We start from the raw sequence: 72,089 nt of genomic DNA on the forward strand, positions 1-72,089 counted from the left end.
ACGGGGCCCATGGTGACTCTGTAGGAGTCCAGGTCTAGGGTAGGGTACCCCATCCCACCAGGGTATGTCTGTAAGAGACATGGTGCATGAGCAAGATCATAGTGGGACGCAGTTGCAGCAGCAAGAGCCAGCATGCCAGGCCAGGCGAAGGGAGGGAACATGCAGGGAACCTCATTTATGAGAGAGGATCAACACGTAATATTATATCACTTGGGGGAGGTTGTCATAAACCTTGACTCACAACCTGAGGACACTAGTATGTAATGCAGTACAGTGCACTCGATCAAAACGTTATGACAATTAGATCAAATGTCATGTATAAGATAAACAATGGGAACATATGAGCACATAACCATAAATGTTTATGTCAAAGTTAAGGGAAAACCATTCGATCAACTTGATACAAATCGAGATCTAAATACACTATATTAGATCATAGTAAAAGTAATGCCTAGAAGCAGACACGCAAATGCATGTGGAACACACAATAAATCCTGTAGCAACAGCCATTCCTGTCCATAAACACATGAATGTCTACATAGTCAAGATATACAACCAGCAGATAACAATTATTCGATTGGAGCTTGGTGAGCTACAATCATGAAGGGATGACAAGATAAATCCTGCTATTTCAAGGGCAAAGAATCATTTTGGGCCAACTGATGTGCCTAAATGGTAAGGCTAACGTTTTGATGTCTAAGGCCAATTTGTCCACTTATTAAGTCCCAGTAGGCAGATTGACTAGTGCCAATAAACATGGGAGAAACATATTCCTGAACCTGGAAACTCATAAATGCATAACAGCAAGGCACAAGGAAGCTCAAGTATATAGACTGGAGTAAGCTATGACATCAAAAGTGAGACTGAATATTCCAGGTGAGACCATTAACCAATATTACTTACTTACAGATATAAGTGATTGTCCAATTATGAAGCAAATATGCATTAATGCATAATCGTATAAGAAGTGTTCAGCAAGTGACCCAGTGCATCATTCAAGCAGACTCAGGAGGAACCAGTCAAGTGGAGCTTTGATGAAGTGCAAGGAAGCGAGTCTGAGTCCATATGATGCTCAGAGTTGTTGTCCCAAAACGTGTCTACATCAGATGGCTCCGAAAATATTTTGGTCTTCCCTTTAACCCCTTCAGTGCCCGCCCCTTTCCCCGCCCTGTGCCGGCCGTTGCATTAGCGGGCGGGGTTTATGACGAGCTGGTCTCGTCATGGGCACAGCGCAACCGCGGCCCATGACGAGACCAGCTCGTCATGGGCATTGAAGAGGTTAAAAGTGATACAAAATATTGATGGGCCAGTGAATAAAAAAGGAATGTTCATATCTGTAAGAAGTTTCCTTAGGTTCAGAAAGCCTTTACCGTGAATAACCATGTCTCTAGCAAAGTCCTGCGAAATGGAGAACTTGTGGTCTTGTCATCAAATTGCACATTCCTTCCTCATGTGAGCCAAAATATGTTCTATGTGTTGGTGGCGTAGCAGCTTAAAGATCAGAAGTCTCAGAGAGGTCATGTTTTTTGGCTTAAAGGTGGGGCCCTTCTGCGCTCTTTCAATCTCAAAGTCTTTATTGAACGAGATTTGATGGATTTCAGGGATCCAAGTTATTAGAAACTCAGATACTGAGTTGGCAGAGGTTTCAATCCCTTCTGGTGCTCCAAAAATATATAGATTACTCCTGCAGTTCTGGTCCTGTTCTGTAAGCTCTCTTTTTAGAGCAGAGATAGAGCACTCAGGAGTATGAAGTTGTTTGACTTGCTTATTGGAGTAGTCCTCTACCGAACATATTCTTGTTTCAGCATTAGAAATCCGAATGTTTAAGCCATGCAGGTCTTTGCGAATGCTAGCTGCCTCAACCTGAAGTGAGTCTGTGTTTTTCTTGGTAATTTAAGCTATATCATGTACAGAGTTAAGTTTAAGGAGTATGCCCTCTAGGGTAGAGGAAGAGTCCGGGCTGTTTTTCACTGGGGACCCAGTGATAGGAGGTGATTGTATGGAATCTTTCAAGTTGGCTTTGGTGTCCTTTTCCTTTATGTTTCTGTCTCTAGAGTCAAACATATCTAAGCACTCTCCAGTGGGTCAATGCAGTCAAGTACTTTAAATTAGAACAAGGCACAAGAGGAGCCCTTGGCTGTAGGTAGTCCCTGGATTATAAACAGGCCCTCAATTGAAATATGTCCCTGAATGAAGAGCATTACAGGATACGTGGATGTTTCAGGTTCCCGGCAATACCAAACGTATAGTTGATGGTGAACTGAGAGAACAGACAGATGCTTGCAATAAAAACAACATACTGGTGAGAGCAAGCACTGAGGATTTTAATCCTTGAACTCTAACAATCTGATTAGTCATCCACAATGAACATCAAATGTTGCATTAATACCACTCACAGAAGGGACAGATGGAGTAAGACATTGACACCTGCTCTTCTGCATTGAGCTACATAGAACCTACTGGTTGGTAGTAGGTTTCGCTATGCTGTGGAGACCTGAATTGAGTTGTTACGCAATGGAGATGTTACCTTAGCTCTTCCTGCACACCTAAACAGCACCAGGCCCTACCAGCAATCTCCAAGCCTCAGAGGAACCATGTGCTCTCAACGTGAAGGGGTGGAGTATTTTGATTTTAGTAGAGGTGTCCAGAGACAAGGAGTCGACAAGTAGGAGCGGGCCAAAGTTAAAGATAGGATGCCTTAGAAGCAGCGGCCGTGAAGTGTGTGCTTGGGCCACAGAGCGTCCTATGCAGAGCGTTACCCCTACACTGCAATCCTCATCACTTAATCATATGTAGGTGAATGTAAGTAGGAGAGCTAAATTAGAGGTATGTTGCAGCCAAATAGATGCCACAGTGGGCAAGAAATTGTGGTAATCAGTGCTGATCCCCATTGGTTGACGCCATTTTGTGGCCAACGGAAGGCATCATGAGGGAGAATCTGGCCTGTGGGGCCTGCAAGCAGATGTACTCAGAAGAGCCAATATTGGCAGCACTTTGGTTATATTGGCCATACGTTATTTGGCTGTGAATCAATATAGTCATGAGGCCAAGACACACTGATCCAATGTAACATCCAGGTCAAAGGTGAGCAAATGGCCATGCATGTATATCACCATTACGGACTGTGTCAGTATGGCAAAGTAGGTAAAAGAGGAATGCTCCTACCACAAGCATGGGTTATTGCAGAGCACATGACAAAGTGCCCTTCGTGCTCGCATTTCTCCTCAGATGCATCATGCGGCCATCACCATTGGTATCCCTGAGGCGTGGTAGGTCACTGTCATCTTGCGTGAAATGCGCTGTGGGGAAGTTTGATCGAGGGGGCACACATCAGTACGAAAAAAAGTCCCTACAGCCATCAGTTTGTGCCCTATAGATGTTCCACCCCATGAAAATGTTTTTATGAGGCTTCAGGAGTCATTCGGGCCAGCCAACACTCCAGAGGCACGACCGAGCTCAAAAGGAAGCCGCCATCTTCTTGCGCACCAAGTCATGCCCCCGACATAAAGTCCCTATTGGCAGCTGCCAAAGTTATGGGCTGACTGGTATCTGAAATGGTAGAAGAGCTGGTACAGCTTTAGTTTACCACCTTAGAAGGTGGAAAAGGTTGCTTTTTACAGGCACTTTCAAGGCATATGCTACTGTTGGCTTAAAATATAGCAACGTTTCTTGAGGTAAATAAAGTAAACATTTAAACAGGATATACACAAAGCAACAAAACAACACCACTAAAATACAAAATGTCCCATTAACGCAAAACATTTAAAACAGTATGCAACATAAAATGTGCAGTACAACAAAGCAAATTCATATTCCAGTAAAGCAGAAGAAAAAAACAACACAGAGCACAATAAAGCAAAATGTCACTCAACAAATGTGCTCAAACATTCTTGTCAGACAGTACCGCCTTCAGAATCCCGTTTTCCTAGCACAATGGGGAAAGGTGTGTAGAGCAAGCACTACCTTAATTTCACTGGTCAAAAATGTTTTGTGAACTGGGCAATATTCTCTCAGTCAAGTGTGATGCATGCACCTCCTTCTTAAATGGTGCACATTTTTGTGAGGACTTTACATAACAAATTAAAAGTAATGTACATGATAGCAAAAGGATGAAGTTGCAAGGTCCCATGTGAGAATGCATTGAGGGCTGCAGACTGCAAGTTGCAGTGATGATTATTAAGCAGAGCAGGAAGTAGTGGAAATTGAGGCTGTAACTGTAAACTAAGAAAACACACATCCACCCTTAAGCGTCCCAGTGACATTTATTAGAAGCCCAACCACATGAATGAAAAATTCACTCATGTTCCACTCCAGGAAATGTGCACTTCCACATGAAATTTATATTATCCAAAGCTTCACTAGTTACAGTCACCCATTTCCACACATGAATACCGCAATACATACATATCAGTGACCCAATCTAAATCAGTAAATTAGAGACAACCGTACATATCCACATGCCTTACAAGTACATTGAATAGCAAAAAATATTGATCAATTATTGGAAAATTAGTCATCGGCAAAGAAAGTTGTAAAAAAGAGAGAGAGATCGAGAAGGACAGATTAGGTCATGACCCTACACCCATTCCCCTAGTGAGATGAAAGTCTAATAGACAATAATATTAATACCCATGTCCATCAGGAGAAGTGGTCTATAAAATATTGGAATGCCTCTCTGGGACTTCTTCTGTTTTGGAAAGATTATCATGCATAAACGTTTAGTACACAAATTGTATTCCATAGTGATTACATCACTCAGTAACTAAATTTGCAAAGCATGGTTGCAATACCTCAAGTATTATCATTTGAGGAGTGCAAAATATCATAGTTTTTCCACAAAATTTCATTCAATTTCACAAAATGTTTCATGCAAGGGAATACTTTTCGTAAAATATGGACTTTTTCTCAGGCTCAAGCCAGTCTCCCACAAGCAAAATATAATGTGAGCTTGCAGAATGAGATGTTTCATGAATTTGAAGAACATTTCCTGAGTAGAAATATCATTTAGTATGAGCCTTCTTTTTACCTGCTTCCATACAAATCTAATTTCTTGCCAAAAATATGCCTTTACCACCTTCTGTTTCCTGATGAGCACCATTACACTTCACCATGTAGTAATGAATACAATTATGTATGAAAGTGACATTTTCAAAACGTTTGTGAGAGCTTTAAATCCCCTTAAAATAACTTCTAAATTCGGCACTATTTGATATCAATTTTAGGTACTTTTTAGATATAGATTAATTTGTTTTCTATACATCAATCATGAAACTAATCACAAAACACAAAAGCATAAGATGTCTCCATAAACTGAATATTAAAACCTTAAACATTAAAACTTACATTTTTTATTCCTTTGCACAAAGAATTTTTATCACTTCAAAAATTCTTTGCAAATTTCTTGATTGAACAGGCAGACATATTTTGATTACTTTTAATATAGTTCAGTAAATAAAGAAGCAAATGTCTGGGTGAGTCAATGTCACGTTAGTGCAATCTGGATATATGAAATTCTGTGCTTAATCCCACCTAATCGCCTCTAAAGTTAAAAGCGGCAAATGGTTTCATCTGAACAAGATGTTCCATTGCCTCAATTCAGGATCAAATTCTTCAATAAATCTGGGATATAAAATCTGTGTATCATAATTTCCATAACCTTTTGAATTTGTTAAATCTGTTGGGCAATAATATTGGTTTTTCACAACATAACAAACCTTGCCTTTCCTCTTTACTATTTGTTTGACTTTATTGTTTTAGAATATTTTGGTTAACTCGATTAACAAAGGTCATTTTTCAATATAGATGCATCTAGTAGATCATTTTCTCTATAATTATCATATAATACAATTTAGTGATTCAAATGTGAATGTATAATATCAGAGTAGCCTCCTCTTCAATTGGAGAGCCCTTGAATCATATCAACTAAGCATAATGCTCGTTCATTACAAGTGGGTTACATAGGAATAAACCGTCTCATTGATAATGTCTGCCTTATAAATCTGTTCTAGAACATATATTTGTTTGGTTAGCCTTCAACTAGGTGCACTGTATTGTTCTCAGACAAAATTAAGCCTCCGAAATGAATTTGACGATAATCTTATTCGTCCACCCAATCCTAACTAGGTAGTTTTTTAGACAACTCAAGTAGGAACCAAGTGAAAAATTGGGTAAAAGAGAGATGCTAGAGACACTGGTTATGGACGGGCACCAGATACAGGTGCAGAAACATCAAAGGACCATTGGTATAGTTGGTAATCTGAAGAAAGACCAAACAACAGTGATAAGCAAGTTTTTAATACAACAATTACCATGTAATAATTTACAAAAGGAAACATACATTCAGTAGCTTATACTTCTGATTGAGCAAGATGTAAATGAAAAGCAATTAGCGCAATCATGATGGAGGTCCCTGGACACTTGAGGAGAAGGTACAGTCAGTGAATTTCTGAACATAAGGATAAGAAGTGTCTATCTGCCAAATAGAAAAAAATATATATCTATCTGAGAGACTGCACCGGGGTATTAGGCGTGGGCTGGGTGGGAACTTGAAACCTATAAGGAGCAGCAAAACAAATTAGGGAGGCATGGATCTAGTGATTGTCAAAAGCAAAATAAATAAGGATGTTGCCCAGCATGTGGTATGGAAAGTGGCTTTATACTGGTGCTACCTTCTGTGTCTCAGAAGTTGAAGTCTTGCTCTCTGTACCCAGAAGCAATTTCCCATGTTTATAATATTGTTTACAGGAATAATCATCGGAGTTCCTTTTTCCATTTTTGCTGTGCCAGTCCATTCCTGATCTTAGTGAATGCCTGAAAACTCCTTTGGGAATCTGACGTAAGGGGCAAATGTTTTCCAGGCCCCACTTCAATCAATCAATCAATCAATTCATCACGCAGGATTTATAAAGTGCACAAATACTTGGAGAGTATCCTGGCGCTAGGAAAAGAATAGACAACTGTAACACAACCAAATTACTGAAAGGCTGATTGGAATAGCCATGTTTTGAGCACTACGCCTAAAGCAGTGTTTATCCTTCATTAACTGTAAATCCAAAGGAAGGGCATTCCAAGCACAAGAGGCAAGTCAAAGAATGACGTACCACCCCATCTCTTTCTCCTTTTTCGAGGTACGGCATCCAACACTGCACCCAAAGAGCAGAGGGATCAGGAGCGGCTGGCACAGGTAAGAGCAGTGGTTGGTGGGACAGGGCGGGTTGGGGGAAGTAGACAGAAATAAAGTTGCACTTGTTGCATCACCGAGTCATGTGCAGTATTACAGATGCCAGTATCTCCATCCACTACCACATACCAGCTGCCAGCAATTAGCTCTCACACAAGTACTGCATAGTACTCTGTTGTGACTTAGACTGGGTGGAACCCATGTGTGCTATGCCCTAAACCATGACACCCTCTTTAATCTCCACCTTTCACAGCCAAGAAATCAGCAGCAAAATGCATACAAGCTTCAAGGTGTCAATATCGCATTCTAGTTTAACTAGCAACCATTCCCTTCCTGACATTTTTGTTGCCTAGGACACTATTTAAAAATATGTGCTAGTGTAGGGTGATTGGACAGAATATCACGTAAAAAATATTGTGTAACATAAATATTGTGTCAAGAATGTTGTTTTGTCAAAAACATCATCAGAAATATTGAAGGTAAGAATATTGTTTTAAGTGCTGTTTTATATATCGATGTTAAAAATATAGAATATTTAATTATTGCTTTTATGGGTTAATTTATATGTGTTTCATTAATCTGGTTTATTACATTTCTCTGTTTTTTATATTAATATGTTTATTTAATTTTTAAAGTAAAATTGTTAAAACTTCTCTAATAATTTATTTGCCTTTAAAATGATTTTCAATATTTTACATTTATTTAAATTATTGGAGCAGGATGTTGGGTTTTTAGGGAGCAAGGGTGGAGAGATGTTTAATAATTGTTAATTATTTATATATTTTTGTATTGACATTAATAAACATAAATTAATGAAGTTGCTTTAATGCTTATTAATTTGATTAAATGTGTGTTTTTTTAGAGAAGTGGTCACCGAACAGGACATTGACCCACTACTTATACTGAGAAGAAATGGATACCAGCTGAAGTGGGCCCAGATTGATAGTTCTAAATTCCTTTTCGAAATGGTGAGCAAGTCTCTTGATAGTGTCGAAACCTGCTTGGATTTGAATATCTCTCCCCGTGTATTGTTACTAGGGTTTACGAAAATCCTAGAAAACATGAGTAGCGCGTTAACTCGTTATAAACCCAAAAGGGCAAAGGGCTGGTTTTATACATCTTGTTCCAAATCAAGAAAGGCCCTGGCAACTGCACTCAGGACTCAACCTAGAGATGCATTACAAATTGTATTGCTGCGCAGGGAGTTTAAAGTGGCAAGAAAGTCTAGGGAAAGGACATTAAGGGAGGAGATTTGGGAAAGACTAAAGGAGTCCGCAGAAACAGGAAACAGTGAAGAGTTTTTGGATGCGATTAATGCCCCTTATTTTAAGATGCAAGGAGACCTCAAAACAGAGTCCCACGTAGGTGAAGAAGTTTGGGTGGCACAATATTCAAGTATCTTCTCCCTTATTGACACCCAGCCCAGTCTCCACAACACAATAGGGTCTAATTCTCAGGATAAATTAGTGTTCTCTCTCTCAGAGGTAAAGTGTGGCTTAGAGGCATGCAGAACGGGAAAAGCGCCAGGCCCGGATGGGGTTCCCATAGATTTCTTTCAGAAGGATCAGGATCTTTGGGTCCCCCTGCTGACATATGTTTTTAATAAGATTGCGCAAATAGGCCCACTACCTTCATGGAGGACAAGTGTAATAGTTCCCATTCATAAAAAGGGAGATAAGGGGAATCCAAAAAACTATAGACCCATATCCCTTATAGATACAACAGCCAAATTGATGGATTGTCTCCTCCTGTCTAGACTTGAACTCTGGGCCCGAGACAGGAATCTTTTAATGCAGACCCAGAATGGATTCCAACAAGGGAAGGGCACTGTTGATCGGTGCCTGAACCTCTCCCTTATTATGGACAAATATACCAGAGCCAAGAGTGGGAAGCTATACCTTGCCTTTATGGATTTATCTACAGCTTTTGACTGTGTGTCCCTCCCAAAGCTCTGGAATATTATGGCGGAGATGGGAATCAAACAGCCCCTAATTGACTTTATTCAGCAACTGTATTCTCATGCCTCTGCAACAGTATAGTATGGGAAAAATGGGGAGCGAATCCCCCCCTTTAACATCTTAAGAGGGGTAAGTCAAGGCTGCGTCCTCGCACCGTTTCTTTTTTCAATCTACTCAAATGGTGTGGAGGAGGCTCTGATGGGTAAAACACTGGATGTTCCTACTTTTGATTCCCAATGTATCCCCACTTTGGCATACGCTGACGATGTCGTACTGATTTCCAGAACGGGCCTGGGCCTCCAACTCCTCATCACAGCGTATGTGACATTTTTGAACACCTTGGGTCTGAAAGTTAATCAGACTAAGGGGCCATTAGCATGGCGGGTGGTTCACTACCGCCTGACCGGCGGTGGTGATCTGCCTGCCAAAACACCCCGTCGGACAGCCTTTAACCCCCTGCCACATTAGCATGGCGGGGTGTACCGCGGTGGATGGAAAGACTGTCTGATGATTTTCCGCCGGTAGGCAATCATCACGATTGCCTACCGGGCAGAAAAGGCCTGCAATATGATGGCGGTGCATCTATATTATGATGTTGGTGGTTTAATGCCTTTCCATGGCGGAGACTCTGCCATGGAAAGGCATGCAGTGTTTACTTTGGTGGCCCGTTGTGGGCCCCCGGGAGGGTGGGGGTGGTTTTGGGATGCCATTGGGGGATACCCATGGTACCCCCTACATTGGCATACACAAGGTGGCAGGCACCGCACGGTGCCTGTCACGTTGTGCATGCCAATGCACAACATGCATTTACTACATTGTGTCGGGTGCTGGTACAAGCACCGCCCGCCATAATGTTGTATATGCGGGATGCGACTGCCATGGTGGCGGTCGCATCCTAATTGGTGGTGTGGGACCACCGCACCACTGGCGGCCTGTCCCAGCACCGCTAGGGTGGCAGGCGGACTGTAGTCCACTCGCCATCCTAATGGACACTTAAGTCTTTTATATTAATTGCAGGGGCAGGGAAAAAGGAAAAAATCCTGTATTTCTATCTGGACTCTATAAAAATTGAGCTGGTGACCTCGTTCCCGTATCTGGGTGTTCTTTTTGATAACAATCTTCCATGGACACACCTGGTAGAAGGTAGGTTTATGGTTATCGACAGAAGATTAGCGGCATTAAAATCATTTTATAGGAGGCTAGGCTCCAAACCTCCTGACCCTATAAAAAAGATTTATCACGCTAAAACAGTATCAGCTGTGACTTATGGGGCAGGGGTATGGGGCATGGTCCCCATTGACACTCTCCAGTTAACTGAAAATACATTTTTTAAATCACTAACCTCCCTGCCACAATCATACTCAAATTATGTTTCCCAAATAGAACTTGGTCTCCCATATATCACTGATTTAATTCGCATAGCCCCACTGTGGCTATCAATCTGGTGTAGGGTTATGGTTTCCCTTAATCAAAGCATCATTAGCGAATTATTAATATTGGAAAATCATAGTAAGAGCAGATGGTTAAAGTATGTCGACGCCTTAGGTTTGATAATGCTTTTTAAGGATCCCAATTTATGCAAAAAGTTCTCTAAGCATGTTCCGCCGGTCGTCAATCGTTACGATTGCCAGCCGGGCGGAGCAGGGGCTCAAATATGGTGGCAGTGCCTAGCAGGCACCGCCAGCCATATTAGGATGTGGACATGTTAAGGCGTTTCCATGGCAGCGATGCCCCCATTGAAAGGCTGGCAGGGATTTGCATTGGGGGCCCGCACTTGTACCCCCTACATGTCCATGCACAAGGTGGCAGGCACCCAGCAGCACCTGCCGCAATATTAAAATGCCAGATACGACCGCCGCGGTGGCGGTCGTATCGTGATAAGGGGTGCGGGACCGTCAATAGGCCCCTAAGTGCGTAGTAATGGGGGCATGGATTTATGAACTTGATTAGGTCGGACCTTTTAGGATCGGAACTGATTATAGATGTGATTTTATATAGTGGTTTTGTGTATTTTTTATGTACTTGTATGACATGATTTAATGAAAGATCGAATACAGTTTTCTATGATATGATGTATTAAATGTGTGTTTTTTAAAACAATTTAGAAAAGTAATTTTTGTATTCATTTGAAGTGTATATATAGCTTATTTATGAACATTTGTATATAAGTGTGTGTGTATATAATAGGATATGTATGTTTATGAATATTTATAACATAATTTAAAATGTATTCATAGATACTGTTATTAATAATGTATATTGATTTTCCATGCAATATTTTTTTAAACTTTTTTAATGTTTAGTAAAATGTGATAAGTATTTTTTATAAACAAATAAAATATTTAGAGATTTGTCTACTAATTATTTAATCAGACATAAATAATTGCTTTAGTATGTATTAATATATTGTTGTTATTATGTGTTGATTGGCTACCGTGGAAATATATGTGTTATTAAATATGTAAATAGCCAATAATTAATCTCAATATTTAGGATTTAATAAGTTAAAATATATATATACATATATATGAACATATATAGATATGCATATTTATCAAGAAGATTGCTACTGTTTGTAACCATAGGGAGCATGACACGCTCGCTTTTTATGCAGATTATGGACTTCCAAAATACTCACGGCATGAGGGTGAGAAAGGGAGACAGGAGGAGAAGAGTCTCCTCTTGATGACACTGAATCACTGGTGTTTGTTATTAGCATGGATTTGCGAGTGGCAGCCAGCGAACTGAGCGCATATTTGCAATTGTGCACTTGGATAAAAGTGTTATAAAAGACTGGGATTTAATGCTATTAAGCAGAATTTTATGACCACGCAGTCTTGTCAGAACATGAATTTCATTTCCAGTGCATTGTGGGGCATGTAGGAACATTGGGAGTCACCTGCTCATGTGAATATAAAATGGGAACACTTGCCTTACTATGTGACTCACCTGTGATCAAGGCTGTTGTTTCAGCCGAAACACGTCAGGAAAAGGAAATGCTGCCACAGTTTGATTTATTAAAACTCAGTGCTTCATAGAGTTTGGCTTCGGTGACCTCTGTGGTTTTGTGCTTGGATTCAATTTCATGGGTTTCTCCTTGACTGTTTACAAAGCCACCCTGCAGTGTTGGAGGCTCCCAGCAACTAGGAGACTGCTGCTGTTTGTAACCATAGGGGAGCAAGACACGCTCACTTTTCATGCATATTGCGAACTTCCAAAATACTTATGGCAGTGGCGGATGGTGACATTTGAAAGTGGTGAGGCGTAAACTTTCTGTCGGAGTGCACCGTGGCGAGCGAGCGCAGCGAGCGAGCTCGACCACCTTAGAGGGGGTTCGGGGGGGTTTTTCCCCCCGAGAAAATTTTGAAAAAAAAGTGGGTAAAGGGTGCATTTTCAAGCAAATTTGAGAAGCACAGAGACTAGAGCTGCAAACACACATAGAGCCCACTGCAGAGGGTATGTTCTTAGGTGAAGTCCTGCTGAAACTAAAATGCATTAACATTATAATCTCAGTTTCCCCACTTAACAAATAGAGTCATCCCCAGAAAATGAGTTCCCCATCCTGTTTCTTCATTACATTTTCAGACAAAATTAGGAACATTCATAGACCATCCACACATGCATTAAGCACATTGTAAAAACAAAAAAAGAATCACGTACAATAAAGCACAAATACACACACACAGTCGCACATACAGACATACATACCATAACACACACTTACAGACATACACAGGCACATCTTGAGACTCAACATAATGAAGAACATGACAAAGAGACAGAGGGAGCAAAAATGTTTTGTGCTGATGGAGAGTTCATGTATTCACATCATGCCAGGAAATGGGAAGGCAAGAAACCAGAACACCAGCCAAATGCTTCGACAAGAACGTTGGCCACAGCAATAACACTAATCGACCTATCAATGATTAAAAGACAACTGCAAACAACAGCAGAACCACCAGACACCGGTGATATGACAGCTCTTAGGAAGGAAACTCCATGACTGTGCAGTCCTGTCTCCAGTTGTTCAGCATCTATTTAAATTCTGCTTCAGTTCTAAAGATAGTAAGTGACAACAAAGGAACCTGGCATATACTAGTATCCAAGCGAAAGAAGCATTGTCCAAGTCATAGTCAGTATACCAGAAGCTCTTAAAATATTTTTTACCCTCGACTTCTAGTGCTAAGACCATAGCAGTAGGAACAAAATACCAGCAAGTGAAACATGTCACTTCTACTGGCCACTTCACTTACTTCGTTTTATGGATAAAGCACTGTTTGACTAATGACACCAGATGTTTTAATAAAGCACACATTTGCCTCAGGCTCACACATTTTGCTATCACCCCACTTGGTGGTGCTCATTTTATCTGTAAGCATCAACGAATAGGAGAAAAGCACCAAACATTAAAACAGATAGTACGTTAACCCAAAACCTGTTACAGAAGCCTTTTCTGCGTAAACTAATGATTAACTCGGATGGGAAATATGTAAAAATAAAAATGAAACCGTCTATCTTTGCTTGCCGTGGTTCTGTTTACATTTTTCTAACATCTGCTTACATGTTCAGCACTCTCGCCATAAAAATAGTCTGTGCCCTGGCCTTCCTGGTCAGCAATGTGTGCTGCTTAAGTTCCCATGAAATGAGGTAAGGCTGGTACTCTTGCTTACAGACCAAAAAGAGTATTTATGCTGAAGTTGTGCACAATCAAGAAATCCTTTATCAACTAAAATGATATACATTAGTGAAGGGTCTATATACAATCTACTGAATCTAGGGTACCTAGAATGGGAAGAAATATATAGTGATAAACACAGAAATCTACACATATAGAAGTGCACATAGGTAGTTAACAACAAGGCTGTGTTGTGTTATCCACTGTAGGGCTGTGAGTGTCACCATAGACAAGGAGACCAAAACAAGTAGATGCAACATCGTGGACTGATCATGGAAATTGCCACCACGGTGGACAATCTACTTAAATTATTGAAAATAGAAAGCTGGTATTGTCTCAAAGTGTAAACTACAATAACTACAGCATGGGCTCTTTACAGAGTGACACATTGGGAGCTCGACTATCAAAAGTAATGACCTATCAATGAGCCAGTACGTCTGTGTGATTTCTTTATTTCAGTTGTATTCCTTCTAGCAAACATTCTTTAGTGTGTGTTTCCAGAGCATACATCTTAAGAGGTATGTTTAATACCAGGGTAAGTCCAGACCAGCATTGACACTCCCCCTGTTTCTTGTAGTTTCACTTCACCACTAGGAGCAATGGGCACAGGGTTTTCTTGGAGCCAACATGTGTAGGGGAATTTCTGAAATAACGGGGAGGAAAAGTGTAGGGTTATTTGTGCAACGGCATTGTGAGACCCAGAATAACCAGTCTACGATTTCTTTCACGAATATATCCTAAAACACAGAAAGTAAAATGTAATGGTTGAAGTATGTTGTGCAGTGGGTGAAGCAAAACGCCTCTGTTCAACGCAACACAGCAACAGAATGACACAAGAGACTCGGCAACATCACAGACCAGGGTGAAACATTAATTCCTATATAATGTAAAATAACCAGGTAGTTTTGAAGTTATGACCCATCAGCCCAGGAAAAAGATACACCATACTTCCTTCTTACTACAATGTAACAGAACATAAAATAACCTCAACCCATCAATAACGCACACCACAGAATATGGACACTGCAAAAAGGCGTCTTTCAACCTCTACAAACGGCTGCCTTTCAGCCCATGAGCTCAACAACAGCAGAACAGATATTTCAACCAACACAAAAAGTAATATGCAAAATCGAGAGCAGGCTTGCTGCATAGTGCGGTGTCTTATAGTCTAAACTGCCCCCCCAGCCCCTCCCCCTAAAAAACAAACACCCTTGGTAAATTCGTCGCTGTACTTCATGATACAACACACTCTCAGTCTACCGACCATTAGAAGCCCGGAGCACTCCATTGTTTTTAATGGAGCTTGCAACATTCCAATGTTCTAATGAAAGTTATTTGTTCCCAAGATTGAACTATTGCATGGCAGAGTAGCTCGACATTGGGACAGAAAAATAAAGAATGCTTCACTGATGCAAGGGCTTTGGCTTCTATAAGACTGCAGTAATGGCACCCTGGGAGGAAAATGCTATGCACAGCTGTCAGCAGCTCTTGCGGAATCTCGGTCACAGAACATGTGGGAAAAAATGTATTTGTAATTAAGGCATTAACTGGTTCTCGCGACCCCAGAGACCAAAGACAGTATTGAACAGAGAGATATGCATAATTGGTTGCTCTCACACTTACAGAGCATTAGCGTCGCACTCATGGGTCGATCTGAGACCGAGGACCGACAGCAAGAAAGCTAAACACGAGATCTCTGCTCAGCTGCAAAATAGAAGGGTCCTGGCCAAGGGCCGGATTCACAATGCCCACACGTCTGAAGTGGGAAGTCTACCCCTGTGGGTCTACTCAGTTATGGCATTCATTATGAACCCTAAAAGAACTCCAGGAATCTAGTTCATTCATAAATTTGCAACACCAATTAAATAGGCAAAAATATACTCGGATGGAATTCCACCAGGGGAGAAATTCCTCAGGAATAAATTAGGCAGATATGTGTATAGGCCACTTTTTAAAATTGTAGATATGGAATATATTTGCCATTCCAAAACACCTCTAACAAATATGGATATGTTCCTGCCTCTCCCATATTGAAATGGTACCTATTCCTACCTTTCGCCAAAGCAGTTTTGCCTGCTTTCCAGGGTGGAAAAGTACCAGCAAACGGTTTGTGAATACCCACAAACCTAGGAAATTGTGAACACCTACTGAAATGTTAGGCCATGCTCCAGAACACCCACACTACTGCTTCTGCAAGTATTAACGCAGAAATTCAACCACACTAACAGCATTTCCGATTCCGATAGTCCGAAGTACAATGCGCAAGAGCAAAATTTCAGCACACCCGATTCTGTGAATCAGAATGTTTAATTTTCTTTCGCAAATTTCTATTTTTGTTCAATAGGAACTCAACTTGCAAAACCTTTTGTGAATCGAGCTATAAAGCGGTTTGACGCCTCATGGACAAAAAAAAAAAAAAAAAAAGGACTGTTCGACGAGCTCAGAGATTAATCAAAAACAACTGGTTACAACAGCTGCAATGATACCTTACATGGGCCAGGGCTTGAATTCAAGCCTTTGGCTTCAGTGGGCCTTAGTAAAAAACACGAAGTAACACGTCTACGGATACATGGTCGACATACCTCCACATCAGCTGCATCACAAGCCAATTTTTGTTCCTCATATTAACTTGTTTTTTTATAGCACTTCATACTGCACTCCTGCCATTTCTACTCCTATGCAATTTTATGGTACTCAATTTTGAAGATTAGAAGGCTGCATCAGCCCCATGAATTGTCGCTCACCTCTCTTTTCAGCGACAAGCGCTCAACTTTCTGACCTATCGAGTGTGACATACAGTGACACAACTTGCTTTAAATAGGATACAAAAACAAAAAGGTAACAACTAAATCAAACATCAAGAGAGCCATAGGGCAGAGATTAGAGATTCTGATGTGTAGTTCATAAGACATATATATACATATTAAAGGTGATCAAAAACAAAAAGACTAAATCAAGGGCCAATATGTATACTTTAAAAATTACTGATGTTTATTGGTCCATTTGTATTTATTCATTGTCCGTTTAAATGCAAAATGTGCATTGCCTAGTCAGGAGGTGGTAGTGGGACGGGGAGGGAGGAAGGAGGGGGTTAAAAAAAAAGTTCACTTACCTGTCGGCTGCCTCCGTCCTCTCCCTGGTTCTCGGCCATCATTCATTCCCTATGAGGGCTCCTTAAACACACTCTGCTCGTGCAGCCAATTCTTACATTACTCGCTTTTCTTCATGTCCAGGCCCGCGTTGGCGCCTCTCTGCGACTGCCCCTTCAAACGGTCCAGAACACCACGTCCCCGTGACGCAACCCGGCCCTCAGCCAATCCTGGCGCTGCAGCAGCGCCACTGATTGGCTGACGGCACAGCCTACTCCTCGCCCGCCGCCTGCCCATTTAGGAGACCGAGGGGCTCCTAATGGGCATGCGCAAGGCAGCAAAAATACAAGTACGCATGACTGGGCACGGAGTAAAAAATTAAGCTCCATGCCCACTCATGCGCACTTGTGCTGCCTTTCCCAAAGGCGTCTGACAATGATGTCAGTCAACATGACACCGGACCGCCCACGGTCCGACGTCATGCTGACTGACATTCACAGAGGGAGGACTCGGGAGCTGCGGTTGCGGACATTCACAGTCACAGAGGAGGGAGCTACAGCTGCGGGCGCGGCGCGGGCGGGGGGGCTACGCCCCCACGCCCCAATGGACGCACCGCGCCTGACTTATGGCATGAAGGTGAGAACGGGAGACAGGAGGAGAAGAGTCTCCTCTTGATGACTCTGGATCACTGGTGTTTGTTATTAGCATGGATATGATAGTGGCAGCCAGCGAACTGAGCAAACATTGGCATAAAATATGCAAAGAATTTACTTTTTATAATCACACGTGACATTGATACCATTTGCTGGGGAAAAAACGATTTTTTCTGCAGCACATATTTTCCCATTTTTCCCAAGAACTCAAAATGTTGCTGTATTTTTTACCTAATTTCTCGATCCCCTCCAGGGGAACTCACAAACCCCGGGTACCATTAGTGGTGCAGGGATGAACCACACCTCCCATTTCCCTATGGGAGCATGCATTACGGACAGATTATGTATGTAATGCATGCTCCCATAGGGAAATGTAGGAATGCAACCAAACAGTGTTCGGTCGCATCCTAATTCAGCAGTCAAAATCATGGGAAAATGCAATTATTTAATTAGGTACATAAGTAATAAAGATGCAATACATACAATCGATATTTGCATGCTTTTTTTCCACACTAAATGCGAGCTCCTTCACATCGGCCGTTCAACTACCCCCACTGTAACTGATTACATGTCTGCTCCCATACCCCGATACAGACTGTTACATATATTTTTCTCATCTGTCTCTAATTAACATATTTACACAGTTTACAGACATCACACATTATCACATATAAGATTAAACACCTTGTATGTAACTTTCACCCTAATGTATACAAACATCGTACACTGTGTATATGAGATTGCACCTACGTGCCCATCTATATTAATAAGAGATTTTAATGAGCGATATCCATCCACTTGTATTTACAAATACAGACAGTGACCACTGCTCGCTAGTCAAATCCTAGTCTGCAGCAGTAGCCCTACCAATTTCTCGCACATGTACCTTTAACTAAACTACGATTTAGTCCAAACGTCACTATCCATCGTGATAAAAGCCATTACTCCACTCACACACTACCCACGTAGCACGCACAGTCAGCCACATCCAATCAGACCAGCTTAACCTGAATATTTAAACGGACGTGAATCCTGCCATCGCGGCTTACCCGCCCGATCTACAGCTGAGTTAGCGTTCACGAGGAAGCAATCGGTGCTTCATCACGCCGCAGATCAGGTAAAGATTATTTCCAGCACTTCAGAGTTAAACCTGAAATCTCTTTATTCTTTAATATAGAAACTATCTAATTATTTATTTTTAACATCAACTCACTGATGTGACAGATTCGCTCGTCACATTCAGTCCATAGCCATACTCTCCCCACAACCCTTTTTTTATTCACGGCTTGCATGTAATCATTCCTTGCCTCATAAAGATTACTATAAACATACCGTAATTAATAACATCAACCTGAGCCAAGCCAAACTCACCCGTTTGACCGATTGAATAATCGTTACACATTGCCCTAATTTACTGTTTTGAAGGTACATGGGTTTGTGGACTGCAGAGGACACAGATGCCATTGCAAATTCCAAAGTCCATGGTGGAATGTCTTTGACAATACCATGGCACAGGAAGCCAAAACAAAGAATGCAATGGAAGTATGGCATACTTCCTTCCAATCCACACTCGGCAGAGCCCAATGAAAACCATACAAACTTATTGAAGCCCTGCAAAAGGAACTAAGGGGCTGATTAGGATGGCGGGGACACTGCCACTGACAGGCTGTCAGTGGCGGTCTCCCCACCATCCTAAGCAGCTTTTCCGCCCGCCAAATCTTGATGGCGGACGGTGTGCAGGCAGGCGGAAAGCCCGACCGCCATGCATCCGATGGGCTACTTGAGCCTGCCGGTGCTGCCGAGGGACCGCCAATCCCTACAATGATGGCAATGGCTACCAGGAACCCCTGTAGGTATTGGGATGGTCCCTACTCACCAGCCTTTCCTTGGTGGTTCACCCGCCATGGAAAGGCTGGGGGGATGGATATTGGGGGCCTGTAGCGGGCCACCCTTTACCCTGGCCCCTTTTCTTTGGGTGTGGGTGGGGCACCTATAGTGCCCCCAACAAATCCCTCTACCAAGTGACAGGCACCACCTGGTGCCTGTCACGTAGTGCAGGGTTGTGTTACACATCCCTTTTTCCCATTGCGGCAGGTGCTGCAGCCAGCAGCAGCTGCCGCAATGGAAAACCTGTACAATGCGACTGCCACCGGGTGGTCGCTTTGTAATTTTAGCCTGTGGGACCCCAACTCAATGATGGGCGGTCCCAATCTCTGTTAGGGTGGTGGGGGAATGTGAGTCTGCCCGCCATACTAATAATGCCCCAAGCTACCAAGACTACGAATGGAACAATCAGAAACACAAATTAAACATAAAGTAACACAATAAACTTGTAGAATGGTCACATTTCTGTAATGGAAAGTTCTGGGATCTGTGGGGGGCCAAAAGCTTCCACCCACCCAGCATTCCCACAAGTCTGCCGATAAAAATGGTACATCACTTGTGTGGGTAGGCCTAGTGCCCACAACAGGAAATGTCCCAAAAGGCAACGTGGACACATAACATTTTTCCATTGAAACCTGACCTTTCTTTTTGTAATGCGTCTAGCTGTGAATTCTGGGCCCTAGTTCAGCCGTCACCTAGGGGAAACCTAGAAAACCTGTACATTTAAAAACAAAGATAGACACCTAGGGGAATCCAGGACAGGGTGACTTGTGTGGCACTCACTAGCTTCTGTTACCCAAATCCCTTGCAAACCTCAAACGTTGTAAAAACAAACACATTTCCCTCACATTTCTGTGATTGAAAGTTCTGGAACCTGTGGAAAGCCACATGCTTCCACTCACCCAGCATTCCCCCAAGTCTTCTAATAAAAATGGTACCTCACTTGTGTGGATAAGCCTAGTGCACGCAACAGGAAATGGCCCAAAGTGCAAGGTGAACACATCACATTTTTCCAGTGAAAACTGACCCTTTTGTTGCAATGTGCCTAGCTGTGGATTTAGGGTATTAGCTCAGCCAGCACATAGGGAAACCAAACAAATCCATAGATTGTTTAAAACTAGACAACTAGGGGAATCCAGAATGGGGGGACTTGTGTAGCTCTCAACAGGTTTTGTTACCCAGAGTCCCTTGCAAACCTCAAACTTTGTCAAAAAAACACATTTTGCTCACATTTCTGTGATGGAAAGGTCTGGAATCTGTGGGAAGCCACAAACTTCCACACACCCAGTATTCCCCAAGTCTGCCTATAAAAATGGTACCTTGCTTGTGTGGGTGGGGCTATTGCCCAAGAAAGGTAATGGCCCAAACACAACGTGGACACATCACATTTTTCCAGTGAAATCTGACCATTTTTTTGCAATGTGCCTAGATGTGGATTTTGGGCCGTAGCTCAGTCGGCAACTAGGGAAACCTAGAAAACTGATGCATTTTTTTAAAACTAGACAACTAGGAGAATTCAGGACAGGGTGACTTGTGTGGCTCACTCCAGGTTCTGTTACCCAGAATCCCTTGCAAACCTCAAACTTAGTAAAAAAAAACATTTTCCTCAAATATCTGCGATGGAAAGTTCTGGACTCTGTAGGGAACCAGAAATTTTCACCCACCCAGGAATACCCCAAGTATCTTGATACAAATGGTACCTCACTTGTGGGAATAGGCCTAGTGCCCACTACAGGAAATGGCCTAAAACATAACGTGGACACATCACATTTTTCCAGTGAAATCTGATCCTTTTTTTGCAATGTGCCTAGCTGTGGATTTTGGGCCCTAGCTCAGTCGGCAGCTAGGGAAATCTAGCATACTTGTACATTTCTGTATACTAGACACCCAGGGTAATCTAGGATGGGGTGATTTGTGTGGCTCTAACCAGGTTCTGTTACCCAGAATCCCTTGCAAACGTTACGCTTTGTCAAAAAAAAAACATTTTCCTTATATTTCTATGATGGAAATTTCTGGAATCGGTGGGGAGCCACAAACCTCAATGCACCCAGCATTCCTCCAAGTCTCCCGATAGAAATGGTACATGGCTTGTGTGGGTAGGCCTTTTGCCCGGAATAGGATTAGGTCCAAACGCACCGTGGACACATCACATTTTTCAAGTGAAAACTGACCCTTTTTTTGCAATGTGCCTAGCTGCTGATTGTGTGCCCTAGCTCAGCCAGCATCAAGGGAAAGCTAACAAACCTGTACATTCTTGTAAACTAGATACCCAGGGTAATCCAGGATGAGGGGACTTGTGTGGCTCTCACCTGGTTGTGTTACCAAGAATCCTTTTCAAACCTCAAACTTTGTAAACAAGAAACATTTCCTTCACATTTCTGTGATGGAGAGTTCTGGAATCTGTGGGTAGCCAAAAACGTCCACCCATCCAGCACTCCCCCATTTCTGCTGATAAAAATTGTACCTCACTTGTGTGGGTAGGTGTGGTGTCAGACACAAGGAAGAGACCGTCACTGGATCAGGTTAGACAAGTTTTTATTAACACTGCACCTAACTGCGGTCGGATGTCCAACTGCCACACTCCCAACAACGTTTCCAGTTCTTTTCTGTGTTCTAACTCTGACCTAGTCACATTCTAGGTTACCAAGGAGATGGGGCCCATTGACCAGTATGCCCACACTTCTCCCTCCCTCAAATAACCCTGCTGTACAATGTGAAACCTGACCCAGACCTCACATGATAAACAAGGCAAAATTTGAACAATTAATATATGAGTTAGCCATTTCCTTCCATTTGCAACTAAAATTGAAAAGAGTATCAAGAATGAATGTCAAACAATTTTACAAGAAGACAAATGAAAATATTATTGAATTCAAACTGATTAACTTAAGTCTCACAACACAAAATCTTTGAGATATGTTGGTCTCTCAGTTTCCGTGACATTTCTCCTTTATGCTATCTGCCCTCCCCCGTGTGATTTGTAGGCACCTGAACCCCACATGTACTTTCCCATATGTTCAGGTATTGTACTACTTGATGGATAAAACTTCTGCATCTGATTAAGAACATGACCCTGTTTTGTTCCACACAAAACCATCATGCGTCTTGACAGCATTCTTGAAACATTTGATCACTTCCAATCTCCTTGTGAACCTAGACCAGTCAGCACAAACACTAGGCTATCTCACTTTCACAAAATCCCCTACTTTGACTTCCACGTCTTTCACCTTCATATTCCTGTCAAATAATTATTCTTTCTTGTTTTCAGCAAGAATCTGTCTCTCCAATGTCCTACAGTATTGTCCACGCAACCCTTGATCCAATGCATCCAACCAGGACACATCTTGGTAGAAGGGGATCTTCTTTTAAATGTATGGAAATTCTCCTGACCTTAGCAACAAATGGTTTGACTCTTTCCTTTAATCTAATTCTATGCTTGTACCCATGTAATTTTCACAGGTTATTCCGAAATAGACAACTGAATTCCTTCACTAATTTGTTTTGGTTCACTATTGACCGCATCCACCTGCGTTTGAGGATTTTTGTTGGGATGCTAACTTCCACCTAATTCTTTCCGGTGAGTCCACCCTAACAAATCATCACCATGACATGACACATATACTTTGCCTGACATAAACATACCACTTATGCCCAATTCTGCTTAAAATTATCCCAGCTTTTTAATTCTTGTCCCTCCATAACCTTCAGGCTGTATGTCCATCGCTTCCAGTTTCTTTCCCTCACCAAATAGTTTTACAAAAGTCATGTTGGATATCATGGTAATATGAGAGCATGAATGAAATTTCATTTAAATCCCTTTAACATCAACAGACACTACTTCCATTGGAAACAACTTTTTGGCTTCTCTTATTTGTAGCACTAGCTCTTGACAAGTTTCTTGATTTCTGTTCCTTCCTACGTTCCTATTCTTTTTCCTGCAACACCTACACACTTGCGACCAGGCTGGATAGGATTTATCGTTAGTTCTGTGACCTTCGAATACACACCTTTAGCATGTGCCTTTGAAACCTAGTTCTGCTTTCTTCTGTACTTTAACCTTCGGTTCATTTAATTTGGAGGGTAGTTTCTGAGCATTTACCTCACACACCTCTATAACCCCTTCATTATCTGTTACCTGTGTCAGTTCTCCTACACACTTCAACATAACCTGTACTTGTTTTGAAAAGTTAATTACTTCTTCTAGAGGAGGTTCATCTTTCATTAATAGCTCTTCAAGTACTTTGTCACTGTTACACCATAAAATTGATTGATCCCTAATACTTTCCTCAACAGCAGCCCCAAACTTGCAATTAGAGGCTAACTTCCTGAAGCTAGTGGTATACTCATCTACCGACTCATTTTGTCCTTGAACTCGCAAACCGAAATTATACATCTCCAGAATTGTACTAACATGAGGCAGATAATGACGATCTAGTTTAGCTATGGCTATTTCAAACTCATTCAGATCATGTGCCTATGCATTAAGGAGTTCAGGTAGATCATCCAACACATCCTGCCCTTCAGCACCTAAGCAATGTAAAAGTAAAGCATGCTTCCTCTCAGCACTCAGATTCGTTCCACATACTCTCGCATTATTAAAAAAACCTTCTTCCACTTGGGCCATCTGATAACTGGTTCACTAGGTGAAGATAAAAAAAATGGAGGAGCTGTTATGTTCTGCATTCTCGTTGTTACTTCATTCAATACTAGATTCAACCACTTCTGTAGTAACACACTTGTATGGTTCACTCCTAATACATAAACAGAATGCAAACAGCTTTTTAACCCAAATTCCACCTGTGCCTTTTATGTAACTGTCTGATGAGATATAAACATAAAGTACTTGGACGTGCTGCTAAATTACTGTCATGCACACAACTTCAAATGTATAAATCTTCTGGCATAAAAGGTGCTACAATTGGACCCCTTTAATTAAGTGAACATTGTTACTGCTGAACTTCCACTCGGATGTGCATATTATCGTTATTCATGCAGAAGTTACTTAAAAAAAACACCCCCAAAATAGCAGCTGAAATTTCTATTATGAGTGTCTTTGATACTCTTGAAGGCTACCACGTTACAGCAACCAACTGTGTACTACTAACACGCTCATGCGCATGACATGCTTGCTGGAAATCCTGCTTGGGAAAAAAAAAACAATGATCCACTGCACTCATGCTGTCACAGTTCTGAGCCAGGGGATGAAGAGACTTTCCCCTGCACTTGCACTTTACATATTTAGTGGCAGAGAGCAAGTGGTATTCCTTTTTCCCCTGCATTTCTGATATTTGTAGCCCAGGGGCGAATTGACATTCCCCTGTTCTCGTGTTACTTCAATTTTTGAGCAAGGGAGCAAAGAGACGTTCCCCTGCACTCCCGCTTTTATACTTCGGTGTTGGGGGGAAGAGACATTCCTCTGAGCTCTCCTCCCAGCCAGTGACAAAGGCACCCAAGCTCCCACTTTTAAAATCAGGGGCGAATCAGACAAACACATGGATTTCCACCCGGCCTCATTGAAAGCCCTAAGGCAAAGGCTACAACTGTGCATGTGAACACGAGCCCTTAAGTTACGGAGCAGGTACTGTCACAGATTGGCTGTGATCCCCAACATGGTCACAGTCCCAAGAAAAGTTCAGCCACAGCGCTGTACTCACGCCTCTGGCCCCGCACAGCTGAAACCACCTGCCTCTGCACCGTGACACGGATCAGCTCGACAGCATCCACCAGAAGCCAAAAGAATCAAACCAGGTACATTACCTTATTGCATATATACAGCCTCTGATACAACTTAGATTGGCAATCATGAATTTCATTTTATGTATCATAGTCCTCCTTTAAATGTTTTTAATGGATTAAGGGAGGGACTTGTGTAGTCCCCTTTAAATGACACTCTGTGCTTTAAACTCGATTACCCGGACAAAGGCCTGTGGCCGAAACGCATAGGGCGTTTTGTGTTCCCTGGTTGCACAAGCACTTTACTATATAGAAAAAACTAATAAAAGATCAATGAAATCACTTACATTGGATCGTGTCCTGCTGTGCTGTGCCGTCTGCCTGTGTTTGCCCTCCGTGGAGTGTATTGTGGAGGGAAAGAACAGGACCTGTGTATCCCGCAAAGGATTTGTAACATGTAACAACTGTTGGGCGTGCAGGTATGGAGAAAATAAAACCACATACAAAACACCTTTTTCAGAGGAAGCTGTAAAAATCACCAAATTCCTCACATGCCGCACCAAATTTGTTGTTTATGTGTTGGTTTGCTCTTGTGGGTTGCAGTATCTGGGCAGTACCAAGTTACAGGCCCACAAACGTATACTGCAACACATGAGAGAAGTTACCAACAATGACCCAACATATCCAGTAGCACGTCATTTTAAAGAAGTGCACGGCAGTGACCTAATCCACCTTACATACTTTTTAATTGACTCCATCCCAGTATCTAGACGAGGGGGGAATAGAGAGGTGAAACTGAGACGTCTAGAAACACATTATATCATGGAATTAGATACTAAGACCCCCAATGGACACAGCTCGTGTGAGGATTTTTACACATGGTTATAAGAAAAGAGTAAGGATAACCGTAATTCCTATATTTGAGTGTGGAAAAGCTGGCTAACTTTTCCATGTAATATCATGAATGATTGATTGAGGAAAATGTTGTTTCTTCAGCTTGCTGCCATAAGCATTTATGCTTTAAATGCAAATGTCTAGTAGATTTTTAACTCTGGACCATAGTTTTTAACTTAATTTGTTCTATTTAATTTCAGGAACAAGGCTTTGTTCCTAGGTAGCACAAGTCTTTTTAACACTTTATTGAGCACTTTAGATTAACATAGAAGACTAAAACATTCAATAAGACCCATACTGCAAACACACCCTATGGATCAATACGATCGTGCCGGCCATATTGGGATTGGTTAAAGCATTGTGGCTAATAATGTATTATACAGACATTAATGAATATGCTTTTTCCCTCTTTGAAACATATGATTTTATAACAATGGGGCATATTAACAACAAGTTGCGATGAACATCGCAAAGCGCGCTTAGCGCTATTTCACACATCGCCGGCTATCGCTGGGTTTCAACGCCGAGATAGCGCATAATTATCAAGGCTTATCTCCGAGGCGATATGAAACCCAGCAATAGCGGCGAAAAGCACCAGTATCGCCTGAAAAGAAGAGATAAAATGCAGGAGATAAGGAGATCCTTGCTGATACGCCCCAGTGACCTTAACCATACAATCCACCTCCCACTAAGTAGATAGCGTAGTCGACTTTTAAGCAGGTGTTAAGATCCTGCGATAAGGGAGCTTAGCGCGATTAATCTGATCGCTAAGCGGGTCTGCTGCAGGCTTGTTAATCAAGCGAAGCCTTGTTAGCGACTATTTCCATGTAGTTTAGCTCCGGAACGCCTACTTTGCATGTCATTAGCGATGACATGCAGGGCGATAAGAAACCGGGAGCAAACTCATGGAAACTAGCGCTAACAAGGCTTAGCGCGAGCTTGCTGATAGTGCGCTGTGAATATCGCCGCTTTTCTGGCTATAAAAGCCAGGAAAGCAGCGAAATGGCCCTTGATGATATGCCCCAATATGTTTTAAGTGTTGTATTTTAAATGATGTAATTTAAATACCTCCATACGACTTTCTTATGCATTTTACATGGAAAGGTTTTTAATGTATTTAATATGCATTTTAAATAGATTTAACCTAATATTATATTATATTTTTATGGCTAGTTTTCCACAAATTAAATGGCAAAGATTGTATCACTAAAAAAACACAAAATAACAATCAAAAAATGATATGTATTTCTTCAATGTTTATGCATTGTTCATCACGTGTATGGCACCTTGCGCTTTAAATAGAGCACCTGGACTCCAAAAGCGCGTTAAGTGATCAAGGCCGTGTTTGGCCAAAACGCGTCAGGGCCTTTATGGTGGTTGAGAAATAAAATATTTGCAAGCACAAGAATTGGATTTGTGTCCATCCTTTCCCGAAAGAAGGGAAGCAATGAAGAACAGCATAAGCTATATATATAGATATAGATGGATATTACCTACTGGCGGTCACCAGTAGGTAGTTATAGTTAGAACCTAGTTTCCATAGGAAAAGCATTTTTTGATTTGCTAATAACTTTGGCGGCATTTGACAAATGCTCACAAAATGCTCCCAAAAGAAAGTCTATCCAGGTCCGCTCCTATCCTGAAAGTTTGGGGGTGATTCGTCAAGCGGGGTCTGAGAAAAAAGGGGGGTCCCAAAAAGTGTTTTCTCCATGTGAATTTCCATAGGAAATTGTATTACAGGCATCAGCCCGAACTGCTGAACGGAATTACACCAAATTTGGCAAAAAGGTAGAGCTTGGTTCAGAAAGCGACCTTTTTTTAAATGGTGTAAATCCGTTCAGGAGTTTCTGAGAAATTTAAAAAATACAAGTCAAAAAATTATTTCCCCATAGGAAACTTTAGGCAAGGCTACAGCCCGAACTGCTGAACGGAATTACACCAAATTTGGCAAAAAGGTAGTGCTTGATTTAGAAAGCTTCTTTTTTTTTAAATGGTGTAAATCCATTCAGTAGTTGCTGGGAAATTAAAAAAATTAAAGTTTTGATATCTGGGACAGCAATGGGTTAGCACACCCTCCCGACCATGCGCTTCACTGTGATTGGGTGCCACAACCACAATCTTCACTGTGATTGGCTGCCAACACTGCAAACCAGGAAGTGTTGGCAGCCATCTTGTGACTTGGTAGAATCGAGTTACAAAAAAACAGTTGAAAAAAGATTAAAAGAGAAGAAAAGGGGGCAGGGTAGTAACACCCTGACCCCCTAGTCTTGCTCACGAGGGTCCCACAAGGAACCCCAGGCCTAATTTTTTTTTTTTTTTTTAATAAACAAAAACTTCAGACTGTGTGCTGGGTGCTCGAATCCGGATAAAGGAAAATAAAAAAATAAATGAAGCAGGGGCTCCACCACTTCGTTTAAATGAGGCCCTGGGGGGCCAGGTTCCTGGGGAATCCTATAATTATATTGAGGGGGCATGCGGGACCGCCACCTCCCGAGACCGCCACCTCCCATATCAATTAGGTGCGGGAGGGCACACGGCCCTCCCACAGCCCTGGGGATCGCCACCTCCCCGGAGCTTGTTTTGTAATTGTTCGGGGGCCTCCAAGGCCACCCCAAGTCCTGGGGATCGCCACCCTCCAGGGTTTTAATTAAATAAGCAGGATGGGCCTAGCGGGCCCCCCGAAGCCCTGCAGACCACCTCATCGCCGGGCTTTGAAAATAGTGGGAGGGGGGCCGTGTGGTCCCCCTCCTGGAGCACTTGATGCCCCTGGGGACCGCCACGCCCCAGGGCCGGCTGCTGCAATGTCCCGGGGTAAGCACCCCAGGGACATTGCCATTTGATATTACAGGGCATGAGCATGGCTTCCACCCTGTGATAGCAGACCGTGGTTTGCTATATTGAAACGAGAGGAGGAAAACCTTGTCTCGCTTCAACAAAGGAAGGAGAATTGCTTTTGGGCAATGGAAGCTGCATGTTAGCTGCTCCCGTTGCCCAAAAGCAATGCCGGCTTCCGCAGGAGTCGGGGAGCCAGTGGGACTGTGGGGACATTGGGGCTGCCCCCACGGTCCCCAACAGAGAGGGCAGGCCCTTGGGGATGGGGTCCCCGGGGCCAGAAGTGGCCTGGGAGGGGGGCCACGCAGCCCCTTTAAAAAACAATTAATGAAAATGATTGTTTAAAAAACAAAAGTTTGAAGTCGCGACCCCCCCCTATTCACCCCCCACAAACAAATGTGATAGCAACCTTCCGAAATCTGGAACGTAACAAATCGGCTGATGTTGCACAATTATAAAAATCAAGATGCTGGTGAGGTTGGACAAATGAGAATCATAGTCATCTATGGATGTACATATAAAACAATTTATTTATATAAAACAACAAAATAAAAGTAGATACAGCCATGGCGTGTCATCCCTTGACAATCTGTGAATCACAGCCTGCAAGACAAAAAGTAAGATAAGATTGTGTGTTGTGCGCCCATCAGAAAAGACAGAGAGAAAGAGAGAACGAGTGAGAGAGAGAGTGTTGGACTTGGCCCTTTTGGCAAGTTCACCCCTAAACTTTTTGCATTTGTCCTAGCCTTTTTTCCTATGTAGTGTTAGTGGTTTTAGACCCCTAGGCACTTTAGCACTGTGTCCCAGTGTAAAGTGCGTGCGCGCTTTGAGTGCGTGTGGTCAGATTGGCCTGCCCTCCTATAGGAACGCATGGGGGATATGTGTGTCCATGGTAGTTCCTGGTGTGAACGGAGTGCTGGGTCAACTTTAGTATGTGCGAACTCGTGAGAATAAATTCTGCGCAATGGTGTGCACAGATTTATTGTGACTGGTGGAGAAGTGCCATTTTTAGAAGTTGGCATTTCTGTGTGCTGTGTGTCCGCCTGCCTGATGTGGAGTGTATGTCTGGGTTGTGATTGACAGGCGCTGGATGGTGTGGGGAATTCCAGGCAGCCCAGTGGTGAATAGAGAGATCTGCATGTAGATGGGAGGGAGGAGTTGCACCTGGGACCTAAATAGAGCTGTGCCTTCCCTGCACAATGCTGGCTTCACCTCCTGTGGTGCGTCTGATGTCCCTAGCCTCTCCTGTGAATAGGGAGAGGGGCTGAGCAAAACAAAGTGCTCCAGAACCAGTTGCAACTGGTTCTCCCCTCGCCCTACAGTTTGTGACAAGGGAAATGTGTGTATAAGAAGGGGCTGTGACCCCATGAAAATGTTCTGGTGTGCTGTTCTAACTTGAGGGGGGCCTGCTGCTGCGCTGCTGGGCTTCAGGAGGAACCGCCACTAGGGGCTGCCTCCCTGCCCGAGGGCCCTGTGAGCTGGCCTGCCTGGGCCCAGCCTTTGCCCCCTTCCTCCTGAAGGACCTTTTTCTGGACTGAGCGCCTACCTGGAATCTGGCTGAAAAGCGCTACATCCTGACTGAGAAACACTGTGCTTCGTGGGACCAGCGCGTTTATTTTGTCCAGCTTGCCCCTCAGACCTTTTTGCTGAATTGTGGGCCCCGGCGCTTCTGTTTGTAATTTGCAACATGGAGAGGCTGCCTGAGGATTCCCCTGTATTCTATCGCTTGGCGGGAGCCCACCCCGCATCTTGGCCGTTTGATTTGTATATCTAAAACAGCGGGTGCCCACCCCGCTGTTTCCTGCCTCCAAGCGGAAGCCCACCCCGCTTGTAACTTATTTAATTAACGGGAGCCTACCCCGTATTGCCCGCAAGGAAGAATCACCGCCGCGACCCAGGTGCAGTGGAGCGAGAAACAGGAAGTCAGGCGCCCGGTGTTGGGACGTGGGTGAGGCCGCAAGAAGACAGGAAGCCGACGGGAGCCTACCCCGTGCTCCTGTGAAGCCAGCCATAAGGTAGCGTGTGAGCCAGCGGGCCCCCATGCTCGTGGAGCGCCCCGCCTGCTGCCGAGCCTGACCCGCTGATGAGGGAAGCCCCGCACATACCGGGTGAAGCGGGGAAGCCGAGAAGTGCTTTTGACCTCAGCAGGGCTCCCAGCGTGGAAGGGAGCCCCACAGCCCACCTCCAGCCAGGAAGAAGAGCAGAGCTGCCTAAAGGACCGAGCGGAGACAACGCGGGAGTCCCAGGTGAGTGGGAATCCAAGTGGTTGGTGTTTGTGCCTGTTCTGCCTGTTGCCTCACAGCGGTGCCGCAGTTGCGGGCTGCTGCAACGTTGTGGGGGCATTTCTTAAGTTAGAGACCCCAAAGGGGGGGACTCCCCCAAGCCCCTGGTGCCTTGGCTCATTTGACTTGGGGGCATTTCTTTTGGAGGGCCATTAGTCCAGTGGTGCCTGTGCTCTTATTTCCTTTGGGGGGCATTTTCATTTAGAGCCCCAGAGTGGGGCCCAGAGGCACTGTAGTGCCAGAGCTTGTTCACTGGCCATCTTCCCCAGCTGCCTTGCGAGAATGCAGGCAGCTGCAACGTTTGGGGACACATTTATTTTGTCAGAGTCCCAGAGAGGGGGTTCAGGAGGGCACGCTGGTGCCCAGGACCATTTCCACAGCTGCCCAGCAATTAGTGGACAGCTGCCACATTTAGGCTTGGGGAACTGCACCCTTTTTATTGGTTGGCTGCATTGGCGGCCGGAGGGCCAGTAGACGGTCCAGGAGAGCGCTGACATTTCTGGACATTAGGCATTTGAGCCATGGAGAAGGCCAGTTGGCCTGGGGTCCATTTTAGTGTTGTGCCCCTGATGGGGGCACACTGTTTTTATGCTAACGTGATGCTATGGTGCTTATGCATAATGTATTTATGCCCCTGAGATTTATACAGGATCTAATGCTAAGGTCATTCTTTTACCAGTAGTTACTGGTTGTGCGCTACATTTATTATTTGTGCTACAGTTACAATTGGTGATTTGTGATTGTTCTGACAGTGGCCCAATTGGCCCTGTCATGTGTATATAATCCCCTATAGATACTGCCCAGTTCCAGTTGACACAGTGTAGATTGTGTGATTATGATCTAATGTGTTGCCTCCGGGATAAGCCTGACTGCTCACGCCAAGCTACCAAGGGGGTGAGCAGGGGTTATCTTTGGCGTGTAGCTTCCTTGCCCTGACAACCAGAATTCCCATTTCTAACAGAGAGGAAGAGAGAGAAAAAGAGAGAAAGAGTGGGAGAGAGGAAGAGAGACCAAAAGAGAGAAAGAGTGAGAGAGAGGGAAAGAGATAAAGAGTGTGACAGAGAGAAACAGAGAAAGAGAGAAAGTGAGAGAGAGAGAGGAAGAGACAGAGAAAGAGTGAGAGAGAAAGGAAGAAAAAGAGAAAGAGTGTGAGAGAGAGAAAAGAAGAGATGGAGAGGTAGAGTGAGTGCCGACAGTGCGGACAAAATACTCAAAACTCACCTTTCCGTCACCGGTGTGTCTCTAACCATGTGCCAGGACATACTATAGCCCTCAAGCTCACTCATCTGAAACATAGTATAGAATCAGTAATGGCAGAATATATACAACTGCACATGTCTTCATCGCTGTGCCGCCCCGTGCACCCAGGTTGCTGCATCCCATTCACTCCTGCTGCCCAGAGGTGTCTGCTTGCCCCTGCACACCCAGGCTGCTGCACACCATGCACTCCCAATGGCCAGAGGTGTCTGCCCTCCCCTGCGCACCGAGGCAACTGCACAACATCCACTCCCACTGCGCAGAGGTGTCTGCCCGCCCCTGCGCAACCAGGCTGCTGCACACCATCCACTCCCACCGCCCAGAGGTGACTGCCCCCGCTGCGCAAACAAGCGTCTCTGCTCCCCTTCCACCACCGGCGTGTGTTCAAGAGGGCCCATGATGTGAAGGTCGCACATTTGATTCTGGGTCTTGATATCGCAATGGCCGAGAACACATCAAAACACTGCACCGAGGAGTGTGTGGCGTACACGCAGTCCAGGCGAGCTCACAATTCAAATCGGTTCTTGATTGCCAGGATGGTGTATCGAGACCACGCATCATTGCAGGCTGCACACCCGCTCAGCTCTGGTGGCACTAACTCAGTGGAACTCAAGTCATCGCCACATGGCGGGAAGCCCATGTTGGGGGGTTCAACAAGCTGTGAATCACAGCCTGCAAGACAAAAAGCAAGAAAAGATTGTGCGTCATGCACCTATCAAAGGAGAGAGAGAAAGAAAGAGAGACCAAGTGAGAGAGAGGAAGAGAGAGAGAAAGAAAGAAAGAAAGAAAGAAAGAAAGAAAGAAAGAAAGAAAGAAAGAAAGAGTGAGAGAGGAAGACAGAGAGAAAGAGAGAGAGAGAGAGGAAAATAGAGAATAAGAGAGAAAGAGTGAGAGAGAGAGGAAGAGAGAGAGAAAGAGAGGAACAGTGTGAGAGAGAGGAAGAGAGAGAGAAAGAGAGAAAGAGTGAGAGAGAAAGTAAGAAAAAGAGTGTGAGAGAGAGAAAGGAAGAGATGGAGAGGGAGAGTGAGTGTTGACACTCCGGACAAAACCCTCACAGCTCACCTTTCCACCATCGGTGTGTCTCCAACCACGTGCTGGGACATACTGCAGCCCTAAAGCTTACTCATCTGAAACATAGTATAGAATCAGTAATGGTAGAGTACATACAACTGCACACGCCTTCATCACTGTCCCGCCCCTGTGCACCCAGGCTGCTGCACACCATCCACTCCCAACGCCCAGAGGTGTCTGCCCATCCCTGCGCATCCAGGCCTCACTGCTCACCTTTCGCCACCTGCGTGTAGAAAAGAGGGCCCACCACGGGGTCCGTGGACAGGGCACCCTCCACATCATGCAGCCCAGCTCCGCAGGCCACCAGGTCTCACATTTGGTGCTGCGTCTTGATTTTACCATGGCAGAGGACATACCAGTGCACCCATCATCATCGCAGGTTACCACTAACTCTGTGACCAGCGAGGCCACGCCAAGTGGCGGTAGGCCCCCGCTGTTCGATGGCTCAGGCCTACACTGCGGTCCAGCAGGATACACAAACAAAACCTGACCTGTCCGGACCTCCGGGAGGGGGCATCATCGTGGGCTGCACACCCGCTCAGCACTTGCCCCTACTTCAGTGCACCGAAAGTCACCGTCCCGTGGCAATGTGCCTCTGCAGGTCGCAGTGCATCCGGTGCCAGCAAGTCTGAAATGGAAATGGCGTAGGGCACGTGCGCCCAGTCTTTTTTATTGGCAGGTTCACGTGTCCTCTAATGCCTGTGCTTCATGGGTGTGGTGTGGGTGTAAACCAGGTTTGAGGGAGTGGCTATGGCATACTGACAACTAGACCTGTGACCAGCAGATCACTGCAATGAAAACCTGGGCCATGTAGCATTGTTGTCTCTCCCCGTAAGCGTAAGCGGAGTGGGCTGGCCTGGCGTATGCCAGATCTGCGTGAGGCTGTGAACAATGACTCCGGAGCTCTGGGCATGATTCCATCATGGGCTGTATGAGGAATCAACTCATGCAGGTGTCCCTGTTGTAGTGCTGCCGCCACCCGGGCTGCAAGCGCCAATGTGTCACCCTCTGACCCAAGTCCCACAACTTGGCCAACATGGAAGGTAGGGGGAATCACTGACCCTACATGTATCCATACTTCAACACAAAAAAGATTGTGGACATGACACATCTGTATGGATATGAATGTTTATTGCACATTCAGTGGAGTGTTACAGCTGTAGCAATACAGGGCCATGTAAAGCCCAAATTTCAGTTTTTGGCACATGGAGGGCAGCCAATTAGAGCCAAACTCGTGCTCAGGGGTTAGGCTCCTCCAACATATGTACTTATCCAATCAATCCGTAAATCCTCAAGCACTTATAAATTGAATATATACTCTCCTTGCAGTACTCTAATGATCCAGTCTATACACATGTACTTATACAATGACCGAGACAAAGTTACATAACCAAAGTTTTCCCCACTGCTAGGGGTAACATGGTTGTGTGCGCTGTCTACAGCACAATGTAATGTGGTAGGGTCCAGGGGCATCATGCATACATAATGAACACACGCAAACAGTTAGATAAATAGTGGAACTGGGTACGGGCACGCTCGGCTCCTTTTTATTACCAGGGTCACATGTCCAGTGACGCCTGTGCTGGATGCGTGTGGGGTGAGTGTAAGCCAGCCCTCAGGGAATGGTTGGTGCTGGCAACAAGTACAACAGTAATCATCGAATGACACACAGAGATTCTATCATAAAGGGTCCATGACTTGTACTGCACTGAGGTAGGGGCACCAAATGTGAAATAACACACAAAAGATTCTATCATAAATGGTATTTTACTTGTGGTGCACTGAGGTAGGGACAGCAGATCTGAAATCATACACAAAAGATTCTATCATAAAGGGTCTATGAGTTGTGATGCACTGAGGTAGGAACATCAGAAGCATTCAGCGTGTGTGCAGGCAGCGATGATGCGTGGTATGGGCGGGGCGCACTGGGAGCAATGTGTCTTGCCTACTGCACTGCGTCATCTGCTTCGCGACTCGATCTGAATTGTGAGCCCTGCTGTCCGCAGTGTAGATGGAAGGCAGTAGTCACTGGAGATATCAAGGAATGCTTTTTGTCACTTCCTCTTGACAAAATCCAAGGACATAGAGTACAGTTCACTCGGCAATAAATACATCAAAATTGAATTCGAACTGTGAGCTCTGGTGTCCGCAGTGTAGACTGCCATTCAGTGTTCCTTTGGACTTGCAAGATGAATGTGGTCATTGTACTAAAACTATAACTGATATAAAACCAGTTCTTGAAGCAAGGATAGTAAATGGATATTGTTTCGATACACTTGGAGGACATTGACTTTTATTTTGGTGCACCTTCTCTTTTGTACATGGATTACTTTATAGTTAGTTGCCTACTGGACTGTGAAGTTAATGAATCAAGATTGAATTTTAATGGGGAGCCCTGCTGACCGCAGTGTAGGCCAGAGGCAGCAGTCAGGCAGTGTAGGCCAGAGGCAGCAGTCAGGAAGGGCCCACAGCCACGTGGCGTTGACTTGAAGTTCACAGTTAGTGTTACGTGAAGCCCTCAGTGTGTGCGCAGCCCACGATGAAGCGTGGTCAGGGCAGGCCGCACTGGTAGCAATGTCTTTTGTCTAATGAATTCTGCCTTAATAAGGCTACGTGGCGATGACTTGTGGTGCACTGAGTTATTGGCATGTGAAGAAGTGAGCGTGTGCGCAGCTTGTGATGACGCATGCTCTGAGCGAGGAGCTCTGGATGCATGTGAGGTTGGACAAATGAGAATCAGTCATCTATGGATTTACATATAAAACCTTTTATTTAAACAAAAACAACAAAATAAAAGTAGGTAGGGTCACGGCGTTTCATCTCTTGATGATCTGTGAATCACAGCCTGCAAGACAAAAAGCAAGATAAGATTGTGCGTCATGCGCCCTTCAAAGGAGAGAGAGAGAGAGAGAGAGTGAGAACGAGAGAAAGAGTGAGAGATAGAAAGAGTGAAAGTGAGAGAGGAAGAGAGAGAGAAAGAGTGTGAGAGAGAGGAAGAGAGAGAAAAAAGAGAGTGTGAGAGAGAGAAAGGAAGAAATGGAGAGGGATTGTGAGTGCCGACACAGCGGACAAAATTCTCACAGCTCACCTTTCAGCCACCGATGTGTCTCTAACCACGTGCCAGGACATACTCTAGCCGTCAAGCTCACTCATCTGAAACATAGTATAGAATCCGTAATGGCAGAATATATACAACTGCACATGTCTTCATCGCTGTGCCGCCCCTGCGCACCCAGGCTACTGCACACCATCCACTCCCACCACCCAGAGGTGTCTGCCCGCCCCTGTGCAACCTGGCTGCTGCACACCATCCACTCCCACCACCCAGAGGTGACTGCCCGCCGCTGTGCAAACAAGTGTCTCTGCTCACCTTCCGTCATTGGCGTGTGTCCAAGAGGGCCCATGACGTGATGGCCGAGAACATATCAAAGAACCGCACCGAGAAGTGTGTGGCATACACGCGGTCCAACCAAGCTCACAATTCAAATCAGGTCTTGATTGCTAGGATGGTGTATCAAGGCCACGCATCATCGCAAGCTGCACACCAGCTCAGCTCTGGTGGCACTAACTCAGTGGAACTCAAATCATTGCCACATGGTGGGAGGTCAGTGTCAGCGGGGGTGGACAATCTGTGAATCACAGCCTGCAAGACAAAAAGCAAGATAAGATTGTGTGTCATGTGCCTATCAAAGGAGAGAGAAAGAGTGAGAGAGAGGAAGAGAGAGAGAAAGAAAGAAAAAGTGAGCGAGGAAGACAGAGAGAAAGAGAGAGTGAGAGAAGAAGAGAGAGAAAAAGAGAGAAAGAGTGAGAAAGAGAGGAAGAGAGAGAGAAAGAGAGAAACAGTGTGAGAGACAGGAAGAGAGAGAGAAAGAGTGAGAGAGAAAGGAAGAAAAAGTGTGTGAGATAGAGAAAGGAAGAGATGGAAAGTGAGGGCCGACACTCCAGACAAAACCCTCACAGCTCACCTCTCTGCCACAGGTGTATGTCCAACCACGTGCCGGGACATACTGCAGCCCTCAAACTCACTCATCTGAAACATAATGTAGAATCAGTAATGGTAGAGTACATAAAACTGCACATGCCTTCATCGCTGTCCAGCCACTGCGCACCCAAGCTGCTGTACCTCATCCACTCCTGCTGCCCATAGGTGTCTGCCCATCCCTGCGCATCCAGGCCTCACTGCTCACCTTTCCGCCATTGGTGTGTCTCCAACCATGTGCCGGGACATACTGCAGCCCTAAAGCTCACTCATCTGAAACATAGAATAGAATCAGTAATGGCAGAGTACCTACAACTGCACAGGTCTTTTTTTTGCTGACCAGCCCCAGTGCACCCAGACTGCTGCACCACATCCACTCCTGCCTCTCAGAGGTGTCTGCCCGCCCCTGCACACCCAGGCTACTGCACACCATCCACTCCCACCGCCCAGAGGTAACTGCCCGCCGCTGAGCAAAGAAGCCTCTCTGCTCACCTTCCGCCACCGGCGTGTGTGTAACAGGGACCACCACGTGCCAAAACTACCTCCTCAGCTGTCGCTGGATTCCATGGCACAGGCCCCCAGTGCATGTTGCTGCACTGCGCAGAGGAGTCATGTCTGCTGCCTTTGGCATACACGCGGTTCAGCTGAGCTCACAATTCAAATCGTGTCTTGATTGCCAGGATGGTGTATCCAGGCCATGCATCATCGCAGGCTGCACACCCGCTCAGCTCTGGTGGCACAAACTCAGTGGAACTCAAGTTATCGCCAAGTGGAGAGAGGCCTGTTTCGGGAGAAGTGCCTCGGCTGCCACCAACTCTGTGTACTTCAAGTGATGGGAGAGAATGGAGATGGCATCGAGCACGTGCGCCCAGCCCTTTTTATTGGCAGGGTCACGTGTCCAGTGACACCTGTGCTTGATGAGTGTGGTGTGGGTGTAAACCAGCCGTGAGGGAGTGGCTGTGGCATACTGAGAACTAGACCTGTGACCAGCAGATCACTGCAATGAAAATGTTGGCCATATAGCATTGTAGTCCCTCCCTGTAAGAGTAAGCAGAGTATGCCAGCCCTGCGTGAGGCTGTGAAAAATGACTCCGGAGATATGGGCATGGTTCCAGCCTGGGCTGAATGAGGAATCAACTGATGTGGGTGTTCCTGTTGTAGTGCTGCCACCACCCGGGCCGGAAGCGCAAATGTGTCATCTAGTGTGACCCAAGTCCTACAACATGGCCAACATGGAAGGTAGGGGGAATCTCTGACCCTACATTCATCCATACTTCCACACATGAAAGTTTGTGCACATGACTTATCTGTGTGGATATGAATGTTTATTGCACATTCAATGGAGTTTTGCAACTGTAGCAATACAGGGCCATGCAAACCCTAAATTTCAGTTTTAGGCACATGGAGGCCAGCCAATTAGAGCCAAGCTCATGCTCGGGAGTTAGGCTCCGCCAACATATGTACTTATCAAATCACTCAGCCAATCCCCAAGCACTTATAAATTCACTATACACTCTCCTTGCAATACTCTAATGATCCAGTCTCTACCTATTTACTTATACAATGACCGAGACAAAGATACATATCTGAAGTTTTCACCACTGCCAGAGGTAACATGGTTGCGTGTGCTGTCCACAGCAGAATGTAATGTGGTAGGGCCCCTGGGCAGTATCATGCATACATAATGAACACACGGACACAGTTAGATAGATAGTGGAACTGGGTACGGACACGTGTGCTCGGCTTCTTTTTATTACCAGGGTCACATGTCCAGTGACATCTGTGCTGGATGCGTGTGGGGTGAGTGTAAGCCAGCCCTCAGGGAATGATTAGTGCTGGCAACAAGTACAACAGTAATTATCAGATCACACACAGAGATTCAATCATAAAGGATCTATGACTTGTTCCGCACTAAGGTTTGGGCACCAGATCTGAAATAATTCACAAAAGATTCTATCATAAAGGATCCATGACTTGTAGTGCACTGAGGTAGGGGCTGCAGATCTGAAATTATACACAAAAGATTCTATCATATAGGGTCCATGAGTTGTGGTGCACTGAGATAGGGGCATCAGAAGCATTCAGCATGTGCACAGCCAGCGATGATGTGTGGTCCGGTAGGGCCGCACTGATAGCAGTGTCTGTTGCCTATTGGACTGCGTCATCTGCAATCGCAACTCGATCTAAATTGTGAGCCCTGCTGTCCGCAGTGTAGATCAAAGGCAGTAGTCAGCACAGACATCGAGGAATGCTTTTTGTCACTTCCTCTTGACAAAATCCGAGGACATAGAGTACAATTCTGTCTGCAATTAATAAATCAAGACTAAATTCAAATTGTGAGCTCTGCTGGCTGCAGTGTAGGCGTATGGAACAAAAGATGAAATATAAATGGACTACATTGTCGAAATATCTAGGTTTTTGGGACGTTATAGTTAGTTGCCCACTGAACTCTGAAATTAATGAATCAAGACTGAATTTGAATTGTGAGCCCTCATGACCACAGTGTAGGCCGGAGGCAGTGGTGAGCAAAGGCCCACAGCCATGTGGCATTGACTTGAGCTGCACAGATTGGGAGCATTTAGTCTTCTTAATCAATTATATAGTCTATTACACAATTTGCATCAGTACTAATCTTGAATTGTGATCCCTGCTGACTGCAGTGTAGGCCGGAGGCAGTGGTCAGGAAGGGCCCACAGCCACGTGGCGTTGACGTGAGCTGCACAGAGTTAGTGGTACCTGAAGCACTCAGCATGTGCACAGCCAGTGATGATGCGTGGTCCAGGCGGGCTGCACTGGTAGCAATGTCTGTTGCCTACCGACTGCGTCCTCTGCAATCGCCACTCTCTCTGAACTGTCAGCCCTGCTGACTGCAGTGTAGGCTGGAGGCAGCGGTGAGCAAGGACCAACAGTTACATGGCGTTCACTTGAGCTGCACAGTTAGTGGCACCTGAAGCACTCAGTGTGTGTGCAGCCAGAGAAGATGAGTAGTCTGGGCGGGCCGTACTGGGAGCAATGTCTGTTGCCTACTGTCTGCGTCCTCTGCAATCGCGACTCGATCTGAATTGTAAGCCCCGCTGTCCGCAGTGTACATTGAAGGCAGTAGTCAGCACAGACATCGAGGAATGCTTTTTGTCACTTTTTTTTGACAAAATGCAAGGACATAGAGTACAGTTCACTCTGCAATTAATAAATCAAAACTGAATTCGAACTGTAAGCCGTGCTGTCCGCAGTGTAGACTGCCATTCAGTGTTCCTTTGGACTTGTAAGTTGAATTTGGTCATTGTACTAAAGCTATAACTGATATAAAACAAGTTCCTTAATCAAGGATACTAAAAGGAAAATATGTAGGTTTTAGGGACGTTAAAGTTAGTTGTGTACTGGACTCTGCAATTATTGAATCAAGACTCAATTTTAATTGTGAGCCCTGATGACCGCAGTGTAGGCCAGAGGCAGCGGTCAGCAAGGACCCACAGCCACGTGGCATAGAGTTGAACTGCACAGTTAGTGGCACTAGAAGCATTCAGCGTGTGCGCAGCCTGCGATGATGCGTATTCTGGGCGAGCCGCACTGGGAGCAATGTCTCTTACCTACTGGACTGCATCGGCTGCAATCGTGAGTCGATCTGAATTGTGAGCCCTGCTGTTCGCAGTGTAGATGGAAGGCAGTAATCAGTGGAGACATCGAGGAATTCTTTTTGTCACTTCCTCTTGACAAAATCCAAGGACATGGATTACAATTCTCTCTGCAATTAATAAAAAATGTCTCAATGTAAATTGTGAGCTCTACTGACCGCAGTGTAGGTAACAAAAGATGAAATATGTATGGAATACATTGTTGAAATGTGTAGGTTTCGGTGAAGTTATAGTTAATTGCCTACTGGACTCTGAAATTAATGAATCAAGACTGAATTTGAGTTGTGAGCACCGCTCACCGCAGTGTATGCCGGAGGCAGCGGTCAGCAATGGCCCACAGGCATGTGGCATAAAGTTGAGCTGCACAGTTAGTGGCACAGGAGGAATTCAGCGTGTGCGCAGCCTGCGATGATGCGTGGTCCAGGTGGGCCTCACTGGGAGCAATGTCTTTTGTCTAATGAATTCTGCCTTAATAAGGCTACGTGGCGATGACTTATGGTGCACAGAGTTACTGGTACCTGAAGCACTCAGTGTGTGCGCAGCCTGCAACAATGCGATGTCCGGGCGGGCCGCACTGTGAGCAATGTCTCTTGCCTACTGGACTGCGTCATCTGCAATCACAAATGTATCTTAATTTGGGAGCCCTGCTGTCCGCACTGAACATCGAAGGCAGTAGTCTGTACAGATGTAACTCTACGGTGCTGTGCCGCTGGGTTCCCAGGGGGCCTGTGACGAGGAGGCCAGCAGCCATGGCAGCGGCCTCATGGCAGAGTGAGGGCCACCGCTTTGGCAGATGTGTTGGCCCACCCAGAAGTGAACCACGCCCAGAGTCCCGGCCTATTTATTCACACTTCTACGCTAGAGTGGCGTACGTTGGAGTAGCCCACTCCGCTTCCGGTTCCGTTTACAGGGGGGGACACACCTACACGATCAAGATCTTCCCCCCTGCTTGAGGTAACATGGTTACGTCCACTGTCCACAACAGTTAAAGCACCAGCAGTATATGTTCACATGGAGAGGTCTGTGCTCTGCATAGTGAGGTCTGTGCAGCACATTACCGCTACACTTGGCATTTTGTGCATTGTTATTGATTGGTGACTTGCATCCTTCACACATACTTCATTCCCACGTCTACCAACATTCAGCTATTGTGTGGCTGAGGGGCCATGCTGTTTTGGGAAGGTTCGCTGTTGTGTTCTACGCTGCCTCGGTCGTAGTGGGGGGGTGGGTGTTCCAAGGGGGAGGTCCTGGGATGGTAGTGGTGGGTGTCGTGGCCTTCTTGGGTGTCAGTGCTGCATGAAACGTAGCTCTATGACATGTGTTCGTCTTCAGATGTGGTTCTGGGCTGGGCTCTCTTTTACCCCATTGGTAGTCATCCTGCTTTACACCAGGAAAAGGCAGATGTTAAATTCTTACTGCTAACGCGGATTCTCGTCTGTTTTTGGATCGCATCACAGATTTCGCTGGTTGTTGACAATATTGAGAAGTAGTGTTTTCGTGTTATTTTTGCATGGGAACGCCTACTCTGCATATCATTGGCGTTAGTTGTCGCTCTCATTTGTGGCAATTTGTTTTGCGGAAGCTATCGCTGGAAGACTGGCGATATCGGCTGTTTTCACCAGGTTGAGAATGGGATGATAATTTAAAATCACTGAAAAAACCATAGGTTTAATGAACATTATAATTAGAAATTAGCATTTAAAAAACCTTAGAAATTCACTAAAAAAACCATAGGTTTCAGGGATATTATAGTTAGATATTAGTATTTAAAAAACCTTTGAAATTCACTGAAAAAACCATAGGTTTCAGGGACGTTATAGTTAGAAATTAACATTTAAAAAACCTTTGAAATTCACTGAAAAAACCATAGGTTTCATTGACATTATAGTTAGTTGGACATTTCACTCGTACAAAACCATAAAAGTTCGGAGGTTATAGTTAGTAGAGCTAACTATAACTCGCGCCCTCGCAATGCACTGCTGATGACATCACATATTACATCACTCATGACATGGTCAGTGACATCACTGATGACCTCACTGATGACATCTCAAATGACATCACTGATGAAATGTTGCGTTTTTCAGTTCCATAGTGTTTTTATGTGTTTATAATGGAATAGGGTGGGAAGTAATTTATTTATAATAAATTAATGACTATTTTGTATTTATTAATATTTATTTAATTGAGATTTTAATTAATAATTAGTTGTGAATTAATATTTTTTATTTTATTTTATTCCCCGGTACTCTCAAAATGAATTATTGTGGGGGGTTCAAGCCCCCCCACACTGCCCCGGGGACCACCACCTTCCCGGAGCAATTTGAATTTACATACAAGGTCTGTTACGGACCACAGTGCCCCGGGGACCACCACCTCCCCAGGGCTTTGCAAACATTGGGGCCCCCCTCCTGGAGCCCTTGCTAGCCCTGGGGACCGCAACCCCCCAGGGCCGGCTCCTGCAGTGTCCGCAGGAGGCGGGGAGCCGGCAGGGACCGTGGGGGCATTGGGGCTCCCCCCACGATCCCCATCGGAAAGGGCTGGCCCCGGGGATGGGGACCCTGGGGCCAGAAGTGGCCCAGGACGGAGGTCACATGGGGGCCACGCGGCCCTCCTCCCTAATAGAGGCCTCAGGAGGAGGGTAACTCAGCCCCCCTCATTAAAAAAAAGATATATATATATGTCCATGCCCCGGGGATGTGGTCCACGGGGCCAAAATTTGCCTCAGGAGGGGGGCCACAAGGCCCCCTTCCTGTTTATTTTCATTTATTTTTAAAATAGGGGTCAGGCCCTGGGGGATGCTGACCCCAGGGCCCCAAAAATGGGAAAAGATTTGGGGGACACAGCCTCCCTTCTGGAAAAAAAATAACAGAATCGCACCAGAGGCCCCCCCCCTCCCTGCAGCACTCTGAAAATGCACCCCCTGGTGTGTTGTAATTTGGGGAATTAATTCCCCTTGAATACTGAGCGTCCCTGGGGGCCAACTAGCCCACCAGGTACCTCCAGTATGGGCCAGGGAGCTGTTTTGCAGTGAGCTGGTCCAAGGCCACATCCCCTTTTTACACCACTCTGCAATGCAGCTCTGTGGCGCTTAATGGAGGTACATGGGGGGCTAGTTGGCCCCCAAGTACCATCAGGACTCAAGGGGACTCAATCCCCCAATTTACAATGCGCCAGGGGGCGTGTTAGGTCAGTGGTGCATGGAGGTGGCAGGGCCTGATATTACAAGTGTGCAAACATCCCCTGGCACTTTATAAATTTGGGGTATTAAGTCTCCTTGAATCTTGAGGGTCCCTGGGGGCCAACTAGCCCACAAGGTACCTCCAGTAAGCGCCACAGTGCTGCATTGCAGAGAGGTGGTCTGAGGCCACGCCCCATTTTACACCTCTCTGCAATGCAGGTCTGTTGCGCTTACTGGAGGTACCTGGTTGTTTAGTTGGCCCCCAGGGACCCTCAGGATTCAAGGGAACTTAATCCCCCAACTTACAATGCACCAGGGGGCGTGTTTTAACAGTGGTGTAGGGAGGGGGCGGGCCTGATATTACAAGCATGCAAACACACACCCTGGTGTGTTGTGAATTGGGGAATTAAGTCCCCTTGAATCCTGAGGGTCCCTGAGGGCCAAGTAGCCCACCAGGTACCTCTAGTAAGTACCACAGAGCTGCGTTGCAGAGAAGTGGTCCGAGGCCATGCCCCTTTTTACACCACTCTGCAAACGCGGTTTCTGGTGTACTGCTGGTAGGGTGATGAGGTCCTCTTGTGTCCTGAGGACCTCAGGACACAAGTGGACTTCATCCTCTGAGCAGCAGTGCACCAGAAGCCACCAGGGACCTTCATGATTCAAGGGGACTTGATAGAGATGTTATAGTTAGAAATTAGCATTTAAAAAAACATAGAAATTAACTGAAAAAAACGTAGGTTTCAGGCATGTTATAGTTAAAAATTAGCATTTAAAAAACCTTACAAATTCACTGAAAAAAACATAGGTTAAAGGGACATTATAGTTAGTTGGACATTTCACTCGTACAAAACCATAGAAATTCTGCCGTTATAGTAAGTTCAGCTAACTTTAACTCGCGTCCCCGCAATGCACTGCTGATGACGTCACATATTACATTGTTCATGACATGGTCAGTGACATCACTGATGACATCACTGATGACATCTCAAAGTACATCACTGATGACATCACTGATGACATCATCCACGTAAAAATCTGATGCACCTCCTCACACTCTAATATAACCTTTGATAGCCCACTGTAAAATAGAGACTACCATTTTCGAAACCATCGACTCACCAATACCAGTTATGCACTCACTGATTCCTAGGTCTACACACACATCTACTCATTCACCCATATAATCACTCATACATGCAGTCGTTCATCAATACAACACTATCATATGCACTCATATACCTATACTGACACTCACATGCCACCACTCATCCAGAGGTACTCACACACCTAGTCAGTCATGCAAATAATCAATCACACTTCCATTTACTAACCTATACAGTTATAAACACAACACATCACTTATTCAATCAGAAACAAACACATACTTACTCTCTTATACAATCACTGATACGACCTTCTGATCTATGGCAAGATGGTGGCCAGCACTCTGGGCGGGTGAGCGGGTACTAGCACTCTCTCCCTCCTGGATGACCTGCTATTACTCCTGAGGCACAGCCGGGAGCAGGGACTTGTGAGTGCGTAAATTGTTTTTAACGTTGTCACTGGTTGCACTTTGCTATATTTTAATGAGGAGATAGACACCATCCCCGCCCAGCGCTTAGAACGCTGACGCGGGCCGGTGTTTTTCACAAGGAGCGCACGTTATTGGCCGGACTGACAGGCACGCCTACTGCCAGCAGCCGCGCCCCTCTATCTGTTAAATTTGCGCCAGGAACCGAGCGCAGCGTCACTAGCTATTACTCCTGAGGCACAGCCGGGAGCAGGGACTTGTGAGTGCGTAAATTGTTTTTAACGTTGTCACTGGTTGCACTTTGCTATATTTTAATGAGGAGATAGACACCATCCCCGCCCAGCGCTTAGAACGCTGACGCGGGCCGGTGTTTTTCACAAGGAGCGCACGTCATTGGCCGGACTGACAGGCACGCCTACTGCCAGCAGCCGCGCCCCTCTATCTGTTAAATTCGCGCCAGGAACCGAGCGCAGCGTCACTAGCTATTACTCCTGAGGCACAGCCGGGAGCAGGGACTTGTGAGTGCGTAAATTGTTTTTAACGTTGTCACTGGTTGCACTTTGCTATATTTTAATGAGGAGATAGACACCATCCCCGCCCAGCGCTTAGAACGCTGACGCGGGCCGGTGTTTTTCACAAGGAGCGCACGTCATTGGCCGGACTGACAGGCACGCCTACTGCCAGCAGCCGCGCCCCTCTATCTGTTAAATTTGCGCCAGGAACCGAGCGCAGCGTCACTAGCTATTACTCCTGAGGCACAGCCGGGAGCAGGGACTTGTGAGTGCGTAAATTGTTTTTAACGTTGTCACTGGTTGCACTTTGCTATATTTTAATGAGGAGATAGACACCATCCCCGCCCAGCGCTTAGAACGCTGACGCGGGCCGGTGTTTTTCACAAGGAGCGCATGTCATTGGCCGGACTGACAGGCACGCCTACTGCCAGCAGCCGCGCCCCCTCCCCCTCCCCTCTACATCCTCTATTTCCTTTAAGGATGTGCCTTGGCCGGAAGCACAGCGGACGAGCGCAGCGGGCGCGCCGCCTGCGCGCCGAAGGCACGCTTAAGGCAAGCTCGTCTGCGCTCGTCCGCGCCGAGACCGGGCCCAGGGCCACCCCCCCTGCCCGAGCGACGCTGGACCCCGGAGCTTATAGATACAGTAGGGAGGCACTGATGCTGCTAAACCCACTATCCGGCAGAGCCCACTGCCCACGTCTATTCCCTAACTTGAAGTATCAAGATAACAAACCCTGTCCAAAATGCTCTGGCCATTTGCCATAGATTATACCCCTTCCTGTAAAATCATTACTGATTATAGCTCAGACCTCAAGTGTCAGATCTCCCTTCCTGAAGCATATGGAAAACAGGAACGCCAATAAGGGAAAACTGAATAGTGGATTACTAAATGTTAGATCCCTTCCGAAACATGCAACAGAAATACAACTGCTTATTGAGTCCAATAACCTGGACATCCTATTTGTTACCGAGACATGGACTAGGATGGGAGCAGACTTTGAATTGGGGCCGGCATGTCCGGTAGGATACAAGATCGCACATAAACCCAGGACCTCGGGACGAGGGGGAGGAATAGGAGTCATCTTTAGGGAAGATCTAAATATTGTTACTTTGTGTATTGATGATGTTTCATGTGTTGAAATCCTCGGGATATCGATCAGAAATGACTCAGGACATTGCATTACTGGCCTAATTTGCTATAGAGCGCCGGGCCATTTTAATGCAATGCAACAACAGGAACTGATCACTGTTTTCAACAGCATGGCATTATCACACAGCAGGTTATTGATATTGGGAGATTTTAATTTAGGGGACAACGACCAATCACACCCGGCCTTACACAGTATTATACAATCCTGCAACAACTTGGGCCTGAAACAATGGATAACCACCCCCACACACAGGCATGGGAACATACTGGACCTAATATTTGCTGGTGAGGATCTCGTCACGGTGGGAATAATTTCACCAGTAGACTGGTCTGACCACCATCTTATAATTTTTAACATCTACACATTGTTTAACATAGAATCAATAAACACACAGACCAGGACCTTTATTAGCCGCGACTGGAAGGGTCTGCTAAAAAGGAAAGAGGAAGGGAAGTCTGATTTTAGTCTAGTTGGGACTTCGATTGTCCCTGAGAATGATATCACCACCAATTACCATTCACTATGTCAAGAGATAACTAGGCAATTTAATGATATTGCTCCATTGAAAGTTATCAGAAAAAGAGGGAAACCCTCTGCGCCCTGGTACACCGATAAACTGAGAGAAATGAAAACTATCTGCAAAAAGGCGGAGAGGTGCTGGAGAATAAACTATTTAGAACAGGAGAAGCTGGCCTGGAGGCAGACAATAGGGCACTATAAGAAGGAAATTAATATCGCCAAAGCTAACTACTTCACAGACTTAATTCTTAACAGCTCCAACAAATCCCGCGACACCTTTAGATTAGTTAAAGAGCTGTCTCACCCTGAATGTGCCAACAGTCAAATCAGACCATCACAAGAGTTATGCGATGGTATAGCTTCCTTCTTCCAGGAAAAAGTCGCAAAGATAATCGAGAACATGAAGGATGCCTCCTCCCCCCGAGTGCAGGGCAGCAGTGAGAAAAATGAAGGAACTATAAGATCCTTCACTCCAAGGACAACCCTGGAGAACTTCGATACCCCGACGGAATCAGAATTTGTAAAGACAGCCCTCAGTACAACTTCTGGATCCCCGTTGGACCCCCTCCCGCACAAAATATTAAAGGAATTTGGGAATGAGTTTTTTCCAGTACTTCGACGGCTGTGTATACAGTCCTTTGATACAGGTACTGTACCAGGGGACTGGAAATTAGCAGTCGTCACTCCTCTGCTGAAAAAATCTAACCTTGATCCAGGCTGCCATAAAAACTACCGACCCATATCACTCTTGCCTTATCCAATCAAGATCATGGAACGGCTGGTCAGCAGAGGCCTGGCTCTCTTCCTGGAAACCAATAACATCTTGGAGGAAGAGCAATTTGGCTTCAGACCAGCACATGGGACCGAGTCAGCTTTGCTGACGGTATTGGACGATCTACGAATGAGGGCGGACAGGGGAGAGTCAGCAACTCTTATTCTACTCGACCTGTCCGCCGCTTTCGATACGGTAAACCATGACATCCTACTGACCAGACTGCAAAACATCGGAGTCGGGGGAGCTGCGCTTGGCTGGTTCCACTCCTATCTGTCAAACAGACAGCAGGCAGTAGCAATTCCCCCGTACCAGTCGGAGTTTGCTCCTGTTCCCTTCGGGGTCCCACAAGGGTCCGCAATCAGCCCAATACTCTTTAATATTTACATGCAACCCCTGTTGGGCATCATCAAGACTTACGGTATCAGCGTGATCAACTATGCGGATGACACGCAGTTGATGATTTCCCTTGATGGTACCCAGGCAGACTCACTCGAAATTTTCCACTCCTGTCTGCGGGAAATGACATCATGGCTCAAACAGAACTCTTTGCAATTCAACAGTGATAAAACTGAAATAATGCATTGCAAAGTAGGCAGAATCACCAGAAGTCTTCCCTCAGACTTCTGGCCTCTGGAGCCTAGGAAGTCTATAACCCCGGTGAAGTCAGTAAGGAACCTTGGAGTGAGCTTCAATGAGAATCTGAGTCTCGAGACCAATGTCAACAAGCAGGTAGGCAGCTGCTTCACTCTATTAAGAGGGCTGCGTAAGCTGTTGCCTCTTCTACCAACACAGGTCAGAGCCACTGTAGTAAGAAGCACTATTCTCAGCCGCCTAGATTATTGCAACTCCCTATTATTGGAGTCTCCTGCCTACTTGATCTCTAGACTTCAGACTATTCAGGCAGCCGCGGCCAAACTGACTCTCTCTCGAGGACGAAGAGCCTCCACTACCATTGCCTTGGCAGATCTCCATTGGCTTCCTGTACGCCAGAGAATTCTGTTCAAATCCCTATGCACTGTCTTTAAAGCTGTACACGGGATGGGCCCTCGTCCACTTCAACACAAATTTAAGTGGTATGAACCCACTCGTTCCCTTCGATCATCCTCTTCCAGACTCATTGACACCCCTAGGTTTAGGAAAGTCACCTGTGGTGGGAGAGCCTTCAGTATAGCGGCAGCACATCTGTGGAACAGCCTACCTATCGACATCAGGAAAACAGATGAACTGATGGCCTTCCGAAAAAAGGTGAAAACCTGGCTCTTTCCCAGAACCTAACTGTTCAGACTCATAAGACTCCCTTCCTTGCTCTCCCTGCTGCACAAAGTTTTTTAGCTATTGTACACAGCGCCAGGATGCCCGTAGGGTTACAGAGCGCTTTATAAATGCCATAAATAAAATAAATAAATAACCCTTATTTCTTACAGTGCGGGGTAAAACACTAATGCTGACTATATAATACCACGGAAGGGAGATGCTCTGGCGGTTTTGCTGTTATCGCCGTAATTTACTGCACCAGATCTTTTTAGCACGACTCTTACCGGTAGACGGCCTGTTGCTTGTACACCGCTGCATCCAGTGTTTCCAGCGATATCAGTGTTGCTTTCGCCGTAGTGGCATTGTGATGCCTCCGAAAAGCCGAACAAAGAACCTGTTCCGGGCCGCAGTGAAAGCCGCGACCTTGACCTCGGCGTCCTCGGCAGCTCAAAAGTCACCGTCGTCAGCAGAGATCCCGAAAAAAAGCCAGCCAGACAACACGGCTGGCAAAGTGTCTAAGCCAGCTTCGGTTCCGGTGCCTGCAATGTTTAAACCTAGGGCGAGTGTAACCAACAAAAGTTTGCAGAGCCCTGCTTTTGGGGGACCCTCTTGCCTTCTTCCCGCTCCTCACACCGCTATTACAGTCTCTACCACCGGTAAGGCAAACGCGGCTTCTACAACAGCTTCTTTTGCAGCTTTGCCTAAGAGTATTGATGGGGGCACTTTCACAAGCTCAATGGTACAATCGGAGGTGGGGCTGCCTGTTGAGAGTATGCCAGGGATGGTTCAATCCACATAATTTTCTTTGCATCCGGGCGTACAATCTAGTGGAATGCTGGGAGATGTAGTCTCCTTAGACTTACCGCTCAGTACACAATCAGCAGCAGTCCACCCCCCTTTTACATATCTATTGCTTGTTCCTTTACCTTCTGCTTTGTTAAAACACGGATGGTGACATTGATGTAGATAAATTTTATTCGTTATCTGATCACATGGGATCTTCTGTGGATGATGATGGGTTAGATAAGGATTGGTCTGACGACGATGGTAGTGAGGTGGGCGATTGGCAAACTAACGATGCTTTGAACCCTATTGATATTCTGAATGGCCCTCCTACAGTTCGTAAGGTGCCCCAAGATTCTGGTACGAATAATGGCTCCCTAGCCTGGGATTATTAATTCTCTGCACAGTCTGGACTGCAAGGCAAATTCAAAGACTCAGCTGCCAATGATCTTGACCCTGAGACAGGCTCCCCTACTAGCGGAATGACACGGGCAATAATATATCAAACAATAATGGCACACCGCGAGGAGACCCGACAGGAAAGTGCCCGTGCACAGGGGGCATGCCGTAGGGTTCAAAATTCATTGCGAAGAGTATTTAAGACTTGTACAGATATTGCATCTAGGGTCGCTGAAGCTGAGACCCGGATCTCTACTTTGGAAGATGATTTAGTGACTCAAAAATCCACTATAGATGCAATTCAATCTCAGCGGGAGGATATTCAATGGAAGCTTGTGGACATGGAAAATCGGGCCCAAAGAAATAATTTAAGAATTCTGGGGGTTCCTGAGGGCATGGAGGGATTGGATACCCGGCAGTTTGTGGCCGATTTATTCACTGAAGCATTCCCAGAGGTCAAGGAATGGAACTGGCAGTTGGAAATCCAACGTGCGCATCGCTTTCCCTTTAAGCATAAACATCGTCCGGGCCAAACAGTTAATAGACTCCATGCTATCTTAATCTGTCTACATAATTTTTTAGCCAGAGAAAGGATTTATGATCTAGCCAGACCTGATGGGCAAAGATCGGGGAAAGGTTGTCAGTTTTTTGTTAGGCAGGACTTTTGTCCAGCTACGGTTGAACGGAGGTGGCAGCTCCATCAGCTCATTACCCCTTTCCAGTCCAAAGGCGCACAGGTCTTCTTACTCTTCCTGGCCAAACTTAAAGTTACTTATCAAGCCCAGACAAAAATTTTCGAGTCTGAAATTCTGGCTATGACCTTTCTGGATTCAATTTAGCAATTTGGCGGTGGGTTATCTCTGAGCTTTTGATTAATGGTAGATCATTGACTATTTGCACTGTATATAGAATTAGCTTTATGGGCCCATCCCATCTGCCTTTGTGGCAATTTTAATATTAACCTTTCGGCTGACTTTAATCTTATAGGAGGGCAAAAATATGGGCAAGAAGCCCAGAGTATTTAGGGCGCTACAAGCGCTGGTTCAGGAACATTCAATGACCGATATTTGGTTTAATCATTTTAACCCCTTCAGTGCCACGCCCTTTCCCCGCCCTGTGCCGGCCGTTGCATTAGCGGGCGGGGTTCATGACGAGATAGTCTCGTCATGGGCACAGCGCAACCGCGCTCCATGACGAGACCATCTCGTCATGGGCACTGAAGCGGTTAAGCACTTAGATGGCCATACATACTTTTCAACTCCCCACAAAAAAATGGTACGCTTGGATTATGTTTTTTTGTCCGACCATTTCGCAGATACCACACCAATCTCGATTCCACCCCGTATCATATCCGATCATAATCCGCTGGCTATTAGTTTCACTTTAAATTGTAATATGAAGCCTCCTAGATCATGGACCTTCGAGAGAAAGCTTTTATCAGAACAGCTTTATCTAGATCATATGAGTCCCTGGGTATCCGAATTTTTGAACATCAATAGAGGATCAGCTTCTAGTAACATCATTTGGGATACACTCAAGGCAGCAATTTTCAATTTCTCGCCAGAAGCAAATCCAAGAGCAGACTAAGGCGCGAGTTGATGCATTACGTCGTGCAGAGGTGCTGTCACTGACACAATTAGGGAGGGCCATGATTTAACTCATAGTCAAATCCAGGTTGCGTGTTTAAGAGCTTCCCTGCTTGAGTTTTTTGGACAGGACCTGGCAGCTAAATATTCTCAGTACCGCCTGATGATGTTCGAGTTTGGCGAACAATCTGGCAGGGTTCTAGCTAAACGACTCCAGCAGCGAGCCCTGGCCAACCGTATTGTTAAGATTCAGGACACTCAGGGTCATATTCATGACACTCCTGAAGGAGTCCTGACGGTCTTTTCAGAGTTGTACGGCACTCTATACACGGAGGAAGCTAAGGACCTTAATATAGACTATGAGTTTGGTACCTTTGTAAATGATCTTAATACCTCAAAAGTAACAGATCAGCAGAATACTATCTTGGCAGCTCCGATAGAATGGGAGGAGGTAGAGCTGGCACTGAATTCATTGGCCAAGGGCAAGGCGGCTGGACCGGACTCTATTCCTTTGGAGTTCTATACTATATTTCGGTCTGAGATACGGGAGGATTTTTTTAACAATCCTTAGAGATGCGCAATCAGGCCATATTCCGGACTCGTGGCGCTATACAACTATCATTCTTTTTAAGAAGAAGGATAAGCCGGAGCTGGACCCTGCCTCATTTCGCCCAATATCACTGATCAACACCGATAATAAGATTTTTGCAAAGATTTTGGCTACAAGGTTATCGTCAGTGATATCTCCATTAGTTTCTATCCGTCAACATGGATTTATTCCTGGCAGGGACACGGCGGATCATGTCCGTCGTGTTATAGCGCTGCTGGATTGGGCTCAAGTCACGGGATGCCCCTTTGGTGCAATCCTGTTAGACGCCGAAAAGGCATTTGACAGGGTTGCCTGGGGGTTCCTGTGGAAAGTTCTGCATTGGAAGGGGTTTTGTTTAAATTTTATTCATGCCCTGCAGTAACTGTATATTACACCTCGTGCAACTTTATCTATAGCAGGCCTGGTCTCAAGACCTTTCGAAATTAGCAGGGGCACCAGGCAGGGTTGTCCCTGCTCGCCCCTGCTATTCCATTTGTACATAGATCCGCTTTTGTGCAAACTTGAGCTCTCCCTGAATATACTCCCGGTTAGGATCAATACATTTGAATTTAAAGTCCTGGCATATGCCGATGATATTATAGTGTTAACTAGTGATGTGTCAACCTCATTTTCAGCAATTAAAAACTTAGCTGAACAGTATGGCCACTGCTCGGGTTATAAACTTAATGCTCAGAAAACTCAGGTGGTTCAATATACTGCTATGGGCCCCTCCGATGCACCAGTGGTTCAAAGTGCATTGTATCTAGGGATACAAATTACAGCTGCAGTTGATAGGCTACCAGATATGAATATCTTACCCATCATAGATTCAGTCAGCTCTACCTTATGAAGATTAGACAATTTACATCTATCTTTGTTTGGAAGAAAGAATGTGTTAAAGATGTTGATATTGCCAAAATGTCTTTATTTATTTAGGACCATTCCGTTAGAATTTACTCAATCAAATATTGCCCGTGCAGAGAGATGTTGTAGTAGGTTCTTATGGGGCTACCGTCAGCCCCGTAGGGCAGCTAAATAGATGCAGCTACCACTGGATAGGGGTGGGTGGTCTGTTCCCAATTTGCTGCTATATAGATGGACAGCCTTACTCCAACATTTTGCTGTCCCAATCTTTGGGGACAGAGCAATACTTCCACCATGTCGTGCACCTTCTATTAATGAGATAGCTTTAGGAGAGGATGCCAAGGGGATATTAATGTCAGTCCTTGAACCTAGCTACTATAAAAAAAACTAAATTTAAAGGTATCATGTCAATGCACTCAGTTTGGAGGAAGGTACGGCGCAGATGGTCCATTCCTAGTATTAACTTTTACACCCCCCTGTCAGCAGCTAGACTGCTACCCTCCATGTTTCAAGATCAAATCACAATTCAGTGGAGGCTGCATGGCATCACTGTCCTGGGGGATTTAGCACATGACGATAGTATGGCTTCTTTTCTCTTTTTAAACAAAAGGTTTACCTTGGACATGCATGAATTTTTTAAATATTTACAGGTCCGAAGCCATTTAGTTAAACTTTTGCATAACACTCCTACTTTGTTTGTTAAGAATACGCTCATGGATTTGATTCTGAAGAACTCACGAATTGGGCTGCTTTATCAAAATTTATTGTCAGGTCATCCTGATGATTTATTGCTTCACAATGCTAAATGGGAAACTAAGTTAGGCAAGGGGGGTATGGATATTACGCATGCATTAGAGTTATCTAGTACGGTGTTAATCTCAGGGAGCCTACGCTCCCAAAGTTACATGGCCCTATACGATCTTTACCATACTCCAGCCAAAATATCGAAATGGGGAGGATGGGGTGGTCATTGTTGCCCGAGATGTGGCTTAGTAGCAGTTAATGATGTTCACATGTTTTTTACGTGTTCCAAACTGGATCAGTTCCCTTCAAGATGTTCAAACATTCATTAACATAAGTCTCAAAATCCCTGTGGCTCTATCTCCGGAATTAATAATATTGGGCTGTGAGACTGATGCTATGTCAGTTAGAGCGAGTCATATTGCAGCCCTAATTTTTATTGCTGTTTCCATAATACGATTATGTATTACATCGGAATGGATTAGTCCTACCCCTCCCACTTTTGTGAACTGGAGAGCAAGGACCTTAGCTCTCCACAATCTGGAATCATCTGTGTTCTAGAGGGGGGGTAGAAGGAGACGGGAAAGGGGGGTACAAATATGGGCTCCAGTTACACAATGGTTGAACAGTTGAAGGGTAATAATAAGTTTAGCTAAAGGCATATTGTATTTTGCCTGAGACATAGGGGTTCGCTGTGTCCCACCTGTATGTTCCTTTTTTTTTTCTCCCTATTCCATTATGTTTTATGTTATATATGAAATGTAAATTTTTATAGATTTCCATGATAAACTCATATGGTATGAGCTACTGTACTATTTTCAAGCTGAATAAATAAATAAAAAATGAGAATCATTACAAAGAGAGAAAAAAAAAAATACAATCACTGATACAAGTACACACTCATCCATACAGCCACTTTCACAATCACTGACTCTCACGTATAGTCATTTATATACTCCAACTCTCACATATACTGCCTTTTACATATGTAGTTACTTGGACATGTACCACTGAGATATCCATTCACTCACCAACACACCGATACACACACTCACCCACCCATACAGCTGTTTCCACATGTACTCATGAACCCATACATCCAGTGAATTAACCACTCAAACATCTATGCACAGAGTCACATACCTCCCACCCAGCCACACACACACTCAGGCACCCATACAAATACTCAGGCAACCAATCGATAACCCATATAGACACTCATGTAGCTACTGACCAACCCATGCAGCAGCTTATACAACAACAGACAAGGTGATACAGACATTCACACAGTTTATTCACTAACCCATGCATTCAAAGTCAAATAAACTTTATTCGGTTATTGTAACAAGATAACCATAAAAGTACAAGAAAGTACAGTAAAAAATCACAAAATGAGGGTTTTTATCAATAAGGCCACGCAAATATATTTCCACAGAGGTTCAGATCACAATTGATTTTCGTAATTTAAAAACATTTTTAAGAAATGAGGAAATAAATACAACAGTTAAAATACTATCCAATTTCTGTACAGCTAAAAAGGCAGGGCGACAACGATTGATTTCCATGATCTTTAGCACACGAAGCAGCAGGTTGTGCCGCCATCGCCAGGAGTCATCTACAGCCACTAGCAGCGTTGCCGCAACAACGGGACTACAATTCCCGGCAGCACCAGCGGCGGCGCGCGAATCACGCATGCACGAACAGCGCCAGGAGGTGCATTTAAACAGCGCTAAGGCCGGCGGAGCGGGGGAACTCACCTTAGTGCCAAACGCCGCCACCGCCAGGAGTCACACGAAGCAGCAGGTTGTGCCGCCATCGCCAGGAGTCATCTACAGCCACTAGCAGCGTCGCCGCAACAACGGGACTACAATTACCGGCAGCACCAGCAGCGGCGTGTGAATCACGCACGCACGAACAGCGCCAGGAGGCGCATTTAAACAGCGCTAAGGCCCACTACGTGGGACGCGCGCGCCGGGCTAAGCCTGGGCAAAGGGCGGGCCGTCTGTGGCCGTCCGGGGCAGGACGTGGCTGGGCTGGGCCATCACCCTTGGATTTTTCTACAGGTAATTTGATCTATGTTAATGCTATTATAACGCTTGACTGCCAGTAAAGCGGTGCGTTATGTAGCTCGATTCCACATGCCGTAGTAAGGATGGGCAAAACTACACCAATGTTTACTCGTTCCACTGCAAGAACTAAAGTTCAACCAAAAACCCCTTTACCAAGCCTGACAGCAATAGACAGGATGCTACAAAAAACTATAGGGGTAGTTGTCAATGCTATCGAGAGCACAGAGAGGCGGCTGTCATTACCCCCTAGTTTGTGTTTGCCAACTCAACCTACCCAAGATAACATTACACACGCAAACACTACCTTGAATACGGCGTACTCGCAGGAATCAATTCTTATGGATTCATATGCGGATTTTCCTGCCAAAGACTCTAACTGTGTTATTTTTTCGCAAGTTACATCCCCCACCGAGTTTATGAGTCGGGAAAATAGGTTGTCTCTTACTCCCAACTTACGGTTGAATGAGGAATCTCCCATTTTATTCAATGTGTCAGATAATTTGGAGGAGCCCACTAATAGTATAAATAATGATATTAATACAGTAGGATTGACACACAAGGGGGTAATGACAGCCGCCTCTCTGTGCTCTCGATAGCATTGACAACTACCCCTATAGTTTTTTGTAGCTTCCTGTCTATTGCTGTCAGGCTTGGTAAAGGGGTTTTTGGTTGAACTTTAGTTCTTGCAGTGGAACGAGTAGACATTGGTGTAGTTTTGCCCATCCTTACTACGGCACGTGGAATCGAGCTATATAACGCACCGCTTTACTGGCAGTCAGGCGTTATAATAGCATTAACATAGATCAAATTAGCTGTAGAAAAATCCAAGGGTGATGGCCCAGCCCAGCCACGTCCTGCCCCGGACGGCCACAGACGGCCTGCCCTTTGCCCAAACTTAGCCCGGCGCATGCCCGCGCGCGTCCCGCGTAGCGGGCCTTAGCGCTGTTTAAATGCGCCTCCTGGCGCTGTTCGTGCGTGCGTGATTCGCGCGCCGCCGCTGGTGCTGCCGGGTATTGTAGTCCCGTTGTTGTGGCGATGCTGCTAGTGGCTGTAGATGACTCCTGGCGATGGCGGCACAACCTGCTGCTTCGTGTGACTCCTGGCGGTGGCGGCGTTTGGCAATAAGGTGAGTTCCCATGCATTCAGTAAGACACATATAATCACTCACTTAAACAGTCAGTCATGCACCTACTAAATCCTCCATCCAGACACTTATGCACCCACTCATTCTTCAATAGAGCTGGGCATATATATAAAACAAATTTAAACTTTACAGAAACACACAGTCACTGGATGATGTCATCAGTGATGTCATTTGAGATGTCATCAGTGATGTCATCAGTGATGTCACTGACCATGTCATGAATGATGTAATTTGTGACGTCATCAGCAGTGCATTGCGGGGGCGCGAGTTATAGTTATCGGTTTCAGGGACGTTATAGTTAGAAATTAGCATTTACAAAACCTTAGAAATTCACTGAAAAAAAGACAGGTTTCAGGGATGTTATAGTTAGTTGGACATTTTACTCGTTCAAAACCAGAGAAATTCACCGTTTTAGTTAGTTCAGCTAACTATAACTCGTGCCCCCGCAATGCACTGCTGATTTTGTCACATATTACATCATTCATGACATGGTCCACTGATGACATCACTGATGACATCTCAAATGACATCACTGATTACATCACTGATGGCATCATCCAGTGAATGTTTGTTTCTGTAAAGTTAAAATGGTATATATATGTATATATATATATTCTACAACTCAGCAGCCTTTCCGCAACTGTAAAAACGGAGAGCACACTCGGATAATTTCCTCGCTGGTGTTTATTGTGCAGACTTCCCCCCCTCCTCTGACAAACGCGTTTCACCTATCGGCTTTCTCAATGTCAGTTTCTTCCATTCTCGTGCATGTATTTAAAATCATCATACATCACGTGGTTGTTTCATAAAAGTAAAAACAGGACTTACACTCCATTCTTTAAAAATTCATGGCAGCCATCTTAAAACAGATTATATCCATAAAGTGCTTTAAATTAAAGTGCTCAGTGATATACTTAGAAACTTTTTTGTAGCAAAATAGACACATAGTTTACTATTCACACATCAGGATCTGGGTTAAACATTCATAAATTCATATCAAACCCCCTCTTATTTATGGTTAAATCCATGTGCAAAATTGGCAATATAATAAATATTTTTAAAGTCATAGTTAAATATACCAATAATAGGATAAGTTCTTATCAATTCCTGAAAAACTTAGATGTGTTTCATGATTTAAGAAAGATATCCCAAAGGAAACCAAATAAGTAAACTAATAAATACTTTTAAATTTATCTGTGTCTTTGTTTTGCTACCACTATTGAGCCCTGAATGGGCTTACATTACATGTCAAGTCTGTTAAGGATGGGAGATATATGGCTTCATCTAATGCAGACCCTGAGATCACAACTGCTAACTGTCTATTTCTGTATTTTTATTTCACTCTAGATGTACCCACAGCTCCTCGTCATTGTTCAAGCCTGTCGGTGGCTTGGTCTGTAGATCTATAATATATTTTGATTCCAAGGACCGAAGTTGGCGCACCCTTTCTCAAAATGGCGTGCAACTGGGTACGTCGCATCTTTATTTGTAATTACACGCATGTGCTCTAAGATGCGCTTCTTTGTTGCATTAATGGTGCTACCAATATAGCGTTTTTGACAACGGCATGTCAAGCAATACACAGTATATTCCGAATTACAATTTAGGAATCTCTGTATCTTATTGACAGGCTTAGGATCCCCTGGTCTGCCCTGGTTGGTATTGATTTTACTGCTGAATTTGCAGGCTTTACAGCGCTTACATGGGAAACATCCCGCAATATTCAATCGATTCTGAACTTTTGGGGTATTGTTAAAATGACTGTGGATGAGGTGATCCTCCATTGAGGGACATCTCTTGTATGTTATTAGTGGGTGTTCTGGAAGTTTGGTTCCTAAGATATTATCTGTTTGCAGAATATCCCAATTTTTTCTGAAAATCTGTACGGTGTTACTGGATCTTTCATTGTAGCTGGTGATCATTCTAATCGGGCCATTGTCAATTGATTTTTTTTTAGCTTTCGCTACTAATAGATCTAACCTATTGATTTTCTCCACCTTGGTCTCAGCCTGTACCAGATCTCCCTTGGTATAACCCATTCTTTTGAATCTTTGCAAAGCTTCTTCTTTGGCTTTTTCATAGCTTGGCAGCGTAGTACAATTGCATTTCAAACGCAATAACTCCTCGAAGGGTATATTTTTTATTTGGCTCACCGGGTGATGGCTACCTGCATGTAGAACCCCATTTCCCGCTGTGGATTTTCTATATAGTCGGGTTAATATGGTATTGTTTTCTACGTATACTTCCAGATCAAGGTAGGTCACTGATCTATCGCTGATATCACAAGTAAATTTAAGATTCAGCTCATTGCTGTTAAGCGAGGCAACCTACTCCTCAGCCGAGGAGCAGCTGCCCCGCCAAACAACAAAAAGATTGTCAATGTACCCTGCCCACAACGTTATTTTGTCCATCCACATTTCACTAGTCTCTCCCCAGGCCACGTGCTTCTCCCACCAGCCCACTAATAAATTTGCGTAGCTGGGGGCGAAACACGTGCCCATAGCTGTTCTGCGTTGTTGACAATAAAGTTGACCTACAAAAGTGAAAATGTTAATTATTCAGGCAAAAAGTAATCATTTTGAGGAGCATCTCATTATGTTTACGAAATTTCAGTTCTCTTTTTTTGAGAAACGACTCCACAGCTTTGACTCCATCCCCATGTCTAATGCACGTGTACAGGCTTGTTATGTTCAAAGTTATGAGAAGCATATCTTTGTCCCACATGATGCCTTCAATTAATCTCAAGAAGTCCTGTGTATCTCAGACATAGGAAGCCAGATCTTTGACTAGAGGTGCCAGAAAAGAGTCTATGTTTATCGCTGTGTTTTCTAAAAGACTCCCAATTGAAGCCACTATAGGTCTACCTGGTGGTTGTTTAGAATCTTTATGTATCTTGGGCAGATGATAAAATGTGGGTTGAATAGGAGTTACACAATATAAAAACAAATCTTCATCTTGTCCCAACTTGCCCTCATCGCGCCACTCTTTCAATTGTCGGTGATATTCACTGATACATTTAGCATAGTCCTTTCTCTGTATTGGAATATAGCATTCTATGTCTTCCAATTGTCTCACAGCTTTTTTATGATAGTCCTCTTTGTTGAAGACAACCATGTTACCCCCCTTATCCGAAGGTTTGATTTCTATACTGGTCTTTTTCAAGGATTTCATGGCTTCCCATTCTTTTCTTGAGAGATTAAAATCTCTGCTTTGAGGAAAATGTGATTTAGCTAGATTTTTCAAATCCATGATGACGGCTTCATTAAAAAAATCTATTGCATCATAGGGCATTTGTGGAACCGTTCTCGATTTTCTTTTGAATTTACTGTGTCCACTAGTTTGTCTTATTCCAGCCCTTTCCAAGTAGTCATCCAGATTCATATCAATTTCCTCATTTAATGTGTCTAAGTTCTGTAGTGTGAGGAGGGCTTGAAGATCATGACCCACTAAGAGGTTAGTTTCTACATCCTCATTGCTTGATTCTGCGTTTTCATTTCTTAAGGATTCTTTTCCAGGATGTAACAAGAAAACTTTCTGTAGTTTAATTTTCCTTATATATTTGAAAAGGTCAATTCAAGTGTTCGTATAATTGAAGCCAGATGTTGGACAGAATGTGGGACCAAGTCGTAAAACTTTTATCTGATCTATAGTTAGTATTTTCTTAGACAGATTATCACTGTTTTGTCTTTTTCCTCTTTTTTCGTCGCATTCACCACTTGCCCCTCTTCCCCTTGCTGCGTGTGATTCTTGGGGTAGGTTCTGTTCCTTTTTCGTTTCTTCCCCCTCATTGTTTTCCGCTTTTTGTATTTTTGTATTTCTTTTCCTAAGGAGGGTGGGTTCATTGAGTCGGTTTTTGTCTTGTCTCCCTTATTAGCTGGTATTCTTGAAAATAAGGGGATTCCTGTTTGGTTCTACCTTCTTCTATGACCGTTGACTGTTCCCCCTCTGAGGTTTCTACCTCCGATTCTTAGGTGTCTCTGGTTGCTCCACCCACTGCTCCTTGTTGGCTCAATTTCTTACGGGGTCCATCAAATGTACGGGCAAATGTTAAAATGCGTCCCTTTGGAATTTTGTCCGCTTGCAGCATCTGATCACTGCTTCGTAATATTTTAGCCATTTCAACATGACATTCCTCAATTCTTCACTGTGTTTTACATCTTTTTCCTTGCTTATCAACTCCTCTAATTTTTCTTTTTCTCGTAGAAATTTCTCTCGATCGCTCCATGCGTACCATCCCTTTTGCAGATTTGGTGGTGTGCTCTGCTCATTCTTTGCGGAGCTGAGGATCAGAGTTCTCATAAGAAGGAACCGTAAAAATACAAAGGCCCCTTGGTATTCACTCACAGTCAATATATCACTGTAATGAGGTGGCTTCTCACCATTTTCTTAGTTCTTTTCTTGAGCTTTCTCCAGTGTCTGATATAAAATCACGAGATTTGTTGCAGAGGTGCTGCTCGCAGTCCTGGTTTTTGAGCTTTAGTTGTCCCTGTTTCTTGTTTACAAATATCTTGTGCCGCTTCCTCCCTCTCCTGGAGACTCGACATGTTACAGAAATTGGAGAGATTATATTGCGTAACTTTAAATATTAGAAAGTGAGGGGGTATGTCTGTCTGTCTACACCAGCGTTATCCTCGGGATTGAAACTCCACTGTTATTGGTATTCAGGAAATTCAAAGACTGACTAACCTGTCGGTCGACAACGCTCTCCCCAGGTGAACCACTCAGAAACTGCCTCGCCTGCACCGCCGGTAGTGAAAGTCCGCGTAACCTCAAACCACTATCTTCCATCCTTGTTGGCGCCAGTCATCACACGGCGCCATTGTCATTTTGGAGTTTCTGGGCTGACGGCCAATTTGAATTTTTGCCAACCAAACGTCACCGCCGTCGCTCCTTGCTTTCCCGGGTGCTCGCTCCAGCGGTGGTGAGCCGCTTAAGATTCTACAACTCAGCAGCCTTTCTGCAACTGTAAAAACGGAGAGCACGCTCGGATAATTTCCTCGCTGGTGTTTATTGTGCATACTTCCCCCCCTCCTCTGACAAACGTGTTTCACCTATCGACTTTCTCAATGTCAGTTTCTTCCAATCTCGTGCATGTATTTAAAATCGTCATTCATCGCGATGTCATTAGTGATGTCATGAGTGATGTCACTGACCATGTCATGAGTGATGTAATATGTGATGTCATCAGCACTGCATCACGGGCGCGCAAGTTATAGTTAGCTGAACTAACCATAACGGGGGAATTTCAATGGTTTTGTACGAGTGAAAAGTCCAGCTAACTATAACGCCCCTGAAACCTATGGTTTTTTCAGTGAATTTCTAAGTTTTTCAAATGCTAATTCCTAACTATAACGTGCCTGAAACCTATGGTTTTTTCTGTGAATTTCAAAGGTTTTTTAAATGCTAATTTCTAACTATGCCTACAGAGATAGGACATGTGAAGAAAGAAGAAAAAACGCACAGAAAGAAAAAAAAGAAATGCAGAAAGAAGCAACAGAAGTCCTCAAAGATGGAGAAAAGTGCAGGAAGAAGGATAACGTGCAGAAAGAACAAACAGAAGAGCCGAAGGAAGCCCTGTTGCAAAATCATCCTGTACCCTCAACTTTTTCAGACGGATAATGGTGGTAACTGAGTCTGACTAACCAGTCCTAGAGCCAGTGCTATGTTAAAAGACACGCAGAATACAGTGAAAACACCTACATACACTAGGGAACACTATGCGTTGGGGTCCCCCTGTGATTAGCATGACCTCCTCTATAAGCCCCTAGTATATAATAGGGCAGGGGATTAAACCTACCTCTTAAAACACTCCACAGGGCGTGTTTGCACACGTCACCTCAGGCCCCGTCCCCTCTCTTCCCCACTGTGTATACACGACCTGTGGCCATTTTAAGTTGGGAGATTAAATCCGCTTGAATCCTGAGGGTCCCTAGGGTCCAACTAGACCACTAGGTACCTCCAGTAAGCGCCACAGAGCTGAGTTGCAGAGAGGTGTAAAAAGTGGCACGGCCTGGACCACCTCTCTGCAACGCAGCTCACTGGTGCTTACTGGAAGCACCTAGTGGGCTAGTTATCCCCCAGGGGCCCTCAGGATTGAAGGGGAATTATTTCCCCAACTAAAAACGTGCCATAGGGCGTGATTGCACACATCACCTCAGGCCCCGTCCCCTCCCTTCCCCACTGTGTAAATATGCCCTGTGGCCATTTTAGGTTGGGAGATTAAGTCCCCTTGAATCCTGAGGGTCCCAAGGGGCAAAATAGCCCACTAGGTATGTCCAGTAAGCGCCATTGCAGAGAGGTGTACAAAGGGGCACGGCCTGCACCACCTCTCTGCAACGCAGAGCAGTGGCGCTTACTGGAAGCACCTGGTGGACTAATTGGCCCCCAGCGTCCCTCAGGATTGAAAGGGAATTATTTTCCCAACTTAAAACGCACCACAGGGCGTGTTTGCACACGTCACCTCAGGCCCCGTCCCCTCCCTTCACCACTGTGTAAACGCACCCTGTGGTCGTTCTAAGTTGAGAGATTAAGTCCCCTTGAATCCTAAGGGTCCCTAGGGTCAAACTAGCCCACTAGGTACCTTCAGTAAGCGCCACAGAGCTGCGTTGCATAGAGGTGTAAAAAGGGGCGAGCCTCAGAACACCTGTCTGCAACGCAGCTCCCTGGCGCATACTGGAGATACCTGTTGGGCTAGTTGGCCCTCAGGGACCCTCAGTATTGAAGGAGAATTAATTCTCCAACTTACAACTGGCCAGGGGGCGCGTTTGTAGAGTGTTGCAAGGAGGGGGCGTGGCCTCCGGCGCGATGCCAGTCTTTTATTTATATTATTTTTTAAGATGGACTGTGTGGCCCCCTTCTTTTTCTAATTTATTGGCCCTGGGGACCCCATCCCCCAGGGCCTGCACCCTAATTTTTTTTGTTGAAACAAATAAATTTGGAAGGGTGCCGCATGGCCCCCCTCTCAAGGCCATTAATCGGCCCCGGGGACCCCAACCCCTGGGTCATGGCCATTTTCTTTTTAATTCTTTAAGAGGGGGGCTGCATTGCCTCCCTCCTCAGGCCACTTATGGCCCCGGGGACCCCATCCCCCGGGGCCGGCCTTTGTTTTTAATTATTTAAAAAAATATATATATTTATAGAAACACCTAGGACATGCTGGACAAACCGTATGTACCTATCACCATGATGATTTGCGTGATATTTATTAAAAGGCGACTATGCATACAATGAATCCACATGGAATGTATTTACACCGCTAGTGAAGCTCTGACATGTCTGACGCCCTACCATGCCTAATCCCGGCGCCCCCGCCGGTGGGTACTCTCCAAGTAGACACCCTTGTCATTTATTTATACAAACATTGGTAGCTATTGACGGGCACATTTAATACACACACACACCAAGCCATTCAAAGGGGATTCGACAAAAATTCAACCCAACTATGCAAGAAACCCCCCTCACGGTTAATAAAACACACATCCACCGCCGGATGTGTAATACTTTATATTTTACTCTCTGGAAAGGAGATGAACCTCACTTGAGTCACAGCGTGCTCCTGGCTGAGCCCAATGCTGTGTTACACCCACCAGTGCCTGCCGAGTGCCACACACCTCTGTGTTGTATTCCACCAGCTAGTACGTATGCTATGACACTCTCTAGCCCATGTGCACTGTAACACCACCCTGTGAATATGTCATGCCACACTTGCCTTCGCACAGGTTATATTGCCCCATCTAACGTGCCTTCCTCGATGTCTATGTTATAACGCACAGCGCTATGCCATACATATTACAATCTGGGATCCATATCTTTGTCACAGTGCATATGCAACGTTACACTCCCCAGCACATATTTTATATTACAACTTTAGAGACTAGTTAGGCTACACAACACTGCCCTGTGCATATTACTCTCCAAGGCGCATATCGCATAGCACGCGCTAGTGCCTGTGCTATCTTGCGCTCTCCAATGAATCTGTCACTGCGCACAATATATTGCATATTATATTTCACGCCCGGTTCATCTTATATCACACTTTTTGGTGCATAGTTTATACCATATATAGTATATCTAGTTTTCATTTTCAATCGTGCTCTCAGGACTATGTTCTATATAACACTGCGTCCACCTACCCTTTTCACAGGCATTACATTTTGCGAAGGGGGGTGCAGAGTCAGGGGGTGTTTCTGCCAAGTGGTCCCGGAGTCACAGTCACAAACGTCCTCTTCTTCCTGAATAAAAGTGAGATTATGCTGCATACTTGTTCATATTTTAAGTAGTTCGGACAGACACACATTTTAAAAACAATAAAGTTCCTAATACCCACCTTCTCTGAACAGTTAGCCTACTGCCCCATCCACCTCCTCCCTATCCTCTGTTGTCAGAATCCATGGACTAGCCTCCTCCCTCCTGCCATGCATGGTCTGATGTGCTGCCACTGCCCTCCATTTAGCATGATGTACCAGTCCACTCCTCCTGCCCTCCATTGCCCAATTCTATGGCCCATCATTGACCTCCTTCTTAGCCTCTGTGCTTAGCTTGCTGCCCCTATTATCCTTCCCCCTGCCCTCCGATGTCTTTGTGCATGTCCCTGCTCAATCCTTTTTGCCCAACATGTTCCATGGACCTGCCACTCCTATCTACTCTGAGTGTTCTGTTGAGCTGCCACTCCCCTCCCACCTGCCTAGCATTGTCACATCACTGTAACCTGTCCCTGCCACCTCCACCCTGCCTGTCCACATGCCATGCCCCTATCCCCTTCCTCCTGTCCTCCATGGTCCATTTTGCTGCCACACCCTTCTGCCCTCCCTGGTCTGTTGTGCTGCAACTGCTACTCCTGCCTGCCACACGCGGTCTGTTGTGAGGCCCCTTCCCCTGAACTCTCTTGTCTGTGCCCAGGTCCTGACCCTCCCTTCTATCCTCCATGGTCCTTTGTGCATGCCCCTGTACCCTCCTTCTTGCCCATCATAGCCCTTGTGCTGCCACTAACCTTCCCGCTTGCCATGCATGGTCTTCTGTGCTGCCATGGCCCTTCCCACCTTCCCTTTGTGGTCAGCTAGCTGACCCTGACCCCCTCCCACCTTCCCTCCATGGTCTGTGTGTATGCCTTCATAGTCTCACTGTTGCTCTCCATGGTGTGTCTTGTTTCTAGTGCCCATCCTGCCTGACCTCCATGGTCATCTTGCTGCTCCTGCCCTGCCCCCTTGCCCCCAGCCCTCTGTTTCCATGTGCAGACCCCTATTCCCTCCCTCCTGGCTTGTCTGTTCCATTGTAATGCCCCTGATCCGTACCGCCTGCCCTTTATGGTCTGTTATGCTGCAGCTTTCTCTCCTGTCTGTCCATTATGGTCAGCTAGCTACCATTGCCTCTTTCCCCTCTGTTCTCTGTTGTCCATGTGCATGGTCCTGTCCCCTCCCTATTGCTTTCTGTGGATTGTTGTGCTGCACTCCCGTCCCGCATGCCCTGTGTGGAGTATTGTGCTGCTGCAAACCCTGATGCCTGCCCTGTAGAGTCAGTTTGGTGCACCTCTCCATGTCCCTCCTGTCCTCTGTTATCCGAGTCCATGTCCCTAACCCAATTCCTCCTGCCTACTATGATCCAATGTACCATACTTGAGAACATTCTGAACTTGGTAAGAGGGAGATTTTGTAAAAAAACTGGGGTATTGATTTTCCCCTTTGAGTTACATTGAAAAAGAGGAGATTGTAGACAGGAGACAGATCAAATAAAGCCCATTTGAGCTTAAAAACATTGGACGTTTTCTGGATGAAACGGGTCTGTTGGCATGTATGGTTGTACTACCACAGCCTCTTCCTTCTGCCCACAATGGTCTATTATATTGCCACAACCTCTCTTCGCACTGCCCTCCATAGTCTGTTGTGCTGCCACTGCCCTTCCTGCCTGCCCAGTGTGGTCAAATTGTTTCCTCTGCACTCTCCTACCTGCCTTCAATTTTCAGAGTCCGTGCTCCTGGCCTCTGCCTCTCAACAGTATCCAAATGAACAACTAGATTGCTTACATTCTATATTTATTACAAAAGTGTGGAACGCCTAACGCATCTTGATGTAATGAAAACTGTAATACCTAGAACATTTCCTTTAGAAATTATATATATGAGAAGGTCTTATTTGCATCAAAATTATGGTTAGTGCTCTAAAAAACTAAAATGAGGACATATTTTCTGAGTTTTCAAATAGCGACAAAGAACTTTTAAATTATTTGTAATCTTTATGTTTTTTTATCCAGTTGACCACTTGGTTAAATGTTGCACTTAGGGGAGAGGATGTGGTGTTACTTCCAGAGCTGCAGACTTTGCAACTGGGGAACCAGGTTGGAGTTTCTGCTTCAGCTCAACATTCTGTGATTCTGGTCAAATCACTTAATCTCCCCATGTCTACAACCAAAATGAATTTGATCTTGTGTGATGTAACCAATGCTCATGTAAAGCACTCCAATACCTGACAAGTCTGCACTATATAAAACTGCAAATACACAAACAATAAGTGTTTTGCACACTTCTGTCATTGGGCTACATGTGTGCTACATCTGGGTGATATTTGTGCTGCATTTGGGCTCTTTTGTCTCTGGTGGCCATCTTGGGAGATTTATTTGTTATGAAGTTTCCTAATTTCCTCATTTACTGCAATCTTCTCAGTAGGAAATGCTTTCAGTTTTTTACTTTGATTACATCAAGAAGGTATTCAGATATGTCACACATTTCCCATAAATTCTGAATGTTAGCACTCTAGTTGCTCATTAGATCACTGTAGTAAAGCTACTGCTCACCACGGAAGTCTGCTGCTGGTATTAAAAGTGCATGTTTCAGTCTGCATATCAGAACTTTTTTAATGAAATAGAAGAGGATTTGAGAAGTCACTCAAAATGTGCCCTGATTTTTCTTTCTTCAGCACTAATCATAATTTCTATGGCAAAATGAACCCCCTCATTGTGTTCCTTTTTAAATTAAATGTTTTAAGTGTTAACAGTTTATTCCAATCAAGATGGCTTCAGGTGTGCCATACTTTTGTCATAAGTAAGACAGTAAGTGCTCTAGTTGTTCTTAAGAACACTCTGGGACATTCTCTCAATGGGCTATACTTGGGCTACATCTGGGTGATATTTGGGCTACATTTGGGCTCTTTTGTCTCTGGTGGCCATCTTGGGAGATTTATTTGTTCTGAAGTTTCCTAATTTCCTCATTTACTGCAGTCTCCTCAGTAGGAAATATTTTCAGTTTTTTACTTTGGTTCCATCAAGAAGGCATTCAGATGTGCCACACATTTGCCATAAATTCTGAATGTTAGCACTCTAGTTGCTCATTAGATCACTGTAGTAAAGCTTCTGCTCACCAGGGAAGTCTGCTGCTGGTATTCAAAGTGCATGTTTCAGTCTGCATGTCAGAATTTGTTTATGAAATAGAAGAGGATTTGAGAAGTAAAAAATGTGCCCGAATTTTTCTTTCTGTAGCACTAATCATAATTTCTATGGCAAAATGAACCCCCTCATTTGGTTCCTTTGTAAATTAAATGTTTTAAGTGTTACCACGTTATTCCAATCAAGATGGCTTCAGGTGTGCCATACTTTTGCCATAAGTAAGACTGTTAGCGCACTAGTGGTTTGTTAGAACACTCTGGGACATTCTGTCATTGGGCTATACTTGGGCTACATCTGGGTAATATTTGGGCTACATTTGGGCTCTTTTGTCTCTGGTGGCCATCTTGGGAGATTTACTTGTTATGAAGTTTCCTAATGTACTCATTTACTGCAGTCTCCTCAGTAGGATATACTTTTAGTTTTTTACTTTGGTTCCATCAAGAAGGCATTCAGATGTGCCACACATTTGCCATAAATTCTGAATGTTAGCACTCTAGTTGCTCATTAGATCACTGTAGTAAAGCTACTGCTCACCAGGGAAGTCTGCTGCTGGGATTCAAAGTGCATGTGTCAGTCTGCATGTCAGAATTTTTTTATGAAATAGAAGAGGATTTGAGAAGTCAAAATGTACCCTAATTTTTCTTTCTGCAGCACTAATCATAATTTCTATGGCAAAATGAACCCCCTCATTTTGTTCCTTTGTAAATTAAATGTTTTAAGAGTTACCACTTTATTCCAATCAAGATGGCTTCAGGTGTGCAATACGTTTGTCATAAGTAGGACTGTTAGCGCTCTAGTTGTTCTTTAGAACACTCTGGGAAGCTGCAGTAGAACACAAATGAATCAACTGACAGTCTCTGCCCTTGTTGGATGTACATGTTTTACTGAGAATGTCAGACTTCATTCTCACATGCCTGAGAAAGATAATGTGAATTTACAGAAAATATGCGCTCAGTTTAGCTTATAGATCACCTTCCAAACTTCCATGATATCCCAGCAGAAGGCTTTTTCACATGGTAAAATCACCTTCGAAGACACCACAATTCCTAAAATGAGTATGGTACCATCAACAAATGATTTATAATGTAACTAAAGTCTTAAAACCTTCTATTAACTGCAATGCTTTTTAATGAGGTGTTATCATGTATATTGGTCCCAAGATGGCTGCCAACACTTCTTGGCTGAAGTACTGACAGCCATTCAGATCTCACGATGAGATGTGTGGTTAGGCTCCGCCCAGATATATCTATCTTTTTAACTCTAATTTTCTCAGGAACTACTGAACAGATTTAGACCATTTAAGCAAAAGGCACGAGTCTGAACTGAGGACTACCTCTTTGCCAAATTTGCTGTAATTCCGTTCAGCAGTTCGGGCTGTAGCTGCGTCAACAGCTCCTATGGGAAAATATATGGGGAAAACGCGTTTTGGGACCCCCTTTTTTCTCGGCCCCCGCTTGACGAATTACCGGGAAATTTTCAGGATAGGAGCGGACCCGAGCTGGCCAAAAGTTTTGAAAATTTCGCGAAGATTCGTCAATCGGCGCCAACGTTATTCCAAATGGAATGTTGTGGATTTCCTATGGAAAATAGGTCCTAACTATAACTACCTACTGGCAACTGCCAGTAGGTTATGTATGTATGTATATATATATATATATATATATATATATATATATGGGCCAAGGTGTATTGAAGAATGAGTGGGTGTATAAGTGTCTGAATGGATGATTTAGGTGCGTGACTGCATAAGAGAGTGATTAAATGTGTCTTACTGAATGCATGGGTTAGTGACTGATACAGACATTCACACAGTTTAGTTTGTCAGTTGGTGTGTAAGCGGTTGCATGGGTTGGTGAGTAGCTAAATGAGGGTATATATGTGTTATTGATTGGTTGTTTGAGTATCTGTGTGGGTGGGTGCGAGGTGTGACTCCGTGCATAGATCTGTGAGTGGGTGATTCACTGGGTGTATGGGTACAAGGGTGCATCTGTGAAGGTCTGTATGGGTGGGTGAGTGTGTGTATGGATGTGTTGTGAGTGAATGGATGCCTCAGTGGTACATGTGTGAGTAACTGCATATGTGAAGGCAGTATATGTGGCTGTTGGAGTATGTAAATGACTATATGTGAGAGTGAGTGATTGTAAGAGTGGCTGTATGGATGTGTGCGTGCTTGTATTAGTTATCGTATAAGAGTGTAAGTATGTGTTAGTATATGTTTGAATAAGTGAGGTGGTGTGTGTATAACTGTATAGGTGAGTAAATGAGAGTGTGATTGATTCTTTGCATGACTGACTAGGTCAGTGAGTAACTCTATGGATGAGTGGCGGTGTGTGAATGTCTGTATAGATATGTGAGTGCATATAATAGTGCTGTATTGATGGATGACTGCATGTATGAGTGACTGTATGGGTGAATGAGTGGATGTGTGTAGATCTTGGATTTATTGAGTGGGTATGCACTAACCGGTATTGGTGTGTCTACTGTTTCGAAAATGGTAGTCTGTATTTTAGAGTGGGTGTATCAAAAGTTATATTAGGGTATGAGGAGGTGCATCAAATT

This window comes from Triturus cristatus, chromosome 2_2 (genome assembly GCF_964204655.1).
Source record: "Triturus cristatus chromosome 2_2, aTriCri1.1, whole genome shotgun sequence".
Classification (NCBI taxonomy): Eukaryota; Metazoa; Chordata; class Amphibia; order Caudata; family Salamandridae; genus Triturus; species Triturus cristatus.